The sequence below is a fragment of the Chenopodium album genome, chromosome 1 (genome assembly GCF_948465745.1).
Source record: "Chenopodium album chromosome 1, dcCheAlbu1.1, whole genome shotgun sequence".
Taxonomy (NCBI): Eukaryota; Viridiplantae; Streptophyta; class Magnoliopsida; order Caryophyllales; family Amaranthaceae; genus Chenopodium; species Chenopodium album.
In genome coordinates, this window is record NC_137834.1 from 30,952,867 (window position 1) to 31,024,955 (window position 72,089).

General features: G+C 35.4%; 1 protein-coding gene and 1 non-coding gene across 3 annotated transcripts; both read left to right on the top strand.

The window, feature by feature from the left end:
* Positions 1-922: 922 nt before the first annotated feature.
* Positions 923-42,952, top strand: LOC145643161 (uncharacterized). Of its 2 annotated transcripts, none has more exons than XM_081694321.1 (10): positions 923-1,207; positions 11,771-11,839; positions 11,922-12,046; positions 12,138-12,298; positions 12,646-12,715; positions 16,427-16,481; positions 17,992-18,075; positions 33,360-33,398; positions 42,436-42,482; positions 42,634-42,952. In XM_081694321.1, exons 1-10 carry the CDS (start codon positions 1,136-1,138, stop codon positions 42,734-42,736), a joined length of 825 nt encoding a protein of 274 aa, XP_081550447.1. In that variant the 5' UTR covers positions 923-1,135; the 3' UTR covers positions 42,737-42,952. The 2 variants fall into 2 exon arrangements, with proteins under 2 accessions (XP_081550447.1, XP_081550451.1); XM_081694325.1 differs by lacking the exon at positions 923-1,207 and adding an exon at positions 10,395-10,878.
* Positions 27,539-27,645, top strand: LOC145565492 (small nucleolar RNA R71). The gene has a single exon (XR_014095042.1). It is a non-coding gene; the product is annotated as a small nucleolar RNA R71 (small nucleolar RNA).
* Positions 42,953-72,089: the final 29,137 nt, after the last annotated feature.

Here is a 72,089-nt window from a genome sequence, read left to right on the forward strand (position 1 = left end):
TCAACCACCACCTTCTACACCGCACATCCACAACGACGGCGAAAGTCGACGAGAAATGGATAGTGATCGAGGTGGTGTGATGAAAAAAGTATCAAGGATCAACCAAAGCTCCACGGTAACCGGTTTTGACCTCCGGTTACCGTGGACGTTAACCGGTTTTGGGCTCTGGTTACCATGGTCAACTGGAGGTCAAAACCGGTTACCGTCCACGGTACCCGGAGGCCAAAACTGGTTACCATGGACGGTAATCGGAGCCTAATTCAAAAATTGCTCAATTTTCTTAAAAAAAATTTAATATGGTGTGGCCGGTAACCAGAGGTGAAAACCGGTTGCCCACCACCGGTAACCGGAGGTGAAAACTGATTACCGGCTGCGGTCAACCGGATTTGGTCGCCGGTTAGGTGTTGGAAACCGGTTTTCACCTCCGGTTACCACCCACTTATTTCATAAAAAAAAAAAAGAAAATCAGAAAAAAAACTAATCGGAAACTACTTACCTCCTTTCCAACCATTCCACCGTAGCTGTCGCCGCCGCCGATGTCTAAGTCCACGCTGCCTCCACCGCCTGAGCTCACCGCTGCCTGAGCTCGCCGCCAATTGCTTCTCGGTAAACCCCAAATATGTGGTTGTGGAGGTTGTGTGGTAAAAAAGGTGGGTGGTTGGTGTTTGAGGAAAGAGAAAAAAAAAAAGGGTGAAACATGGGTTTGGGTTTAGTAAGGAAAAAATTGTCAGTTTGCTCGAAATGATGGCGGTGGCGATAAATTTGAACGGCGATTTAGCATTTCACAACAACAGTGGTACTACTTTGATTTACGAAATACTTTAGATATTTATGGTTTGCGAAAAGTCTGAATTACCCTTCGTTATATATTTTCTCATTATCTCATACATCATAGACTTTGATTAGTACTTTACTCTTGTGGGTTGTGGGTTGTGGCTTACAATACTCATAGTCATTCCCCATCAGACAATTATCCAACTTTTCGTATTCACCATCTCACTTTAACTGCTGTTTGAATTTCACAATTCAAACACTGTTCAAAAATTCACGAAAATTGATTTAATCTTTGTATGAATCTCATAATTTTTGCGGAAAGACGAATGATTCTCACTGCAACTCCAAACTCTTTGAAACTATGAAATCAACGTTACGACCCTGTAGCATCGTTGTTGTTGCCGGCAATGTCAAGAAATCTCAATCCACTAAGGTACATTTATTTTTATTTTTAATAATTGGTGAGTAATTTGCTAATTAAATTGCATGTCAGCTTGATTATGGAGGAATATCTGTTTACTTAATATTTGAGGATTGAGTTGCATTTGTTTGGGGAATAATGATTAAAATTGTTGGTAAATAATCTGTACAATTTTAGGATGTTTGGAAATGATTGCCTATACATTTTTATTTTTTAGGATGTTTGGATTTTTGGAAATGAAACTAGAATATTACTGCCTGTTATATCCTATTTGTTCTTCACATTTGAAGGCGAGGATCTAATTAAAAAACAATGAATCGTAGTAAGGGGAAACAATTATAAAAGTGACTAGATGAAGCCCGTGCGATGCACGGTTTGTTTGAATTATTTTAAACATTTTTTTTTTATGTGCTAAAAATATATACAAATATATTAAAATAATAATTACCATTTATCTTCTATTTCAATTGAATCTCCAACTTCGTTTACAACCATGTCAACCACACTTGTAGGACAAAGTGATATACGAAACAAAAAAAAAAAAACAATTAAAAGAAATTAGTTAAGCAAATGATAACACTTTATAATTTTTTTAAAATAAAAATACGAAATATGTAAAATATATACCGGGGAGTGTTGCATTACTACGGAACTTATCTAAATGTTGCAATTGAACAAAATCAAATCTATACAACGGAATTTTATTATTAGCAACGCCTTTGACAGTTGTATTTTGAACAACACGATATTCATTCTTGTTAGGTACAACAGAAAAATATCGAATTGTGTAAACTTTGTCTTCAACCAGTTTAGAGCGAAATTGTTGGACAAATTTTCCTTTATTGAAGAATGGGCATAATCACCCTACATATGCAAAAAATATTGTAAGTTAAAATAATATGGTAAGTTACACAATAAATTTTCAAAAAAGAATTATATATTATGGATTTTCAAAAAATTATGGATTTTGCCCAATCATATGATTTAATTTTGGCTAATACTTGGTTTAAGAAGAGGGATTCACACTTGATAACTTTTCGGAATGGAGCAAATGCAACTCAAATAGACTTCCTGCTCACAAGGAGCATAGATAGACAAAGTTGCATAAACTGTAAGGTTATCCCAGGGGAGAGTGTGGTCACCCAACACCGGCTATTGGTAATGACTATTCGTCTGAAAGAGAAGGCGAAGAAAAAAGTTAGACAAGAAGAACCAAGGATAAGATGGTGGACCCTAAGGGATGCAAAAGCTAAGGTTTTTACAGAAAAGGTAATTGAAGAAGCGGATTGGGATGGAGAGGTGGATCCGGACAAGACTTGGTTACGAATGAAGAACTGTTTCCTAAGAGTGGCCAAAGAGGTCTTAGGGGAAGTAAGGGGAAGAACTTCGGTACAGAGAGATACTTCGTGGTGGAATGAAGAGGTGAAAGCAGTAATTAAGCAAAAAAGGGAATGCTATCAAGCCTTAGGAAAATGTAGGAGTGATGAAACCTTTGCAGCGTATAAGGAGGCTAAGAGTAAGGCAAAGGCAGCTGTTCGCCAAGCAAAAGAAAAGGCATATCAGGAGGTTTATGAAAAGCTTGATTCCAAGGAGGGAGAAAGGATCATTTATAAGATGGCAAAGAGAAGACAAGAGGCAAGGAAGGATATTGGCATGGTGAAGTGTGTCAAAGATAAGAACCAAATGGTCCTAGTGCAAGAGGAGGGCATCAAGGACAGGTGGAAGGGGTACTTCGATGAATTATTTAATGGAAGTAATGGAGTTGTGATAGGAGATACCTCTATGAGTGATGAAGAAATCAACATGGAGTATGTGCGAAGGATTAGGAGAGTAGAGGTGGAGATTGCACTGAGGAAGATGAAACCTAAGAAGGCGGTTGGCCCTGATGGGGTACCGATAGAGGTGTGGAGGTGTTTGGGTAAGATTGGTATTGATTGGTTAACAAACCTTTTCAACAAGATATGGACGGCTACAAGGATCCCACAAGATTGGAGGAAGAGCACCTTGGTCCCGGTTTATAAAAACAAAGGAGACGCTCAAGATTGTTCTAACTATCGAGGAATTAAGCTTATGAGCCATACTATGAAGTTGTGGGAAAGGGTGATTGAACAAAGGTTGAGGGCATGCACAAGCATTTCAGATAACCAATTTGGTTTTATGCCTGGGAGATCTACTATGGAGGCAATCCATTTGATAAGACAAATGATGGAGTTTTATAGGGTAAAGAAGAAAGATCTTCATATGGTCTTTATTGATTTAGAGAAGGCATATGACAAGGTGCCAAGAGAGATACTTTGGTGGGCAATGTTGAAGAAAGGTATCCCACGAAGGTATGTAGACCTAGTTAAGGATATGTATCGGGATGTGTCAACAAATGTGAGGACATGCGGAGGGTTGACAAAAGATTTCCCTATTACAATCGGATTGCATCAAGGGTCTGCATTAAGCCCTTTTCTTTTTGCAACGGTTCTAGATGAATTAACTAGACCAATTCAAGATGAGGTTCCATGGTGTATGCTGTTCGCAGATGATATCGTTTTGGTGGATAAGACTAAGGATGGGGTTAATGTCAAGTTGGAGCAATGGAGGCAAAGGTTGGAATCTAGAGGGTTTAAGCTAAGTCGGAGTAAGACTGAATATTTGGTATGTCGTTTTGGCACTCAGAGGGGGACAAGCAATGAAGTGGTGAGTTTGGATGGAAAGGATTTGACCATGAGTGAATGTTTTAAGTACCTAGGGTCGATCATCCAGAAGAATGGTGACATTGATCAAGACGTGACCCACAGGATTAAGTCAGGGTGGCTTAAATGGAGAGCGGCCACGGGAGTGTTATGCGACCGCAGCATTCCCTTAAAGTTGAAGGGAAAATTCTACAGGACTGCCATAAGACCAGTGTTGCTCTATGGTACAGAATGTTGGGCTTCTAAGAAAGAGCATATTAAAAAGATGGAGGTTACGGAAATGCGCATGTTAAGGTGGATGTGTGGAAACACTTTAAGAGATAGAATCAGAAATGAGGTTATTCGCAAGAAAGTAGGTGTGGCGGGCATTGTAGATAAATTAAGGGAAAATCGTCTGCGTTGGTTTGGACATGTAAGACGGAGACCCGAGGGTGCACCGGTGCGAAGAGTGGAAGAGTGGGACCATGGAGGGATTAAACGAGGAAGAGGGAGACCAAAGATGACTTGGTTGGAAGGAGTGAGGAAGGATATGAAGTGCATGGATTTACGTGAGGATGAAGTTTTGGATCGTAAGGGATGGAGGAGAAAGATTTATGTTGATGACTACACGGAATAATCAAATTTGGTTCATGTTAGCCGACCCCACTTTTGGGATTAAGGCTTTGATTGATTGATTGATTGAATTATATATTATTCAATGAATTTAGAACAATAAATATGATCAAAATAAAAAAATTAAAATTAAAGGCATACCTCTTCGTCAATTAAAACCATGTCCAAACTAATCAAACTATTATGTTTTCGAAAGTTCAAAACATCAAAAAGCCTTGATACGCGTACTTTAATTTTCCAATCATTTTTGGAATAATTAAGTTCTCGAATCGACGAAGTAGACCTAAGAAAACAATGCAATGAAAAAAATAATATTATCACATAATCAAAGCACAAATGCAAAAAAAAAAAAAAAACTGAATAGTAGTAGATAAAAGCACAGCATATATAAGTTAATAAAAACATTTCATATCTTTTTCCTAACTTAAATTTTATCATTATTAAAATTGTAATCATTATTATCTTGTTTCTAATTAAATTTTTTTTTATTTTATCCTACATAGCGCAAAATCATAATTTTATTTGGCGCTCTATATTTTTTTAAAATAACAAAATCCAACGCGGCTCTCTAAAAACGCGGGAAAAAACTCCCCTTTAATTTTTTTTTTTTTTTTTTTTGAGGCATCACCGTAGGATCAATTTGATGAATTGGATTGTTATATTTCATCTTGACTTTTATAATTTTAATATTTTAATAGTTTTTATCCTATGTGGCACACATCAAATCCTACATAGCACATTTTATCCTACATAGCGCAAAATCATAATTTTATGTGGCGCTCTATATTTTTTTTAAAATAACAAAATCCAACGTGGCTCTCTAAAAACGCGGGAAAAAACTCCCCTTTATATATATATATTAGATTCTATTTTCCCATTACTTAGTTCCACTATTTAATACCAAAAAAAAAAAAAGAAAAAAAAAAGAAAAAAAAAAGAGGGATAAGAGGTGATTGTGCAGAGATGATGATAAATAAAATTGAAATCAGCATTGGAAAATTCAATTAGTGGAAATTTGTTTAAATTGTTATATTGAAAAGAAATAATGCTCTATCTGGATACCTGAATTTCATTTGAAATTCTGGAATTGGGTTAATTATAGTGTTTGGATGAGTTGGAATTTGAAATATGAATTTAGCCCAAATTCTGAAATATTTAAGAAAACTTCATAAAACTAAAAATTTGAAATAATGAGTCAAAACATGTCATTTGAAATTCCTAACCCAACCTAACCCAGCCCCAATACTCAAACACCTACCTTATATACTTAATCCCAGTTCACCCCTTTCATCAAATCCTTGCTTCATGATGATGAAAATATTTATGTTCGCTCGTCAAGTTCGTCAAACTATTATCGCACTATCATCAACTTTCTTTCTCTCTCCTCCATTAAGCAGTCTCTATCTTTCCTCCACCACCTTCGCCTTTAATGACGGCGGCTTCGACGACGGGTTAATGAAATCTTCAGATCCTATGTATAGCAGTGGGTTTGGGGCTACAAAATCTCAAGTCTGGATATGATTAACCATTTTTTTGGATAAGAAGTGAGTAGAAGATCTTTGGAATTGATGATGATGAAGGTTATTGTTTTGGTTATTGAAAAATTGAGGATTTTTATACACTAGTTATTAGTTAAATTAATTAATTTGTTATTAAAATTCTAAAGTATTGCCAAACACAATGGATACTTTGAAATTCTGGATTTAAAATTACTGTTTTCCCAAACAAGTAATTTGGAATTGAAAGCAAGGATTTAAATTTCTAGAATTGAAATATAGAAATTGAAATGAGATTATTGTTTCCAAACACTGCCTAAGGTTATTTAATTTGGCCCGTGGCGGATCCAGGAATTCTAACTAGGGGTAGCATAGAATAATAAAGGGAAAAAAATGAAAATTAAAAAAGCTCTATATTATATACTAGTATTATCATTAGCCTTTAAATTTTAAAAATTCATTTTTGTAGATGATCAAATTATATTCTATTTATGAATATGGAATAAATTATATTCTATTTTTGGATATGACCAAATTAAAAAGTATTTCATAGGTTTAATAGTATATTTTGTATGTATTCCTCCAAATTTACTATTCAAAAGTAAATATAAAACTATAAAATTATTTTATTTAATATAAATTATTGATTTACTCAAATTAAACTAAATAGTAAATATATTAATTAATTACCAAATAAATATGTGCACTGAAAAGTGCAACAAAAATTGGAAGAAGTTTTATCAAAGAAGGAGTTTTTAAGGATAATATATTATTATTATATTTGGTATTATGTACGGTGATTAAAATAATTAAAGTATAGGTATATATATTTTGTAATTTAAAATTTTAAGATTCTACTAGTATATAACTTAAATGAGAGTTTTTACAAAAAATAAATTATGTACAAATATAACTATAGTTAATCTATTTCAAAAAAGAAAAAAAAAATCAATCTAAGAGATAAACAGGTCTCTTTTCTTTTAACAAGGAAATCATAGAGAGAAAAGGTTAGAACCTAAAAGACCTGTTTTATATAAACAGGTCTCTTTTCTTTTGACTTGGAAAGAAGCGGTATTGTTGGCATTTGTTATAGCAACTCTAAGAGACTAGTTATAACAGGTCTCTTAGAACTAATTCAATTTTTTAATTTTTTTTTTAATTTAATTTTTTTTTCCAGGGGTAGCATGTGTTACCCCTTGTGCCTTCGTGGATCCGCCACGGATTTTGGCACATTCACCAAATAAATAGAGGAAAATTGATTGGGCTTTTTTTTTACCATACATGCATGAATAGATTATACATGAGAACTTTTTGAACCTTCTTAATCGGGAAGTGAGTAGACAAAAAGGATCACCAGAAGTATATTGTAATTGATTTTATTATCATATTTGTACTTGCTCCGTTCTATGAAGATGTCATTTTACGTTCAAAGATCAAAAATGTAAGTAGGTTCCATTTGACTTTATAGGGTAGAGTGAGATATTTGTATAGAGACAACTGCAATAATTTGACTTGTATATATGCAAAAGTTTAACTATAATTATAAAATTAATTATTAATAGAAGTATACAAAAATGATAAATGAAAGTATACATTGAGGAGGTTGTCTAAAGCAAAAATTACTCTCTTTTTTTTTTAATGACAATAACAAGTGTCCATTGGTACTTTTAGTACGAACAAGATTATTGGTACTTGAAGACCTCATGTTGGATTTTGTACCACCATGAGGTCTAAAAGTACAAGCGGATATTTGTTATTCTCATTAGTGAGGAGAGTAATTATTGGTGGAGACTTTCTCCCCTAAGACCGTCCTGTCACACAATAATAATTGATTTTTATCTTTTAGTAAAATGTGGTCAAAGTTGTGTTAAAGTCAAATTATTGTGAGAATTTAGGAGCAAAGGGATTATTAGATAGATAAAGTGGACCTATGAGGTCGGGTAAGGTTAGAGACTTTTCATTGTCATTATAGGATTAAGGTGGAAACAGGAACATTTTTGTGGAAAGACTTCATATGAAATATTAAAACATCTTTATGAAACAGATGGAAAAATGAGATTGAGTATTTTATCTCTCTGGTGGTGGGTTTGGGAATGGTCAAGTTAGAATATACTGGGTAAATTTTTTGAGTAATATTGTGTCATTTACTTGATTATGAGGGGTTAGGATAACATATTTATTGTTTCTGAATGGAGGGGATAATTATTTGCATATGAATCCAAACTTGTGTTTTTTAATTTTCAAGGTTTCTATATTCATTAGCTCTGTTGATCTGTGTATGATTCTTTGTACTGATTACACCAATGTTTGTAAGATGGACACTTGCTTTTATTATCTGTGCTTTCAAATGGTTTGCTTTACAAATAGTTTAATTAAAATTTGCATAAGAATCCATCAACCCAGGGGATTCAAGTTAATAATTTCAATGAGAAAAAGGAAAGTTTTGCGTGCCATAGAGCATTGTCAATTTACCTATTTGCTTCATTATCATGTCACTATTCAGGCTAGTAGGTTCATCAGATGGAGAAAGGTCTGAGAGGACCGAAAAAAGGGATTTTGTAGGCCATTATAGTAGTATGCCTACCTGAATAGCATCAGAGATCTTGAGCTCTTGTCATCTAAGCATTATGTATGCGATTCTTTAGCTAAAGTGGCCTTTTAGGATTTCCAATAGTGAGGGATAACGAGTTTATATAGAATAAAACATCAGATGGAAGCACGAGGTTGAGGTTTTAAGCCATTAGATAGTGGAAGAAGAAGGTTTCAAAATTTGTCATCTACTCGTCTCATGGGGTGGGCATTGGGAATATTATACCTGAGTGTTGCTTTCGAAATATTTTGAGGGGTTTAGAATTATAAGTGAGGAGTGGGATATGGGGCTCTTTCTGAGAATACTAGGAATAGTCCTGTAGTGACTGGTTTTTGATATTCTTAGTTCTGAATCTCTTTAGGATGTTTTTTTTAAAGAAAGCTAAGCTGCAGCAGTGGCTTACTGGCTTGTGGAACAGCAAATACAAAGTTGCGACATTAGTTTCTCTTGGTCCCCTAATAAATGGGCCAGAGAAACTAATGTAGAAAATATATCTGATGGTTAGGTGTAATGGATATTTACAGAGTCTTATTTAGGGCTTGTAGTTGCTTAAATATGGAAATTTCATTGTTTAGAATTATCTTCCATGACTATATTGAGATAGGGAGGGCAATGGGGCGGGTTGGATACGGATGATGGTACCTCCATACCCATACCCGCCTAAAAATCTTATACCTATTCCCGCCCCACCACTCGTGGCGGGTACAATATCCACATCCATACCCGCCTCACCGGGTACAAGATAGGATCTATCCCCGCCCCATCACCCACTTGGATATTCATACCCCCCCAAAATCGTCCCAAACTCATTACCATGATGCTCTATTGTATCACATTAATGACATTTATATCAAATTAGGTTAAAAAAATTGGGACTTTCACTATTCAAGCTTATTGGGTCTTAGGGGCCGGTATCAAGTTTCATAAATTCTAAACTCTTCTAAAAGAAATATTGTGCGGGTATAAGGTGGGTACGAGGCGGGGTGGATATGGGGTGGGTCTACTCTAAATTTCATACCCGCCCCATCACCCATGGCGGGTACACATTTTATACCCATCCCCGCCCCATCACCCGCCAAACCTCCCTCCATCCCCGCCCCACTTGGGCGGGGATGGGGCTACATTGAGATTGAAGCTTCTCCAATATCCTGCATTCCTGCCTCTTTGCATAGCAGTGACAAATAAAGAAGGATACAAATGGGGAATGTGCTTGAAGAAGAAATTTAAAATCCTGCATAGCCAATGCTTTTCCAAGGTTCGCAGGTTTAACTATTATGGCTAGTAACTAAGAAGAGCCAAATTGCCTCCTTTCTCTAACTTTGATCTTTCACTTTTTGTTAAATTATTTTATCTTTTTCTGGTAACAGTAAATTAGATTAACACTATGTTTGGATAATAATAGTGAAGGGAAAGGGAGGGGATGGAAAAAGAGGGGAGGGAAAGAGAGGTGAGGGGAGGGAGAAGGAGACCTTTCATTTTCCTTCCAAATCTCTCCAATAATGGTGGGATTTGATTTATTAATAGTGGAAGGAAAATGGATCCCTCCAATTCCCTCCCCTTCCCTCCTTACGCTAGGTATCCAAACAAGGGAAGATGCATCCCTCTATTTCTCTTCTCTTCCTTTCCCTCCATTTCTCTCTATCCAAACATAGCGTAAGACTATATAAACTATGAAGCTGGTTTTTTGGCACTTTTATGACACATAGATTTAAATTTTCTAGAAGTGGTGCATTTTTAGCTGTATGTGTCATATCTTGATTTTGGTGCACAATAGTACATGAAAGCCGCTTGCCACGTGAAGGCTTTTACTCCCTACCTCTCCTCTCACTTTAGTCACTGTAACATACTTTCTTCATTTTCAGCTTTTCTTAGATTACTAATCAGAAAATGTGTTCTTTACAATGGATGTTTTCCTCCTTGAATTGTACATAGCTGATATTGAGAATTAAATAAAGTTCTACATAGCTTATATTCAAGAAAAGAGTGAAAGTTACAAGTGGATGCAATTCTGAGTAGTATCTACTTCTTTTAGGTCCTTTGAAAGTTTGAATTTTATGCCTCATTAGATCATCCTTCGACTTGACAAACGTAACTGCATAGAGAAATGATTACTTTTTATTGGCTTCTGGTCTAAGTTTATATATAGGAGGTGAATGTCCTGAAGTGGTTATTAAAGGGAAACGCCGAAACAGTTTCTAATTTTGAGGTTGATCTATTTGGGTTGATGCAACCTACTCTTGAAGTCTATTGCTACTCTTCTTGGAGATGATGGAATATGGGCTAAATTATAGTCTCAAAGCATCAGTACCTTCTTTCATCTTCCTTTCCTCTTGTTTTGTTTCTCATTCTTGTAAGCCTCTTTAGAAGTACTGGTTATGACTGTAATAAAAAGGAAAATCGAGACCAAAATCAAAGGAACAAGTTGAGATTTTTGATTGATGAAATGGGAATTACATTAATTAAAGATAACAGATCAAGCTTTCTGGATGATTGATTCAATCTCAACTAATAAACTAAAGTAAGTTAACATTCTCAACAGTATTCTTCATGATATATCCGTCCCTTATCTCCTCTATATACAGGAAGCCTGTTTTCATTCTCCCTCTCGATACACATTTACTTCGTTTTTATTTATTCCTCAAGCCGCCCGTATGTTATAATGTTACAATATATGAAGTAAGCAGTTTTAGGTACCAAATTCACTTTAATTTGTTAGTTGGGTTTTTCATGCCAAAAGTAGTTTAAGAAGTTAGCAGAAAGGAAATTAGTTATGGTAATTAGAATTTAGAAGAAGCTTTTTCCTGTACAACAATTGATTGTCTTGCTATCATGCATACATAGATGAATACAGAGCTGTAAACATCATTCAAGAAAAAATATGTTCCTCTCGTTTTCTTTCTAAATTCTGATCTCTCTCTCACTATTAGTTTCTCTCTTCCTCAATATTCTGTCATTTCTCTCGACATTGCAGTTAGTCCAAGACTCCTGCATCATCATAACTGTACTAAAAATTCATATCCTGAAGTGTCTCACTACAGTTCCACTTGCTATTTTTGGGAATTATATCTAAGACAGTATTCAAGTTTTCATTTGTCAAGTTGCTTAAAACTTTGCATCGATTGATCACTAATGTGAATGCATCTTTCTTGAGGACTGCTAACAAAGATTTGATGTTGATTAATTTGGCCCTCTGTAGGATTCTGAACCTCCTCCAAGGATCACAACAAATGTTAAACAAAATTTGCAATTTTTGAAGTTATGGAAGGTATAAAAAATTTCTAGTGTATGAAGAGCTCTGGTTAGTTTTGATGATTTGACCTTTAATCTCCAGATAGTTGTTTTTGTAGGAGTTCAAGAGTAAACAATCCAGCACACCTAAGCCAGCTACTAGCTATCGTCGAAAGAAGGTGGAGAAGGAAGACCTTCCCCCAGATACAGAACTCTATAAGGATCCAACCTTGGCACTCTATTAGTAAGTTTCCTCCCGGGTCAAACCTATAGTTGATTTAAGTTTTGCTTCTCAACTTTTGATGAAGATATTTCTGTTCAACAATTGACTGCAGTACAAATCAGATTGTTGACTGTGCTGCCCCTGTCTTGCTTGTTGATGGTTATAATGTTTGTGGCTATTGGGTGAAGTTGAAGAAGCATTTCAGTAGTGGACGACTCGATATAGCCCGGCAAAAGTTAATTGATGAACTTGTCCAGTTCAGCTTGGTAAGAGGTTTGTGCTTTGCTTCTCAGATTTTGCAATTTACTGACGAAAGATTTCTGCATAACAATTACAATATATAGTCACAAAATTAAGGATTGTAAATCAACAACTTAAATAAAAAATAGCTCTAAAATGTTCCTAAATGTTATAGATTGAATATTGGGTATCTAAAGAAGAAAGCCTATCCACTAGCTGTCCATTGAACATGTGAAAATCTTTAGCATTTGCATGTGTGTGTGTGTGTGTGTGTGTGTGTGTGTGTACTTGATTGAAATGGCATGGCTTGCTTTGGTTGTAACTTTGCTGTTAACACTTTAGCGCCACTACTTCTATCGTAATTTTTAAAATTTTGACAGAAGTAAAGGTGGTGACTGTATTTGATGCTATGATGTCTGGACTACCTACTCACAAGGAAACTTTTGCCGGGTATGCTCTTCTAAAGCTCAAGTGACTTTCTCTAAGCTTCTTTAGCTTGTTGTGGTCATCTAATCATTGGTAATTCGGAGATACTGGCAGCTGGCTATTTTCAAGCATCAATAATGACAAAAAAATAAAGAAGTTGTTATAACCCTGGAATCATAACCTTAAGCTGAAAGTGCTGACAAATATGATATCAGATTAATTGAAATGTATCCCATTCATCAAAACAAAAAAAACAAAAAAAAAAAAAAAAAAAAAAAAATAAAATTGAAATGTATGAATGACAGCTTTGTGCTACTCCAAGGAAAAAAGTACTGCAAGAAAGTCACCAGTTGTGTTGTCTGTAGTATTCTTGATGCTGCTGCTGCTGAGTTCTTTAGCAGTGGCTATTCATGATCAACAATTAGTGCTTACTTGAGTGCACTAATATATAATTATCTCGTCTATATTTTTATCTGTTCCATTTTGACTTGTCACGCATGTTAATACACAGCGTTGACCATTCATATTTTAAATTATTTATTTGTAACAATCATAAAAGTTGATATTTTGGAAGCACACATCTTTTAATTTAATAGTAAAAAAATATGGTCAAAATTGTTTGTATTTTTTCATTAAACGCATTTTCTAATTTTTGGGCATCTTAGAAAACTTTCTGGCTTAATGAGTTTCAAGGAGACTATTTTTATGGTCATACTGGACTAGTTCTATATTCATGTTTGACTCATCTTTTTCTTCGGATCCATATCCTTTTTATGCTTTCCTTTAGTTTCAACTTTACTCTATCTTATTCCCTTAAGAATTTGACCAAAGTTTTATTTTTTAATGTGATCATTCTTATGTGATTGTGATACTTCTCCAGCTCCATTGCTAACCAGCAGATTAATTAATCTTTTCATTTGAACCCACATGAAATATAATATTAACATAAGAGGGCTAATGGTGGTGCAAAAAATACTACCAATACCCTTTGTAGAAGTCTTATTGTAACCCTTCACGATGCTTCTGAACCTCTTGGGAATATTTGTGAAAAACTACTTAATATCTTTTAAAATAGCTACCTTAACAACTTATTTTACTAAAATATAACTACCTAATATCAAATAGGAAAAATTGTCAAAAATAATACAAACTTTGAGCGGTCCGCTTAAAACAAGTCAATCTTTTAATTATTTCGAAATAATACAAAGTTTAGGGAGTATCTGCTTTAAACAAGTCATAACTTGTTGGTAACTTGATTAGCAGGTATATGAGACACGTGTCGTTATTTTATAGGTTAGACTGACTTTGTGAATTTGAATTTATTTAATGTTAATAATTTTTAAAATATATAAAACAATATTTATTATTATATTAATTATTAATATATATATATATTTTTTTTAAAAAAAACAACAGCTATCTCCCCTAACAGCCACCTACCCCGACTTTTATATCTTGCTGGCGCTGCCCCCTTCCCCTCCCCGACATCCATACCCCCTCCCTTTCCCCTTCATGACTGCCACGGTGCCAACTACCCACAAATCCCCAACTAAAACCCCAAACCATGCTTAGAAACTTCGTCAAAACTCGAACTTTTTGATATCACCTCCGATTTGGTATAATTTCTCAATTCAATATATTTCGATATTGAAATCAGTTTTTTTTGTTTCGATTGAGGTTCCTGATTTTGATTTTGAAATTTCTGGATTAAATTAGGTCATTGTAATTTAACAAACAATTAACAAATCAAGGAAAACAACAATTGCAGTTCTCCATCTCCACTACCATCACCACAACAACAACAATCATCGAACTCAGAGATCTCAATTGTGAGAATTTCAGCACCAGGAACTTTGATCTATCCATTATTCGAGGGTCGGGGATGGAGCGTTGAGGGCTTCGAGGATGGGGGGAGCGGCTATGTGGGTTTTTCGTGGGGAGGGGAGTGAGAGCTGCGCTGCCTTTTGGGGTTGTTATGTTAGTTTGCGGTGAGAAAGATGGTGGCAGAGGTGCGGTTGTTGCAGCAGGTGGCTGCTTGCGGTGTTGGATGGTGAGAGGAGAAGGGAGGCTGCTGCTATTGCTCGGTTTGGTGGTTGTGTGTGCAGCAGCTTGAGGTAGACTGGTGTGGTGATAGTGGATGCAGCCCATATAGGGGAGTTAGGTGTTGTGGGGGAGGAGGGGTGGCTGATGGTGAGGGAGGGATGTGTTTTTTTTTTTAATTTATTTTATTAACTGTTAATTTATTTAATTATGATTAAAACTATATATTTATAAGTTAATTAAATTCTTAAATGAATTTGTAAAAAAAAGAAAAAATGTTAAACGGTTATATAGGTTGTAGGTAAAATATCCCGTTTAAAGCGGATAGTCCCCTAAGTTTGTATTATTTAGAAATAATTAAAAGATTGACTTATTTTCGGCGGATCACTCAAAGTTTGTATTATTTTTGACAATTTTTCCTATCAAATATGATGGAATTCATGCAATTATTCTAGTGGGGGCTATACCAATGTTTTACTCACCCTTTGAACCCTAATTACCATTAATTACACGCCAATAATTAATTTATCCCCAAATTGAAGTCTGAGAACCATAACTGTGTGATAGACTAGGAGTAATGACTGATTATACAAAATAAACATGGGAAGCTGTAAACTCGAAAACCATAACTAATAACTTGAAAACCATTGTTAAACATACTAATTACCAAAAATATTAACTATAAACATATGCCATAAATAATAAGTTGAACACCATGAGTATTAACTTGAAAACCATAACTAGTCACCTAAAACACAACTAACCTGAATAGGCGAATAGCCGAATACCATAACTAATAACTCGAAAACGATAATTGATGACTTTAAAACAATTACTAAATTTAAAAATTATAACTAAACCGAAATAGCATAACTAATAACTCAAAATCGTATATAATAACTAATAACTCAAAATCGTATATTATAACTTCAAAAGCCGTAGCTATTACTAAAAATCATAACTAATTACCAAAAATCATAACTAGACCCAATCCTATAAGTTATAACTAATAAATGAAAAACCATAACTAACTTATCACCAAAAATCATAATTGTAATACATGTAGATTTTAGGTACACTAAGCGAATATTATGTATCACATACATAATACTGAAACAAGGATCACATGCATATACATAGTATGGAACTACAAATTACATAATAGTTAAAGATTACAATTATTGATGCGTGACTTCCTCGCTTTGTTCTTCCTTCTACACGGAGATTTAGAGCCCTAACAAATAGTCCACAAGCCTGTGTTAAATCTCCATTAATGCTAGTTGGAACAGAATAACTTGATGTTCATTTAAATGGAGAATGTAACCGACTATTTAAGAAAGATGGTGGTGGTGGGTGGGGGAAGGAGAAGGTTATTGGCCAAATGCATTTTTCTGGAATGGGATGCTCTTATCTTTTCAGGACTTGCCAATCCTCATGATTTATTATGGAATAAAATACCTGTTAGTGTCCTTATGGCTAGGCTCTCAAAAGTTATTTAAATCACTGTATCCTCCTGTTGTATCTCTCTCTTTGTCATAATCACTTTTCAGTTTGAAGGCATCTTCTCCTTCTAGGTTGTATCCTTCTTTCATTTGACTCTTTTTTGTTCTTGATTAGACAAAAGAGTAATCCGTTAGTTCATGTGTTCTATGTTCATGTTGCAATTTTTACAACTGTTTAATTTTTATTTTGCAGGGTGGACATAGTTTTCTCTGGGGATTCTTGTGCTGATTCATGGATAGAAAAGGAGGTACATGAATTATTTTGCATACTCTATTTGCCATGGCATTTAAGAAAATTTTGAAGATTATAATTCACCTGAACGTTCCTAATCCTCCTGGTTGAATTCTCGTTCTTCCTCTTTCTCTGCTGGTTTTTTTCCTCTACTTTTCTGTATACAACAAACTAACCTGTGCTCAAAAGAGAAGTCTAGTTAGAATCGGATCTTGTGAGCTAAACATTAGATAATCACTTCCTGATCAGAAAAGACAGAACCCAGTTTATCTGAACAGATTTGAAATTTTCTAAAATTACTCATATACACAGTCCTATCTATGTAGCACTCTATCAATTATCATTTCAACGAACCACTAATCCCAAGTTATATCATCTATCATTTTTGATACATCATAATATCAGCTTCTTCTAGTATACTTCCTCTGTTCCAAATTAGTTCAAAGGTTTCTTTTGGCACATATATTAAGGTGATGTGAGAGTGAAAGGAAAAAGACAAAAAATGTTTATACTATCGTGCCTTTACCTTTACGCACCTACCTTCATAACGGCCAATCTATTTGACAAGTTAACAGAACAACCAGTTGCAACCCCACCCATTGTCCTTTATTACTTAGCCATCCCAACCTTCTTCTTCACCTTAAAACCTTCTCTCCACTCCCTTTCCAAACTAACAACCCAACCATTCTCTTCCTCATCTTCGTTACCTCCCAACACTGCCCTCCTTACCATCGTCTTAGGTTGCGATTTCCAGACTCCCTTTTTGAAAAATCTCCAGAGAAGCCAAAGGAGGGAGGTATGGTAGGAAAAGGGCGGCAAGTCCAGTTAGGGTTCAAAATTTGGTTATTGATCATGGCCTAGATTCACTTGTCAGAAACATTGCTGGTGAAAAAGATATGAACTCTTACATGCAATTTTGCACTTTTATAAAAGGATGCTTGTTTTTTGTGGAGAGAGGAGAGAGAGAGAGAGAGAGAGAGAGAGAGAGAGAGAGAGAGAGAGAGAGAGAGAGAGAGAGAGAGAGAGAGAGAGACGAGGTGAGATTTATATTCTAGGTAATTGTTAGATTGAATAAAAGGATTCATCAATTCATTATTTAAGGGTTTACGCGATTGAACATGTAAAACTATTGTGAAGAAGATGAAGCTGATGTTAAGGATGATGATGGAGTGAGAAATTTAGGATTGATATGATATAGTGAAAGGAGATAGAAGAGGGGTAAGAAAAATTAGTGAGGGTAGAATTTACATATTTTCATGTATACCTTACCAAAATTAAAACGTGTCAGTTAAGAAGAAACTTCCCACAAAGGAATATTTGCCGACTTATCTAGATCGGGGAAGTACTTTTTATTATCTTTTTTAATATACCGAGTAAGAATTAGCGCTTGTTATAAAACTAGCACTTGTTTATCTTTTTGCTCTAACTTCAATGTCTATTTGATTTAGTTCAGTTATGCTGCTTGGAATTTTTACTTGTGCTTAGCATAATTTTCCATTTTGTGTCTTTCCTATTTGTGAAACCAGGTTGTGGCGTTAAAGGAGGATGGTTGTCCAAAGGTTTGGGTAGTGACATCTGATCATGCCCAACAACATGCAGCTCATGGAGCGGTATGTAATCTTCTAAGTCTAATTTATAAGCAATGAGTGTGGGAAAATGTGAAAAATGATGAGGGAAGTTCATTGGAAAAGGTTTCTCTTATTCTCAAAGATCTCCAATCATCCCTATCCCTTGTAGAACTTGAAGGCTTGAACTATATGTCGAAAGAAAGTAGATGATACCTGAATGAAAAATTTCTAGACACTTGGGATATTTTAATTGAAGCACCTTGAAGTTCCTTGCACTTTGTTTTAATCAATATCTACCAAATGGACAGGTAAAACACTAATTATTTCCTATTAGGAAGATTTTTGTGTCTTGCCACTTCATATTGATTTTAACATGCCATATTTAGGGCATCATGATACATAGTTCAAGGCCTTATATGCTAACCAATGACTAGGTAGAGGCTACATATTCTACAAAAAGAGCACCAAAGTCTTTGTCGGGTTGATCTCTCCAAATGCCAAATATAGTATTTCCCCTGCTCCATAAACGTTGCAATATGTTGAGTTTTACGCTTCCCATCACACAAATTTAACCATTATCACCTATAATTTTCAGTAAGTAAAAATTATAAAAAGCTGATGTATTAAAGTTTAAAATGAGATGAATCTAACAGGTCACACAAACTATATTTTCTTTACATATGATTCACAATTGATGGTCTAGACTGGGTGAATAGTGTAAAAGTCCAGCTACAATACAAGGGGATCGGAGGAAGTAGCAAGTAAGAAAGGAAAACAAATGAAAAATAAAGCAAAATTATAGGAGTGTAATAAGTGGAAGCAAGACAGTTTTAGAATGCTATTCATTTTAGCCTATCTATTTTAGTAGTAAAGCTTTCTTATTTATATTGAAAGTTTTTATAAAAATGATGGGAGGGGAAGATGAAAAACAGAAGAAACGTAAAAAACTATATTTTATTATGGAGTAATTGGTGTAGAATAAACAAATTATTAGGTGGTGAGGGGTTGATAAGATTACTAGTATCATTATTAAGGGTACCAATTGTAGTCGCCCTAAACACATTGTACCTGACAATAGTTTTGGTGTTTTATGTTTGTACATCAATATTATTAAGGTTTTTGTCCTTGGAGTTTCGAATGGTGGTTTGTATCTTATCATTGCAAAGGGGTTTTCCTGTAAATAATTTGTGTTACTTTTCGTATATTGTTTAATTTCTTTCCATACATTAGAGTGGGTGTTAAGAGGATGAGATTCCGACGAAGGTAAAGAGTAACTAGTAATGGAACTCGTAAAGGTAATATGAAACAGATAAACCAAAATTTCATAGTGTGGAAGATTATTGTTTAAGACAATTAGCATAAAATAATTTGGATGTATGTGTGGAGAAGGAAAGCACACAAGTTGGAGTGGGCTACGTAAGAGATGTAGTATGATATCTTAGGTTAGATGGATTTGAAGGTCTTGTTAGAGAGGTGGCCAGCAGTAAAGAATTTGCAGTGATTATTGGGAATTGTGCGAGTTGAAAATGGAACATTGTTTAAGTTTACAAAATCACAATACCCAGTTAGTGTGTTATTGCAAGATGCCAATGAGAAAATTCTAGATGGGAGTTGTGCGAGTATGCCCTATTGTTATTGGCTTTATCACCAAAATTCTAGACGCCCATTATGCTATGGGAAAGGAGAAAAGGAGAAAATTACATTCAATGAAGCAACACTAGTTGTGAGGAAAAAATGTGCTACATGATAACACAAATAGATGTTGTGGAGGGTTTTAAAAGAGGGAGAGAAAATGGAGAAACGATGACCCAAAATTTAGATTAAAATCTTTGCCAAGAGATTATGAGTGTCAATTATTGTTGTAAAAAGGGCCACATGCAATGTAATTGCCCAAAAATAAGAAAACTTGAAAAATTTAAAAGATAAGGAAATTTGGGCAAGGTGAAAGGGAACAAGGAAAGGTGATTTCTCCGATGTGGTTAATGGTGATGATTTATATATGACTCAAATTGATAACGAGGATATGATTCTATGTAAGTGGATGTTAGATTTGGTTGCCTCAATTCATGTGTGTCGTGACAAAACAATTTTTGATACCTTTTAAATATAAGGTGATTTGACAGGGTAGAGTCGTATCCCCAAATCAAAAGTAATTCCTAAATCCTCTAACTAATGTAAATAGGGAAGTAAGGTTGAATCCACAGAGAAACGGGTCTTTCTATTCCTAATTAACTAATATAATCTAGATTATGAAGTAACCAATATATAAGTTTGAATATGAAACTAAACTACGAAGATTAAGAATAGGAAGAAAACAATGAATAAAAAGGATATAGGGCATAGGTTCACCAATAAATAATATTCCAGGGTAGAATATAATAATCATTCATCAATGCATACATTAATCAGATTATAAAGGGCTTTCGCTACGTATTATAATCACACAATTAATTTATCGGTATTAAATCTCATCTTTCGAATCTCGACTTAACCATTTATAAATTAACTTTCCTATTGAAACTAGACCTAAACATCAATTCTCATCTGTCGAATCTCGAATCAATATTGTCAAACTCATGCATAAAAGATCAGGCCTAATCTAGTCACAGAGCATTAAATCAATCAATAGGAAATTAATCTAGCATTGACAATCAACAACAATAAATTACCCCTTCATATTATTTATGGATCCCCATAAACCCTAGAAAAAGAACTACTCACTCATGATAAAAACTAAAGTAATCAAAGCAATAAAGCATGACATAATCAAAGGAATGAAATAAACAACTAAGATTAAGAGAAGAGAAATAGTTACCAAAATAAATAAGGAATTAAGAGTAGATTAAGAACAAAGGTATAAGAGAGAGAAAATCTAAGAAAACAATTAAGAGAGTAAAGAAAAAGTAAAAAAGAGATCCTAAAATCGTATTACGAAGGAGTATTTATACTCCGTACAAATCCTAAACTAAAACAAACTTAAACGACGAAATTAACCCATAATAATTACACGCGCCCGATCGGGCGATGCTTGCTCTTCGGGTTAACCGGGTGCCGACCTTTGCTTCTCCCGTCCGGCCGGGCGCGCCTCCGGGCGCCAGCCTCTTTGGCCGGGCGGCTCTCTTGGGCCACTAATTGGACTACGATTGGGCTCCAATTCTTCGGGCCAATCTGGGTTTCCTCTTCGAGTCTTGAATACTCGGTCCAAATGCCCCGGTATCACCTATACCGAGCCCTTAATCACCGGTTCGATGGCTCTAACCGGCCCTGGGCTATAAACTCTGGTCGTGCTTCTCCGGTGCTCGTGATTGCTCCAAAATATCTCAGGAAAATACTCCAAAAGTGTAAATCCCTGCAAAAGTCAACCAAATCTACAAAAACACTCGAAAATACCAATTAGTAATAAAAGTGGCTCTAAAGAGCTAAAAACACTACTAATTATGACCAAGGGACGGGGGTAAAATACTATATAAAATGGACACATCAAACTCTCCCAAGCCAAACCTTTGCTTGTCCCTAAGCAAAGATCTCATCAATGAATCAATAAATATGCTTCACCCCAAAAAGTAAAAATCAAACACAAACGATTCAGGGTAAATCAAATAAACATGCTTCAAAATCAACCAATCAAATCCATCCAATTACCTTTCCTCCCTAACAATTGTCAAATAGAGCAAACCACAAGAGCATATAGAATTCAAGACTAGTGCTCACACACTCAACTCTCATTTATGTGGCGAGTAAAAGATGTACTCGATCGCTCTCCAACCAACCCTTTTATGTGAACAATGCCCTCCCAACTCACACTCTCGTGTGTATAAAACAATGAACGCTCAACCTACTAGTCGACTCGAAATATGTCAAATCATAACTTGCATTGATAAACAACACTTTCACATTCATACAACTCTATGCACAAAGGTCGGAAGGTCTTTAAAGTTTGTAATGTAAGGCTAGGGTAAAGGGTAGGAATCATTTGGGAATAAGTGAGAGAAAAGCTATGCTTAAGGGAGCAAATCCTAATAAAGCCCATGATTAAAATAAATAATGATCAACATCTCCTACATAAGCAACTCTAACATCAACCAAATATACTCCAATCATAATAAACAATCCCAACTCTTACAATTTCACTCATAAAAATATAATAATGAAGAAGTGGAGTGAATGAACAAACTTTATTTCCAAACTTGAATTTTTCATTGAAGCTCTATTTTTTTTCTTTTGATCAACCTCCAACTAGAACATTTGAACATTGAACATTTTTTCTTTTTTTCTTTTTTTTCTATTGAAGTTCACTTATTTTTTTTTTAAACTTCTCTCTTTTTTTTTTTTTCATAACATCATGCTTTATTTTTTTTCAAGAAAAATATAACTTCCAAACTCATCAAAATAAACATGATAAAAAACAAAATAACTTCTCAAAAACCCACCCAAATTGTGCAAATAATAAGCACACTACAAACTCCCTCACCTCACTCACTAATAGCTCCCCCCAGGCCAAGCTTGGGACTAGTAACTAATGGGGTAAAATAGGCTTGTAATGTGGCTAACAAACAACAAAAAGTCAAGGCAACAACATGGGTAGCAAGAAGGGAACAAATGTATCTACAATCATCTGGAGGCTACCTAAAAGAACAAATGCCTTCGTCCTCCTCAATGTGCATAATAATGAATCATATAAACATTACTTATAGTTGCAAACCAATACTCAAATTCAATGACATACCAGGAACTAACACACATTCCTAACCAAATCAACTAGTCAAGCACTATATTCACAAGTAGTTGGGCAAAATTGACGCATGTTAAAGTTTCAAGGCAATCAAACATCAAATCATGATCAACTAATCCACAATGCTTATCATCATATACCAAGGATCAGAACAATATTCTCAAGTAAGAGGCACAGGGAAGCATAATTTACAATTCATTGGAACGTATTTTTGGATTTTTTTATTTTTCAATTTTTTTGTATTTTTCATATATAAGATAACAATAAAACTAACCTAGAAAGCAATAAATCTAACCTATGAAAACACACCAAAAATAAAAGAAAAGAGAAAAAGAAAGATACCAAATCCAAAATCTCCCCCAAGCCAGAATCAGACAATGTCCTCATTGGCTCGGGAACTAGCCCAACATAGCTAGTCCTGATCATCCTCATCAATGGAGCCGAACCCTTCACTTCCACTGCCACCTGCACCAGAAGAGCTACCACCAAAATAATCAGCATGAAAACTCCCCCCCGGTCCCCCGAAAGGAATGTCCTGGCCGTACCCATGGAAGGCAGAATAGTCGGTGTAAATACCATGGGCAGTGGGATCCCTATCGTACCCCTGGGGTGGAGGCTGAAACCAGTCTGGGTGAATAGCATTGTCGGGAATGTTGCCCCGACGAGCATAATCATCGTACATAGGGTAGAGAGCTCTACCCTGGTTCCAACCCTAACCTCTGGTCTATAGAGCCTACCATCCTCCTAAGGTCAGTGTGGGAATGCTCGATACGTCCTTAGGCCTGACCTATACTCTAAAGGTCCCAAATTGGGTCAGAGTCAACATGGGGGACGGAGTGAGACATGCGAGGTGGAGAAAACGCCACCTCGGGCTGAGGCTAGGGTGGTGGAACTGGTGGTGGTGGTGCTTGCCCCCTAGTTGGCAACCAAAAGATCATATGTGTAGGATGGTTGCCCTGGGGAAAGGCGGTCAAGTCAGGACTATGTAGGGAAAAGATGGGCAAAGGCTGCTCGCTCCCAGATACACCAAAAGGGTGTCTGCTCGCTATCAGGTCGTACCCACCCCAACTCCTCAAAATACCTAGCAGTTATATAGGTATCTGGTCCCCAGTTGGTCAGTTGGTGGGGTCCATCCTCTATAAAATCGGCCTTTTTCAATGCTATTCGAGTGATAAGGCTTCCTATACGGATGGGGGTGCGAGATGTGGTACTGGCCGTGGCAGATGGTGAATAATATACCTACCTATGTTCAATTTCCCGAACCCATACACATAGTGTCCTATGACAGCTAGTTCGTTAGTTTGAGCATTATGGGGCTCGTTCCTACCCAAAAAACACAAACCCGCAAATCTTTGCCAGATTTTTGGAACAGGGTGATGAATAGGTTTGGTACTAGCATGTTGGGGGTCGGGAGTAGGCAAACCAGTCAAAGCAAAATAAATGTCACCCATTTTATAGTCCGCATGCCATTGGTGAGGTAACTCAGAATTTAATTCAATTAATTTACAAAATTCTACATAAGTTAAACTAATATTCCTATTGTTCAATCTTAAAATTAAATTCGGCCCATTTCTACTATTAACAACATTTAAAGAAGACAAGAATTCACAGGTTAGTTCTCGGTATGTAGGATAGTGCATATCAACAAATTTTCTCATGCCAATGTCATTTAAAAATCGTTTTACAAAATCATACAAACCAAATGATTCTAAAGTAGGGCGGTGTAACCACCGAAAAGAAATTACCTCGCGTCGATTAGGTGTTCTAGCCGCTCCTTTTGCTCCTGGCTAACGATACGGATCGTCGGCCAGTACGGGAGTTGCAAATCAGGATTTTATTCCTCCCTCGAACTAGAACATCTACCGAAAATGGACCGAGCCCTCTTTGAAGCCATGGTAGAAATGGGTATGAAATTAATCCGAAAGAAATTCAAAAATTTTTATATAGAAATGTAGAGGATGAAGAGAGGATTACAAATATGTAAAAAGTTTTGGAATTGGGTGAGAATTGGAGAAGAAATCTTAGAGAGAAGGTAGAGAGAATTTGAGTTTTAGAGAGAGAAAGTTATGGAGGAAAGAAGAAAAATGAGGAAGAATAAAGGACAACGAAGAAAAAGACGCGGAATATAGGCGCGCCCGGTCGGGCGATCTGGGCTATTCGAAATATCTTGTTCTCGCGCCCGGTCGGGCGCCATACCGCCCGGTCGGGCGATCTGATTAGTAAATTTTGCTATGCTCTCGCGCCCGATCGGGCGATCTAAATGCCCGATTTGCGTCAATTCTCGCGCCCGGTCGGGCGAGAGTCGCCCGATCGGGCAGACTAATATGTCCGTATACGACGAGTTTCGCGCCCCGTCGGGCGAAAACACTCGATTTTTGGACCTAGCTCTCGCGCCCAGTCGGGCGAGCTTTGCCCGGTCGGGCCCGAGGCTAATTGACGAATTTGGTATTTTCTTCTTCTCTTCAAATTTTGGTTAACTCTTTTCCTTCAAACCTGTATAAGCACTCATAAAACTCATTAAATTCCCTCATCTCTCCTCTCATAAGAAAAAGAAAGAAAAACTAGTCTAAAAAACATTAAAAATACGGGTTGACTCCCGCAAAGCGCTGGTTTATCTAGGTCCCGCACGACCTTTTTACCAAGTACCGGGATTAGGACCCTTGGCCTAACGCTTGGTCGGGTACCCGGTCGAGCGTTGTTTAAGCTACGACGCGGCTTCCTGACATACCCTGTGGGACGCCACCTTATCTGGTGAATCCTCCTTGACTTGGATTGGGGGCTCTTCAATGCTACGCACTAAAGATCCTTCTTTGATCGAGGGTTGCTTCATATTGTCATTGCATTTAACACTTGCAACTCAATCCGGCGGAACACTTACCGTAGGCTCAAATTGCACAACTTGCTTGATTGATTCCACCTTTTCATCCTCAAAACCAAGACCAACAGTGGAGAGGGCTCTTTCTATTGCATCAACTTCCTTCTGCCATTTGTCTATCTCATCTGAAAGGGATGCAACACAAGATACCGCCTCCAAGGGATCTTTTTCAAGAGCTTGGGGAGAATTAGAATAATTCTCAACCACATTCACACTAAAACACTTCTCCTTTGTCATGGGGCTTTTAGGGATATTATTAAGATTAAAAATAATTTTATCATCCCCTACTGATAGTGTTAATTTACCACTTCTCACATCTATGATTGCTCCTACAATGTTAAGGAATGGTTTACCCTATATAATCGGGGTTTGCATATCCTCAGCCATATAAAGAACAACAAAATCAACAGGTATATAAAATTTACCTACTCTAACGGGAACATCCTCTAAAACACCTAAGGAGTATTTGAAAGAACGGTCAGCCATTTGTAGAGTAATATTAGTAGCTTTTAATTTACCCATATTCAGTTTGGAACACACAGATAATGGCATAACACTAACGCTAGCACCCAAATCACACAATGCATTATCAATTATTAGATTTCTTATATGACAAGGGATAGAAAAGCTACCCGAATCTTTTAATTTAGGTGGAGATTTATTCTGAAGTACGGCACTATACTCTACAGTGAAAGCTACTGTCTCTACCTCACTAATAGACCTTTTTCTTGTCAATATTTCTTTCATAAATTTTGCATATGAAGGAATTTGTGTGATTAATTCAGTGAAGGGAACTGTTACCTTCAAATCTTTCACTATCTCTAGGAACTTACCAAACTGCTTATCCAAATTTGTTTTCAAGTGACGATTGGGGAATTGAAGTTTGCTAACTGGCTTTGGAGCATCATTGCTCTTATCTTGAGTGGCCACCTTCTCTAGAGTCGTACCCTGCAATGTAGAATTAGATATGTTAGTACTATGCTTTAGCCCTGCAGGGCTATTAGCTACATTGTCTGGTTTAACGGAATCAAGATTAGCATTATTTAATAAAACAGGTTCATCAACTCTGGGCATAGGGGGCCCTTCATAGTTTGAACCACTCTTTAGAGTAATTGCATAGGCTTAATCTGTAGGCCTGGTCGGCTGTGCCAGCAGAGTTCCCCGTTGGCGGGCTTGTAGAGTAGCGGAAAGTTGCGCAATTTGATTATCTACAATTTTATTGTGCGCTAGGATTGAATCAATTTGCGCATCTCTACTCTCCATATGCTTTTTGCATATTAACCAACATCGCTCTAATTTCCACCAAAGAAGGGTCGGAAGATGAGGGGGATTGTTGTGGTTGGTTCTTCTAGCCAGCATTGGGATGGTAATATTTCTGCTGCTGTTGCTGTGGCGCCTGTGGTTCTTGTGGTGGTGGATTTTGAACATTAGTACTCTGGTAGGAAAGGTACGGATGATTCCGATACCCAGGATTGTTGGTGTTGGAGTATGGGTTATTCTGCGTATAAGCTTGAAAGGCATTAACTTGCTCCACAGAACTCTTGTAATCTTGTTCCCAATGACCTAAAATTCCACAATTTTCACAGAAAGCCTCATTAGAATTATTATTAATTGCAGAAACATTAGCTACATTAGCAGTGCTAAGATTATCTAATTTTTGGCAGATAGAGGTCAATTGAGCTTGTAAAAAGGATACAGAGTCAACACTATGCTTCCCCTTGTTAGCAAATCCTCTAGGATTCCCATATTGGGAATTATGTATCGCCATATCTTCAATAACTTGACTTGCATCATCAACATTAAGATTCATAAATCTCCCACCAGCTGCAGAATCTAAAATTATTCTAGAAAAATTTCCAATGCCATTGTAAAAGGCTTGGATTAACTGCCATTGTGCTAAATTATGATGGGGGCATTCTCTTTGTAGGTCCTTAAACCTCTCCCAAGCCTCATATAAAGATTCATCGGCTTCTTGGGCAAAGTTCTGAATTGCACTCCGTAGTACGGCTGTTCTCTCTGCAGGATAATACTTGTTATAAAAATTCAAAACAAGAGTTTCCCAGTGAGTTTGAGTTATACCAAGTGCAGTTCTATTTAAGCCATTAAACCACAATTTAGCTTATCCAGTTAAAGAGAAGGGAAAGAGAATCTCCCTTATTTGGTCTTGTGTGACCCCGGCTTGCCTGATGGTGTTACAGTATTGACAATAGTCGGCAATGTGAAGATTTGGGTCTTCACCCTTGGCTCCACTAAATTGCTTCCTCTCTATTATCGTTATAAATTGGGGTTTAATTTCAAATTGTACCCCATCAAGAGCCGGAGTGGGAGTGAGATGTGGAAAATCTGTAAGCTTTGGTTGTGAGTAATCACTAAGCTTCTTTGGAGCCGTCATCTCTGATATGATGATACCTCTTAATCGCTGGAACCAGTTGGAGGATCTCGGTGATTATTATTATCACCGGAGTCCGCCAGGATTTGCTTGTAAAGGTTTTTCTGTCTATGGAAGGAACATTCGATCTCAGGATCGAATGGGATGTACCCTGATGGGCATAAACAAAAAAACTAAAAGCAAATATGAGATTTGCCTCAAAGAACTTACGTTCTCTGAGACAAAAAGAAATAACCTAGACTACAAAATAATCAGAAATAAAAATAAAACCGTTTCCCCGGCAACGGCGCCAAATTTTGACAGGGTAGAGTCGTATCCCCAAATCAAAAGTAATTCCTAAATCCTCTAACTAATGTAGATAGGGAAGTAGGGTCGAATCCACAGAGAAACGTGTCTTTCTATTCCTAATATAATCTAGATTATGAAGTAACCAATATATAAGTTTGAATATGAAACTAAACTACAAAGATTAAGAATAGGGAGAAAACAATGAATAAAAAGGATCTAGGGCATAGGTTCACCAATAAATAATATTCCAGGGTAGAATATAATAATCATTCATCAATGCATACATGCATACATTAATCAGATTATAAAGGGCTTTCGCTACGTATTATAATCACACAATTAATTTACTGGTATTAAATCTCATCTTTCGAATCTTGACTTAACCATTTATAAATTAACCTGCCTAGTGAAACTAGACCTAAACATCAATTCTCATCTGTCGAATCTCGAATCAATATTGTCAAACTCATGCATAAAAGATCAGGCCTAATCTAGTCACAGAGCATTAAATCAATCAATAGGAAATTAATCTAGCATTGACAATCAACAACAATAAATTACCCCTTCATATTATTTATGGATCCCCATAAACCCTAGAAATAGAACTACTCACTCATGATAAAAACTAAACTAATCAAAGCAATAAAGCAAGACATAATCAAAGGTGGAATGAAATAAACAACTAAGATTAAGAGAAGAGAAATAGTTACCAAAATAAATCTGGAATTAAGAGTAGATTAAGAATAAAGGTATAAGAGAGAGAAAATCTAAGAAAACAATTAAGAGAGTAAAGAAAAAGTAAAAAAGAGATCCTAAAATCGTATTACGGAGGAGTATTTATACTCCGTACAAATCCTAAACTAAAACAAACTTAAACGACGAAATTAACCCATAATAATTACACGCGCCCGATCGGGCGCGCCTTTTTGCTCTTCAGGTTAAATCTCGCGTCCGGCCGGGCGCGTCACCGGGCGCCAACCTTTGCTTCTCCCGCCCGGCCGGGCGCGCCTCCAGGCGCCAGCCTCTTTGGCCGGGCGGCTCTCTTGGGCCACTAATTGGACTACGATTGGGCTCCAATTCTTCGGGCCAATCTGGGTTTCCTCTTCGGGTCTTGAATACTCGGTCCAAATTCCCCGGTATCACCTATACCGAGCCCTTAATCACCGGTTCAATGGCTCTAACCGGCCCTGGGCTATAAACTCTTGTCGTGCTTCTCCAGTGCTCGTGATTGCTCCAAAATATCTCGGGAAAATACTCCAAAAGTGTAAATCCCTGCAAAAGTCAACCAAATCTACGAAAACACTAGAAAACACCAATTAGTAATAAAAGTGGCTCTAAAGAGCCAAAAACACTACTAATTATGACCAAGGGACGGGGGTAAAATACTATATAAAATAGACACATCATGATTTCGGGTACATAAACACGGGTAGTGACTTGTCGAAGACATGGGAAATATGCCAATGAGGTTCTATAATGGTGTTATTCAAACCATCCACAATGTTGAGATATGTACCCAATGCATGTGCTAATTTGTTAACATCGGGAGAGTTGACAAAGTACGAACATAAGTACATTAGTAGTGGAAGATGGTGTAAAGTGTATCATGTTAATATATTAGTTTACAAAGGAGGAAAGTAGGCAATAATATATGTTATGTGGATGGGTATGTCGTTGAAGAGCATAAAGTGTTGATCGTACGAAAGTAAAAAACAAAGGTCTAATTATGTCATGAAGCGAAATTATGTAGTGATTTGGGTCGAGAGAGTTATTTTGTGGGTTTATCACCTCAAATACCAAATGCAATACTTATTATTGAATAATAAAGGAAAATGAATGAAAGAGTAAGAAATTATAGGAATATAATATGTGGAAGCAAGAAATTTTTGAAATATATTCAGTTTAGCCTTCTATTTTAGTTGTGTAACTTTCTTATCTATATTAAAAAGTCGATATTATAAGATTGGAGAAAAAGAAAAGTAAAAGAAACCTAAAGAAGTGTATGTTATTGTGAGGATGCAATTTGTGTGAGATAACATTGGTTGTTTAGGGTTTTGTTATTAAGGGTATGAATTGAGTCTTCTTAAAACACATCATACCTAATGTTAGTTGTGGTGTTCTCCATTTGTATTTGAAAATAGTATTAGTGAAGTTTTCACCTTTAGTGATTTGGAGGGAGCATGGTTTTTCTCATTTTGTCGAGGAAGGATTTTCCAAGAAAAATATGGTGGATTATTTTTCGAACTTTTGCTTTATTTTCTTTCCAATATTGTCTTTATTTGTTGCTCCATTTTAGTAATCTTTATCTTCCTTACTTCAAAGAGAAACTTTGAGTGGAATCCGAAAGAAGTTATAGAGAAACTTTGAAATACACGGATAACTGTTAAAACAACTCGCATTAGAGCTCTAAATTGATCCTTGCTATTGTGGACTATATAACTCCAGAGAGCTTTTAGATAAATATGCATATGTTTAAAGATTAAACTTATCCAAATTCTTAAAAAAGAAACAAAGTAGAAGCACAAGGAAGAGGAACCTACTACCCTTTTAGCCATATACCCATAACAGCTCACATGAGTTCACATGTCCACTATCAATGTGAAGATAATAGGGTACAAGGGCGTTTCATAATCTTTACCCATTTTACCTTAATTAATTTCATAACATTTCAAACTAGAATAAGGGGCATATAATCTCATAATCTTTACCATTTCACCTTTTATTTTCCTATCATTGTGGTTAATTTCCATAATTTGTTTATCGATTATTTTTTACCTCTAACTTGGTGTTGTTCAATTTTGTGTTTTGTGGCATGACTAGTAATAACTATGCTGAATTGGATTGTTGGTGGAATTTGATTTAGGAAAAATTAGTTTTAATAATCCCGAGCTCTATTCTTTTAATAATCCCAATTGTCGATTATTTTAGAATAATCCCAACTTTAAGATGCATTTTCTTTCAATAAGCCCTGATGAAAGGGTTAATTTTAATTTTCACAAAAACCTTTACCACAAGTCGAATGCTAATTGGTAAAAAAAAAAAGCAAAAAAAAAAAAAAAAAAAAAAAGCAAAAAAAAAAAAAAAAACAAGCACTAACCACTGCAACCCCACCCCCTTCCTTCCAGCCCCATCGGAACCCACCTCCCTCTCTCCCCATCCCCATCGAAAACCATCCCCTTCCCCTGAAACCACCACAACCCAACCCCCTGCTCCCAAAATAACCAACTTACCACAAACCACCAGCAGCCCCACCCCTTTCCCCCGAAACCACCATTTCAACCCTCCCTTCCCCTGAAACCACCAAAACCCCACCCCTTGCCCCCAAAACCACCAACTTACCCCTTCCCCACTGAAATCATCGCGACACCATCCCTCTTTCCCTAAGGTCACTACACCAAAACCTAGGCTAGTTTCCAAAACCACCACACCCAAACCAAGCTTTTCAAGGGGGTTTCTGGTGGTGCTAAGGTAGAGGATTCGGTCTCCTGGTGAGGGTGGAGGAGAGTGTGGTTTCAGGTGTGGGGCTGTCGAGGGAGGGGTGGGTGCCTGTGGTGGGGCTGAGGAGGGGGTTGGTGTCGGCGGTGGGGTTGGTTTCAATTATTAATTTTTACATTTTTTTATTTTTTAAAAGATTTTAATTTTTAAAATTATTTTTGGACTGATCATGTGTTGATACATGTCTAGGTAACCTGGTATAACAGGTTGATGACTACTTATTGACTGGTTGGGCCTAATAGAAAAAAAATACCCTAAAGTTCCAGGAAAGTTAGGATTACTAAAAGAAATTAGCCCAAAGTTGGGGTTATTAAAACCAAATTTTCCTTTGATTTATCTATTATCATTATCCTTCCTTTGGGTAAAGGTTACATTTAATGCTGGATGGTTTGCACATATCTTAAGCTGTTGATTTATCACTGTTTTATGGGAGTTTTGAGTTGGGAAGACATGGAGAAGAAATTTCATTATAGTGAGAGATCAATATCCATTGTCATTGTCCTTTTGTCAAATTCTTAACAATGTTCTAATCCTCTCAATTGGTGAGAATCATGAGATGCGTTAGGTGATTCATGCAGGGCCAGGGAAAACTCTAGCAAGGTTCTTTGATTTAGGAATAAACCTTTTTGTTAGATTATGATGAAAAGTAATACACTTGTTAATTATTTAATGATGAACCTAATAAGAACATTAATATACCTTTGTACCATGCCTTCCCATGACAATTTGATCTTAAAAACTTATATAGATAAAAGAAAGGATATAGAAAACCAGAATACACTTGTCGTAGGAATAGAACCCACTACTTATTGTACCAAAGTAGACACTAAAGGGCTAGAGACCAACTCAGCTATAAATACTTTGTGTAATAGTTGACAACAATTAACTATATAAACTGAAATTTCTGGGCATGGGGCGGGCCGTGGCCAGGGCAGGCCCGCCCCTGGATCCGTCTTTGCACACAATCGAACAGTGAAGAGCTAATGCAGCCCGTGACCTGTAGGCCGGCTTATGGTGATGTGATAATGCGGCCTTGCTACGAGCTTCGTTCATTTTGCTTATTGTTGGTTTGTTCTTTGCTTCTGTGCATAAGATCAGTTTATGCTAAGCTGCAAGTCCAATTACATTATGCATGCTAATTGATAGCCATTTCTGGCTAAATACCAATAGCTTGATTAAAATTTTCAATTGTTATCTATTTCCAATCCTATAAAATATCTTTTAAAGTAATACACATTGTTTGAAGGACATACTTTCAACCATTTTTCCTCATGAGATTTCTCAATACAACAATTTCATTCAAGGACTACGGCTGGTTCAGTTAATCTTAAGAAATTTGAAGTTTAGGCAGAAGATTGAGCGGAGTAGCAAGTCCAGGGAAGATCAGATGTGAACTATTGTACCCTTAGCAGGAAAACCTTGTGCTCTTTTTCAAAAGTTGGTCAATTTAAGGAACAACACACATTTGTTTATGCATGCATGTATTTGAGAAAGCATTATATTATCTTTCATCTATAATAATTAATGTTGATTTCACATATTTTCAGGGAGCTTTTGTTTGGAGCAGCAAGGCACTGGTTACTGAGGTTTGCTGACAAACTGATATTTATAACATTATTTTCTCTTGTTTTCTCCATGTTATTTATCTACATCTTGTGAAATGTAAAAAGCCACACGACATCTATGTTGCTACCTTCTCGCACCCCATCCATGTAACCTTAATCCATTAATCCCCACATACAACTCATCATCGCCATCTTCACCCCCCACTGCACGACTTCTGTGCCCTCCCCTAACTTCCTTTGCATTTGGCACATTAAATTACATTCTTCCTCCTCCACAACTTGATGGCAACAAAATTTCAAAATAATGCAGCCTTTGACCTCCTTGGTTGGATCAAGGCTACCGTGTTGTTTTGGATTGTGTTCATTGGTTGCTTGAGAAGGTGTTGGAACATTTCTCTCGAATTTTGTAGATGGTTTTGTAAAATGTTTTGTGAGGTCGTGGGATGGGGTTGGTGTTAGAGTTAAAGTTGATAAATTTTGTATCTTGATGTAAAAACTAACGGGATGTAACCTTAAACAGTGAAAGCTTTTCTTAACTGGTGCACACATGAGCACAATTTCCTTTTTTTAATATTCTGAAGCTAAAATATAATGGGCTGTAAGCATGCTTTCACAATTTTGTTTTATTTTCAAAGGTGATGCTTCCTCTGTTTTTTAAGCCATTTCTCTTTGGACATTTATGTGATGGATCCGTATTTGGGCCAGCCCATTAAGGTCTATCAACGAAGGGCCAAGAAGAGTAATGTGGGTCAGGCTCATGGGCAAGTCAACACCAACGGTAACCAAAGAAAAAAGACAGAAGCTGAGATACAATTGGAGGAACAAGAGGAGCGTTAGCTTTTGTCAAGGAAGCTAATTTAGGAAAGAAGACAAGTTCGAAAAGGAGGATTCACTACTTTAGTAACAATGGCAAAAAGATTGTGTTCCCTAAGGTGTGGAGGTCAACTATTATTAGTTTTAGGTTATGTTAGTGCTTGAGTATAAATGGTAATGTTGAATGTAGTAGCCACTTATCCAGAAAATTGTTGAGAGTAACCTCATGAGAGTTGTAGCCTAAAGCTGCTTGAGATTAATAGCCTAAAGCTATTTCTATCTTGTAACCCCTTAGTTCATTTATTAATCAAAGTACTCAAGCTTACCTCCAAGATTACCGTTAATTAATTACAATTATAGTGCGTAAAAATCAGTCTTTGACAACTTGATATCAGAGCGGGACGATCATGGCCGGAGGACCGTCCTTGAGTCAGTGAGCTGACGCGGCGGATGAGAGGTTGGAAGTAGTCGAGTCACGGCCGAAGCCAATTGAAGAGAAGTTCACTCACCAGGAAGCCTCTATCGGGCGTGCGATGGCCAAGGCGGTGAGTAAAGCTATGATGGACACTCAAAAGGTCATCACAGATAATTTCGCGGCGTTGTTTGAGACGGAGAAGAAGCGGCAGGAAGAAGATAGAATTCGGTTGGAAGGTCGGATTGACCGTCTCCGAAGGGATCAGGAACTCCAAGCATCCATGGTGGCCAGGGAGAACGAGAAATTCCGAGAGGAGGTGAAGGCATCCATAGCCGCAGTGGCTACGGTGCCCAGAAATCGACCACCAGTAATCCAACGGCGAGAATGAGGTGCGCACTCCACTCAATGGGGCGTTCGGAATGCCAGGGTGGAGGAATAGGGACCCACGAGAGTGGAACGACGAGGGCGGGGGTGGCGATGTCTGATGGAAACCTCGGAAACTAGACATGCCGGTGTTCGAGGGTAAGGACCCGGACAATTGGGTGTTGAGGGCGAAGATGTATTTCGACGTTCACCAACTTTCCGACGAGGAACGCGTGACCGCCGCGGTGGTTGCGATGGATGGCCCCGCCTTGCAATGGTATCATTGGGAAAATCGCAGGCGGCCCTTTGCCCATTGGACAGATCTGCGGTGAAGACTATTGAAGGAGTTCCGGCCACCCAACTCCGGCACGTTGCAGGAGCAGTGGCGGGCTGTGACTCAGACGGGGACGGTGGAAGATTACAAGAGGAAATTTATTGAGATGGCATTTCCCCTTGAAGACATACCAGAAGAAATTATGAAGGGCCAATTCATCAATGGGCTGAAAGAGAATATTAAGGTCGAGATCCGAATGTTGGGCCCAACAACTTTGGATCGGGCCATGGATTTGGCTGGGAAGATAGAAGAGCGGGATCGGGTCAGTAAGGGAAAGACAAGTGCCGGGCCCTGGCGGGGCGGATCTAACCCAAATGGATCCGAATTCGGGGGATCCAACAGCAAGGTGGGTGGAGGCCTTATTTCTACCTATGGGCTTCCTACCAGTCCGAGCCCAAGCAAGAGTTGGCCCAAGGGGAGGGAATCTCATGGGTCTGTAAGCTTAAACAAGCCCAATGTGAGTCATTCCACCAAATCAGTAAATGAGCCACGAAGACTCACAGAAGCAGAACTACAAGATCAACGGGCTAAGGGGCTGTGCTTTCGATGCGATGAACGGTGGGGAGTTGGGCATCGGTGTAATAGAAAAGGGCTGAGTGTTTTGATGGTGGCCGAGGGCCGGAAGAGGTGGAAGACGAGGAGTATGAAGGGGAGGAAGATGCGGTGGAAGCATCCTTGTGCTCCGTAGTGGGGTTGACTAACCCAAAAACTATGAAGCTTAAGGGGAGTATCTTAGGGAGAGAGGTGCTAGTCATGATCGACCCGGGGGCAACCCACAATTTCTTGTCACTTGGATTGGTGGAGGAAGCTAAGGTGCCCCTGGAGAAGAGAGGGGAATTCGAAGTGCGCTTGGGAAATGGAGAGACCGTGAGAGGAAGAGGCGTGTGTAGAGGTGTTAAGTTGAGCTTGAGGGGTGGAGGGACAATGGTGGAGGATTTTTTGCCATTGGGGTTGGCAATGTTGATGTAATTCTCGGAGTACAATGGTTAGAGAAGCTAGGGGCGGTGACTACAAATTGGAAGACTCATGTTATGAGCTTCAAGGTGGCGGGTGTGCCAACCACGATAGTTGGGGATCCTAATCTAGAGAGGACCCGCGTGTCTCTCAAAGCTATGATACGCACCCTTTGCAAGAATAGGGGGGTGTTCTCGTGGAGGTTAATTGGGTGGAGGATCAAGGTGAGGTACAAGGGGGAAGTGAGGTACCACGGTTTTTAGGGGGGTCATTGAGAAATTTGAGGGGGTGTTCAACATGCCTACCGAGTTACCACCCCACCGCAACCATGAACATGCCATAACCCTCAAAGGAGGTAACAACCCGGTGAGTGTTAGACCCTACCGGTACCCGCAAGCACAAAAAGATGAAATTGAAAAGTTGATCAAAGAGATGATGGATGCCGGCATAATTCGACCATCAACTAGTCCCTTTAGTAGCCCGGTCTTGCTAGTAAAGAAGAAGGATGGGTCTTGGCGCTTTTGCGACGACTACCGTGCTTTGAACAAGGAAACGGTGCCGGATAAGTACCCGATACCAGGATTGATGAGCTCCTTGATGAGCTACATGGAGCGGTGGGTTTCTCAAAGTTGGACTTGAAGTCCGGATACCATCGAATTCGGGTGAGACCCGAAGATACCCACAAGACCGCGTTTAGAACTCATGAGGGTCACTACGAGTTTTTGGTGATGCCTTTTGGGTTGACTAACGCGCCGGCCACTTTTCAATCGTTAATGAACGATGTGTTTCGACCGTTTGTGAGGAAATTTGTCTTGGTGTTCTTTGATGATATATTGATTTATAGCCCGGTCTACTAGTCCCTTTAGTAGCCCGGTCTTGCTAGTAAAGAAGAAGGATGGGCTTGGCGCTTTTGCGTCGACTACCGTGCTTTGAACAAGGAAACGGTGCCGGTGATTGATGAGCTACATGGAGCGGTGGTTTTCTCAAAGTTAGTCCGGATACCATCAAATTCGGGTGAGACCCGAAGATACCCACAAGACCGCATTTAGAACTCATGAAGGTCACTACGAGTTTTTGGTGATGCCTTTTGGGTTGACTAACGCGCCGGCCACTTTTCAATCGTTAATGAACAATGTGTTTCGACCGTTTTTGAGGAAATTTGTCTTGGTGTTCTTTGATGATATATTGATTTATAGCAAGAGTGAGGAAGATCATAAGGAGCACGTGAGGTTGGCCGAAAATAGCCTCTATGCTAACCTCAAGAAGTGTGATTTTGGGCAAAAGAAGGTGGCCTACCTTGGCCACATAATTTCGGCCCATGGAGTGCAATGGACAGAGAGAAGGTTGAAGCCATTATGAAGTGGGAAACTCCTAAAAATTTGAGGGAATTAAGGGGGTTTTTAGGATTAACCGGGTATTACCGCAAGTTTGTGGCAAATTATGCCCAAATTGCGGCACCACTCACCTCACAATTGAAGAAAGATTGTTTTGGGTGGTCCTTGGAAGCCACTCGAGCATTTGAGAGCCTTAAAGAAGCCATGGTTAAGGCCCCCGTCCTTGCCATGCCCGATTTCACCAAGGATTTTGTGATGGAAACCGATGCTTCGGGTTTCGGAGTGGGAGCGGTTATGATGCAAGATGGAAGACTCATAGCGTATTTTAGCAAGTTATTGGGGGTGAGGGCTAGGGAGAAATCAATTTACGAGAAAGAACTCATGGCAATATGCTTGGCTATTGTAAGGTGGAAACACTACCTCCTTGGTAGACACTTCGTAGTTCGGACCGATCAACAAAGTCTTCGGTACATCACGCAACAAAGAGAGGTGGGAGGTGAGTATCAAAAGTGGATGAGAAAGCTAGTGGGGTTCGATTTTGAGGTGCAATATCGGCCGAGATCATCTAATCGTGTTGCCGATGCTCTTTCACGAAGAGATCAGGGAAGAGTGCAATTGAGTGTAATGGTTCATTCTCAAGTGGTGGATTGGAAGGAATTGGAAGGGGAAATTGAGAAAGACATATGGCTGGCCCAAATCAAAACGGGCCTGCTAAGGGGTGAGGAGAGCCCAATAGGCTTTCATTTAGATGGGCAGAAGGTTATGTTCAAGGGGAGGTTGGTGTAGCCTAAGTCCTCCAGATTTATCCCAGTTCTACTTCACGAGTATCATGACACGACTTCTGGCGGCCACGACGGGGAGGTCAAGACTTACCTCCGTCTCGCCGCCAATTGGTTTTGGGTGGGGATGCGACGGGCAGTGGATGACTATGTGCGGAAGTGCGAGACTTGTCAACGGAGTAAGGCGGTTCAGCGGAGTCCGTTGGGGTTGTTGCAACCCTTATCAATTCCGGAGGCTATTTGGGAGGATATCTATGGATTTCGTGGAGGGGCTACCGCTCTCCAAGGGGATCAATTCAGTGCTCGTAGTGGTTGACCGGTTATCAAAGTATAGCCATTTCATAGGGTTGAAGCACCCTTACCTGACCACTTTGTTCGGGAAGTAGTGCGGCTGCACGGATTTCCTTCCACGATCGTCTCCGATCGAGATCGGGTGTTCATGAGTATTTTCTGGCGAGAGTTGTTCCGGTTACAGGGCACCCATCTCAAGCGAAGTACGTCTTACCATCCCCAATCGGATGGCCAAACGGAAATTGTAAACAAGGGACTGGAGTCGTATTTGCGGTGTTTCAACTCCAATCAACCCAAGAAATGGGCGTATTGGCTGCATTAGGCCGAATACGCCTACAATACTTCCCCTCATACCTCCACAAAGCTCACCCCGTTTAAGGTGGTGTATGGGCGGGATCCGCCCAAGTTGTGGCGTTTGGGGCGAGGGCAGACTCCGGTGGACCAGGTGGAGGAGACGTTGAAGGAAAGGGATGAGATGCTCGATGAGTTGAGGGTTAATTTGTTCAAAGCCCAGCAATTAATGAAGGAGTACGCTGACAAAAAGAGGCGAGATGAGCAATTCAAGGTCGGCGACAGGGTATTCCTCAAACTCCAGCCGTATCGGCAGCGTTCCTTAGCCATCCGCCCTAATGAGAAGTTGGGGGCGTGCTACTATGGCCCAATTCAGGTGGAGGAGCGAATTGGGAAGGTGGCGTACCGCTTAGCTCTGCCTCCCACTTGCAAGATTCACCTAGTGTTCCATATTTCGCAACTCAAGCGCGCAATTGGAGACACTCCGGTGAATCCGACCATACCTCCCCAACTCACAGCCCGAGGCCGTGTTGGAAGCTAGAGCGGTAGGGCAGGATGCGAAGCCAGAGGTTTTAATCAAATGGGGGGGCTCCTTCAATTGGGAAGATGCAGCCACCTTAGCGGAGTGTTTTCCGTCCTTCCACCTTGAGGACAAGGTGAATCTCGAGGCGGCGGGTAATGTGATGGATCCGTATTTGGCCAGCCCATTAAGGTCTATCAAGGAAGGGCCAAGAAGAGTAATGTGGGTCAGGCTCATGGGCAAGTCAACACCATCGGTAACCAAAGAAAAAAGACAGAAGCTGAGATACAATTGGAGGAACAAGAGGAGCGTTAGCTTTTGTCAAGGAAGCTAATTCAGGAAAGAAATCAAGTTCGAAAAGGAGGATTCACTTCTTTAGTGACAATGGCAAAAAGATTGTGTTCCCTAAGCTGTGGAGGTCAACTATTATTAGTTTTAGGTTATGTTAGTGCTTGAGTATAAATGGTAATGTTGAATGTAGTAGCCACTTATCCAGAAAATTGTTGAGAGTAACCTCATGAGAGTTGTAGCCTAAAGTTGCTTAAGATTAATAGCCTAAGGCTATTTCTATCTTGTACCCCTTAGTTCATTTATTAATCAAAGTACTCAAGCTCACCTCCAAGATTACTATTAATTAATTACAATTATAGTGCGTAAAAATCAGTCTTTGACAATTTAATGGGTTAAAGTGAAATAACAATTCACCCTTTTATCGGAGTGCTAATAAGTAGAAGAGAAACAATGATAATTATTGTTGTCAAACAAACCTTTAATTACTAGGCAATGATTTTATTTGTAGCTTACAAAATATAAAATTGTTGTTACCTTTTTAACACACCCTTATAAACTTAAATTTTGTATTTATAAAAGAGGATTGTGAAAATATGGTAAGAGTTTTTTTTTGTTGCATAATTAGCATTAGCAAATTGAAAGAACTGAGGATTATTAAAGCAATTAAAAATCTCTTTCCTGGACAACTTATGTTCTAGTAACAGTCCGTGGAAAGAGCTTGAAGATATATTGCACCACATGAATTGGTGAGAAGCTGAAGGTTAAACATCTACTCCTTCCGTTTTTAAATACTTGCTCCATTTCTCCATGCGCGGAGTTTTAGGAGAAATTGGAGAAAGTACTAAAATATGGAGATAGTGGGGTTGGTGGAAGGTAAATTTGAGGAGAGAGAATCTAAAAGTAATAAAATTGGGTCCACTAGTTAGGAGAAATGAATTAAATATTATAAAAACTTTCCAAATAAGGAAATGGAGCAAGTATTTAAAAACGGCCGCAAAAGGAAAGTGGAAAAGTATTTAAAAAGGAGGGAGTATGACTTGAGGAAGAAATAAAAAGTCATTGAGGCTAATAGTGCGTATTAACTGGATGAAAGGCATGTACAATTGTACACAATGTGAAGCATGCAATTTGAAGCTTGCTTTCTTTACAATATTATTCTCTAAAAAAAACAAGTTTGAGTAGAGATGTAATCTTTAATAAAGGTGGATTTTGGAAATGGGAATGGGATTGGGATTATTAAACTAAGGAAAGAGAAGTGGTTGGACTTCTTAATTTTATTCGTTGGGTTAAGGTAAATCCAAGATAAATATCAATTGTCACGTTTACTCAGTCCAAATTTCGTGAGCTATAACTTTGGAAGTGGAGGGAAGGGTAAACTGGTAAAGGGATCCCCACAAAGTTTCGTCTATGAGATTCGTCCTCCCTCGTGGCCAAAGGTTATGAGATAAGTTCCTAATTAATTGCATCTTGGTAAATAAATGGCTGGGCTTAAATATTACAATGATATTTAAGCTATTGAAAGGAGATCCATACAAATTGTACCAAATGTATCCACTTTGGCTTCAAAAGTAGAACCAACTCATGTTTGAAGGATTAGCCTCATCTTTGAACACATCCATCTTGCTTGTTAAGAGTTGGTTGGACTTAAATATCAAAATTATACTTAACTTTTAGATACAAGTTCCACAAAAACCCAACCAACACTCACTCACTAGGTCATAAATGTGTCCACTTTGGTCTTAGAATTAGTAGTAATAAATATAATGAAATATCAGCCTCATCTTCAAACACACTCACACATCTACGGTGACAGAAATGAAGTTGACGAAGTCGATTTATTTTGCCTATGTGCTAATCATGAACTCGTCAACTTAGGAACCCATTGGAAAAGAAGACTGGAGATGCTAGGAAAGAGTAAAATTATTTTGATGAAGAAAAACGATTTGGTGAAAATATCTGTACTAATATGTTAAAAAGTATTGATCGATACAAGCAAGATTTGTAGCAAACCATCTGTACTAGTATATTAAAAAGTATTCCTAAATAAATTTAGAAGCCACTAGATATCTTACTTTGTGATTCACATACAATTGAAATTATTGAACATACATGTTTTGTGCAAGACTTGACCTAAAGCCTCAAGTTTGTAAATTAAATTTATAACCACTGAACCATGCAATATCTGATTAATTTTGTAAGGGTATTGCCCAGTCTTAAAACCTAGTTACATGTAAATTCAAGGTGCTAGTTATGAACAAGTCTTTGTAGTTCGATATTGTGAGAATGTTGAATTCTGATGGAGCATGCCATCATTGGATGATATCAACTTGACATTATATTTGTCTTCCTGAATAGCTTTTTGAAGTATATTTACATTTCATCAAATAGATTGGGCCCCAGAAACAGCAAAAACCCAGTCACCAATCTTTCTAGCTCTTTTCTCTTTCTAATGGGTATTTTTTTTATCTTCCAACACTGTTTAACCAAAAAAAATCTGGGTTTCTGATAGTTGAGAATCTATTTTGATTTCCACCAATTTAAATGGGCTAGATATCATCTATTTTCCATTTTATTATTTATTTATTTATTATTATCACTACTTTTATTTATGTATGTATTATAGATGACATGGTTTCATTATTGTCTCACTTTAGAATTTGCTATGGTTTGCAGATAAAGGCTTCAAAGAAGGAGATGGAGAGAATGCTTCAAGAGCAGAGGTGTGTCATTTATGTAAAATGTGATGTTGCTGCAGTGCAACTTTACCTTTTAAGCAGCTTCAAATTCTAGTAGACTTGATCGTTTGTCATGCTTGCATACTTGTTTTTCCATATTATAGATGTACAATCTCATTCCAAAGTTAATTTTCAGATCGACTTCCATGCAAGGGAAATTGCTGAAACACAATTTGGATACAGAAGTTGTAGATGCTTTGAAGGATCTTAAGCTGAAGTTGTCCCAAAATGGGTCATAACAGCGTGAGATTATAGTTGGTGTTGCTGTAAGTGTTTTCTTTGGTGCATGCTTTAATTTTTGTAAATTGTTTGCAAGGATGATATAAAAATCTTAACAGTTCTTCCATTACATGTACAAAGTAATAAACAAAACAATATGATAGGTATATGAGGAGTTGAGTACCGATGAATTTGATTTAAACACAACCCTTGAGGCACCACTTTGCTCTCTCCCACATCATTTGATGTATCTTATAAACTAAGTTCAAGTAATATCATTAACCAATAAGTGATTTATTATCATTAATCAAGGTCTAATCAGTCCTTAGCTGGGTTGATCTGGTCCGATAGTTTGTAAATATAAGGTGAAATTCTGGGGTAATAAGGTGTATTAAGTTGATTTCAGATTACTTTCGTTGAACAGAATGCTTGATAATGATTTCATCTCAAATCAAATTTAGTCACTAGATTGTCTTGGAGGACACTTTTCTACCCTTTCATGTAAATGATTATAAAGGTAATGGAGATTAAAAAAAAAAAAAACAATTAGAGTTGTACTGCAGGCAGTCGTTACTCATATCAGAATAGTATTTTGCTTTTTTTTTTTTTTTTTTTTTTTTTTTTTTTTTTTTTTTATGCCGAAAAATTTCTTGAAATTAGATACTGCCACTATCTTTCAGGCGCTTCCATACCCCCCCCCCCCGGCGATTATCTCCTTCTGTCTACCATCTCCAGCTCCCAACCAAAACCACCAGAAATACCCTCGTTTATCCTACCTGTGTTGGCTGCAGCAGGCGATTGATTGAATGAGAGAAAGGAAGGTTTAAATGGGGTGGTGATGCCTTAGGTTTTTGCGGTATTTCTTTGGTAGACTAGCTTCCAATCTAAATTATGCTCCCTCCATCCCCAATTAAACATTTCATTTGTCTTTACACACATTTTAGGAAGGTATAAAATGATAACATAGATGGATTTAATTGATTAAAGGTAAATTTTTTTTTTTTTTTTTTTAATTAAAAAAAAAAAAGAAAAAAAACGTAATGGGGTTTGGTAGATTAAAGTTGTGTATAACAAGTAAGATAGTGGGATTAGTTGATTAAAAGTGAACAAAGAATGTAAGGCCAAAACAGGAGATAGATATATCTGAAAATTTATTGTGTTCTTCCTGTTTGTAACAATGATCTTGGAGGCAAAACAGAAAGATCAATTATCTAATGGCTATCTAATAGACGACCAAATTAGGAATAAATGTACTTCAGTGCAATCTGTGATAAAAGCATATACACAGTTTCCAAATAAAAATCGCAGACTACAGCATGTGCCACGAGTCTGGCCTGACCAGCAATCCAGCATGCATAATGTGTATAGTCATTACCATTTAGAAGCTAGTATAATACTCCCACTCTTGAGTTTTAACTTTGAAACCTCCAATAGGCCAGTGCAGTAGTAGTGGCTCTAGTGACTATTTAAACTTGGGTGGTTTTGTAGATGGCTTGATAGTGTTAGAGAAGACGCTAGAAAAAAAAAAAAATGGATTCAGGCTTCGAGAGCCGTGATGGAAGAGAGTTGGCCGCAGTTAATTCTGACATAATTATTGTACACATTCAGGGGCAGTTTGGTTCGCATGGGGTACTCGAAATGGAATGAATAAAGGGAAAGGAAAGGAATTTGTTAAGTTGTTTGTTTTGTATAACGAAGGGAAACAAGCTACCACCACACCACCACCACACAAGACCTATTATCTACCTTCTCCAGCCACCATACCACTCACCGCCCCTATCCCACCACTTGCCGCCCCTCCCTCGCCACTGCCAGAGCTCCTCCATCGTAGGCCAAAAATCCCCTCCCCCGAAAAACTCCCCACTCCAGCAAAAACCCTAAAAACTCACCACCCCCCTTCCCCATACAGCCGGGCGAGGGTGGGAGGAGGGCCGACTGGCTGTTCTACGGGGAAGGGGGTGAATTTTTAGGGTTTTTGCAGGAGTGGGGAGTTTTTCGGGGGAGGGGATTTTTGGCGAGGGACGGGGGGAGCTTTTGGTACAAAAAATAGGCCTAAATTCAAGTTGGTTCCAATATATTTGTTTTTGGTACAAAAAATGTGCTTATTTGGTACTGTGATAGTGTGATATCCCTTATGATTTTTGTAAATGTGCTTATTTCCATGTAAGTTTTGTAAATGATATTGTATTGGCGGAGGAGACTGTAATTGGGTTAAACAAAAGCCTAAGAAAGCAAAATTAGAGTTAAACAAAAGCTTAAGCAAGCATTTGAAATAATAAAAGGAAAACTTGTTTAAAAGGGACATATATGTTCACTCATTTGTTTGGAAAGACCTTATAAAATTAACGGTTTTTTACCAAATGCCCCCAAGTTATTTTTTATTCACCATATACCCATGAAAAATTTTAAATTCACCATATACTTATAAACTTAATAAAAATGTCACCAAATGCTCAATTGACTAATGGACGTTAAATATATTAGTCATTAGTGTTAAGTATGCCAAGTGGCATAATTTATTGGTTGGATTTTAAATAAATTAAAGTTTAAAATAATTATTTAATTAATAATAAAAAAAAACCCAACCCGCCACAGCCACAGCCACCCCCAGCCACCAACCACCTGACGACCCAACCCCAACCACACCGCACTAGCAACCCAACCTAGGCGTCGTTTCCTTCCCTCAACCTCAACCTCAAAACCCCATTTTCTCCCTTGAAAAATCCTCCCCTCCCCACCGTCGACTTCCACACCCACCTCCTTGTGCCGCTGAACCCAAATCGCCCCTCCCCATGCCATCTCAACCCTCTCAAACACCATGCCAAACCCGAAAGAAAAAAACCCAAAATTCAAACCTAGGGTTTTGATTTTGGGATTTAGGATTTTGAGGTGGTGTTTTCAACCAAATTGGGCGGCAACAATGTGGAAGGAGGGAATTTGTGTTGTCGGTGAAGGGTTTCGAGGTGGTGGCTAGTTTTAAACGAAGGTATAAAACTGGGGAAAGGTTTTACGGTTTAAGGGGTTGTGGTTTAATTTTATACGGTTTAAGGGGAAAGGCTTGGGGGAATGGGTGGTGCCGACGTCGGCGCGATGGGGAAGGGGATCTACCGCCAGCGGCGAGGAGGGTGGCGGTGGTGGGGAGGTGGCCTAGCGCAACAAAAGGTGGTTGGAGGTGGTTTACTTTTTTTCTTTTTTTTTAAAAAAAAATAATTAATAAAACATTTTTTAATAATCAACAATATGCCTCAACGTGGCGGACTTAACGTTAGTGACTAACAGAATTAACTGCCATTAATTTTGTGACAATTTTGTGAAACTTCAGTGTATATGTTGAATTTGAAAATTTTCATGGGTGAATAAAAAAATAACTCGGGGCCATATGGTGAAAAGTCCTTAAATTTAAAGTGGTGAGAAAGGACCTGATAAGTCTACTTTGTTGTTTGGAGGGACCTTGAGGTCGGAATCTGACAATTGACTTTTTTCCTCCTTGACCTTTCACGTGATGTCACGTGAACTTAAAAAATGACTACTCCTTACTTTTTTCCACGTTTTTCCCGCATTTCTCCTTTGTTGCCCTAATTTCCCCCCAATTTCTCTCTCTCCTCAAAATCGTGGGTTCCAAACCTTAGTACTTTCAATTATCTGTTCAAAGGTCGACCAAATTCATTCCATTACTTCAATTAAGTACGTTTTGCACCAGGTAAGGTTAATGTGTGGTTTTTTTTCTTTAATTTATTTGTAATTGAAATATTTTGCAAAATTAAGGTTTTTAATGTAATTGCTTCTCAAATTTTGTGGTTGAACAACGTAATTTGGGGACTTTGTGGACTCCTCAAATTTTGTGGTTTTGTTTTTAAGCATAATGAGCCGCTGTAAGAATCTTTAATTTTGTGGACATGGAAAGGGATAAGTAGATCTAGGGTTTGGAACAACATACTGAGGAGAGAGAGAGAATTTGGGGGAAATGAAGGGAAAATGTGGAAAAAATTTAGGGGGAGGGTCATTTTTTAAGGTAAAATAAGAGTCACGTGTGAGGTCAACGCCGGAGAAGAAAAGTCAATGGTCGGATTCTGACCTCAAGGTCAGCCCAAACAACAAAATAAACTTATAATATCCTTTCTCACCACTTTAAATTTATAAGGTCCTTCCAAACAAATAGGTGAACATATATGTCCATTCTAGACAAATTTTTCATAATAATAAAGTAATAATAATAATAATAATAATAATAATAATAATAATAATAATAATAATAATAATAATAATAATAATAATAATAATAATAATAATAATAATAATAATAATAATAATAATAATAATAATAATAATAATAATAATAATAATAATAATAATAATAATAATAATAATAATAATAATAATAATAATAATAATAATAATAATAATAATAATAATAATAATAATAATAATAATAATAATAATAATAATAATAATAATAATAATAATAATAATAATAATAATAATAATAATAATAATAATAATAATAATAATAATAATAATAATAATAATAATAATAATAATAATAATAATAATAATAATAATAATAATAATAATAATAATAATAAAAATTATAAAACTAAGGCATAAAAAATAACCAATGTCTTTTTTTTTTTTTTTTTTTTTTCTCACTTCGTTTACCCTTTGGGGCTTGGGCTAATTCAGATTCAGAAATGAAAACTGGATGGTTACATTACAGTTTCCTCTCATGGGATCAGACAAATAACTAATACCTTTTTTTTTGGTTAACCTATATCTAATTCTTGTTATTAAATTTGTTATTCATAATATCATTCACTATAAATTAATATTTTGTTTTCAGAATAGAACATAAATATGACTTATTTTGGTAGTTAGGCATCTTGTGTATGAATTGAAGGTTACATGCTTAAATCTTATACAGGAGTGCTTTCCCATAATAATGCTCTAACTATTATCAATTCCATAGATACAACTACACTTTTATAATTTCCCAATCTACTGTTCACGTCACCATAAATGTATAAAACTGATTTTTTTTAATGGTTTAATACTAAACCGCTACTTGAGGGTTCGTTTGGCATTGCTGTGGTTTTCTGTTTTTCGGTTTTTTGTTTTCTAAAAGTATATGATATGTGTCCCATAATGAATCAAAAATTATATAAACTTATCAAAATTATGATAATTTTGAAAACTGACAACAGAAAAGTGGAAAACACCTTTTTCTTGTTTCCTGTTTTTGGTTTTTGGTTTTCAAAAAAACAGAAAACTGAAAACCAAAACTGATACCAAACAAGCCCTGAGTTAGTGGTTTTCATATCAGGGAAAACCGCCAACTCAAGTGGCGGTTTCCATTTTAGGTATAAAAAAAAATTAAGCGAAGGAGTAATAGTAGAAATGTAGAATAATTGTTGAAAAATTAAATTGAGTACAATTATTTAGGGATGAATCAGATGCAAAATTAATTATACTCCTCCAAGGCTCCAACCCAAACAACAAAAAATACAAAACAAAATAAAATCTTGGTTAGGAAACAATCGGAGTAATATGATTTTAAAGAGAAAAGGGGAAGAACAATGAGGGATATATACAATAAACTCCTCCAAACTCTTTGACATTGGTGGCAAAGGCGGCAAAGGCCACGGAAGACGAAGGTGGTGAAGGTGGAAGATCGGCAGGCGAAGGCGAAAGATGCGGTGGTGCTGAGTTTTAATTCCACGAAGCTTCAAATATCCAAGCCCCAAAATCTCATGCCCAAATGGATTTAATTTGAAGATGTTGAAATGGAGAACGAAATTTGTGGATTGAATATGAGAGTAGTTTGAGTGGGAAGCCTCTTGGTTTTAACGACATAAAGAGAGAGAGTCAGAATGCAAGGTTTTATTTAATTTTGATATCATTAAAACCGCTACTTTAAATTAAATCCATTTGGGCATGAGATTTTGGGGCTTGGATAATTGAAGCTTCATGGGATTTTCTTGAAAATCCTATCTCAATTTTTTCATTCAATTTTAAAACTCAGCACCGCATCTTTCGCCTTCGCCTGCCAATCTTCCACCTTCACCACCGTCGTCTTCCGTGGCCTTTGCCGCCTTTGCCACCAATGTCCAAGAGTTTGGAGGAGTTTATTGTAGCGGTTTTCTCGGGAAAAAAATTATTTGTTTAAATTGTTGACGTGGACAGTAGATTGAGAACAGTTAAAAGAGTAGCTTTATTTATGGAATTATAAATCTTTCCAACAATATTTAGGGAAAGCACTCCTTATACAGATAACTTTAATTTTTTTAATTTGATGATGATATCAAATAAAAAAACAAATAGGGAGATTACCATGTGGCACATATAATTCATTTGGACTGCCTTTAATATATGTTACCTATCATCAAAAAGATTGGGCCCTAAAAATAACAAAAACCCATAGTCTACCATTAATCTTTTCTAGCCCTATTTTTAAAATAGGCTTTTCTTTGATATTCTTTCCAACACTAATTTTCAATTTTTATTAAAAATATCTTGGTTTGATATTTGAGAATTCATTTCTTTCAATCTTTCCCATCAATCAAAATGGAACTTCGAATTAAAATCTGAAAAGACTTGCATTCTACACCGCAATTATTGTATGTTAGACTGAACATAGATTAAGTATCCCTTTTGACTCCTACATTTAGGTAATGGAAACTTCATAAGGTACCTTATTTATTGCACTTATGATTAGCATAGTGTTTATTAATGATATATTTTATATGATTCAAATATGGGTAATAGTATTCAAAATGTTTAAATATGATAACCTTTTGCAATAAATCAACAAAAAAATGGGACCCAAAGATTGATTTAAAATGCTTGGTGGAGTAGGGGGAAAGTCGGGGAACTCACCTTGTGACTTTGAGGTCACGAGTTCAAGCTCCACCAATACCAATTACAGAATGCTTGGGAGTAGGGTGATTCTCTTCCCTTACCTCCCCTCTATACTCTCAAGCGATGACCTGCGGAATTGAGCTGGCTAAACCTGTGAGAGGTGCCGGCTCAATAGGGTCCTTCTTCTTACCTTTAAAAAAAAAAAAAAAAAGATTTATCTAAAAGAAAGAAGCAACGTTTCATCAAATAAACCAAGTGGACCAAACTCGACCAATATCAAATTAGCCCTATATGCATACGTTGTGTACTTGTGTGCGTAAACTACGAAATAGATAGCTATGCCGACTATTTGTTGCTGAAAAAAAAAAAAACTTGCACCTTGAGCAACTCCAATGATTATATATAGGGATTTGCTTGCAATTTCCAAAAGTCTCTACCTATTAGCTTGACTATTGAATTTAAAAAATATAGTTATCTTGCCCACATTAGTTTGCTTAAGAAAAGGTTCCAAAGAATAGGAGATTGACCTTTTAGTAAAATGAAATTTAAAAAGTTAATTGAGAAAGCCAAACTCATTCAATAGCAAGCTAATAGCTAACAATTGAGGCATAAACTAGCTACAAAGAAGGTTATTTTAAAATTCCAAGTGACATTGCAAACTAATTGGACAATTAGCTTACAATCGGATATACTAATTAAATTCATAAATCAAATAAGTTTATTGTTAAAAGAAAAAAAAAAAAAAAAAGTTGAAAAGGTGTTTTCTTTCCCTTTCTCAATAGTTAATTATGGTAATCAATTTTGTTTGACTTAGAACATTTTCTTTTTCTTTTTTTTTTAAGAAAAAATTGCTTTAAATGTGATTTTTATTTTTGAAATTAACTTTAAACATGATTTTTGAATTGGAAATTATAACATTTAATATTTAATTTGTATAACTTGGCATCAATTATGCCCTTAATTTACTCCACAATCAACTATAATTGAAAATTCAAAAAAAAAAAAAAATTCCTTGATTAAATTGTTTATCAGATGTCAATTTTTTGTACTTTGTATTTATTACTCTTTCTAACTGAATATGATAGTAAGAGCGATATACACATTATAAGTGGACGCCACTCCCTCACCCCTTGACTTATATGCTCTATGTGTGTGTCCAAAAAAATCACCATTTTCAACAGCTTTAGAGGACATAAATAAGATTTATCAAATTTGATTTCATCCTTTGTGTTCTTTCAACCACAACATTGCCCATTCTTTCTCTTTAGGGTTCACTAAAATTAGCAGTGTACACATCAAAAATAGTAAATTTTCTTTCTATAAATTCTCAATATTTTATTTAAATTTATGTGTTTATTTTAATAAAACCACATTATTGTTTTATTGTAGTAAGTGCTCTTATAATCGGATTTGTTCAGTTTGAGTAATTTGATTAGTCCAGTATAGATGGTTTATTTAATAATAATAATAATAAAAAATATAATGTTAGACAATTGCATATAGAATTATAGATAAATCATACATAAATCATCTTCATCAGTAAAATAAAGCAAAACTCTTTTGTTGTAGAGTTTGGTAACATACAACAATCTATCTATAACTATAACTAAAATAAAAACCACTTACATCACCACTACATGTCAATTTCTCATAAAAAATTTTCCCTCCAAAATTGGTTATGACATCATTTTTATCAAATTTTTTTCCTTCCAAATTCAATAATAGGAAAATAATATTTAATAAATAAATTAAACTGTGAACATCAATTAACCAAAATCATATTAGTGGTATTTCTCTTTCCACATTTTGTGAATTAATTATTTTATATTGTATTGAATTTTTTATTCTAATTCATGCATCGCACGAGTGCTAATCTAGTATATAATAAGATAAGCGAAGGAGGTTTGATATGCAATGATCATAGCTTTATTGCCTTGAAGAAAATTAATTTGATTAATTTTTGTGCAATAATTAGCTGAATTTATATATATATATAATTTTTGTAGCTATTGTATAACTTTATCAACAAATTAATCTTATTATATAATCATATAATTTAATATATAAAGCTAAACTTTTAGCCAGGTCACGTTGCAGCGACACTTGGCGTTCTAACTTTTCGTCAAGTGTCGTGCCACGTTGGATAGATTTAAATAAATTTCTTAAAATTATAATTTTATTCAAAAAAAATTTATTAAATTATTATTTTAAAAAATTATCATATAAATTTATTTTTTATATCATAATATTTTTGAAGCAAAGAAAGCAATTCAAAGTGTAAAACATACATTTATAATATATACTAATTGGTTAACATAATACACTTTATAATCTAATTGAATTTTATTACTATGTAGACATGTCAATTAGGGTCGGGTCATGAGTCATCTCGGATTGGGTCACTTCAAGTTATAATTCAAGAAATGTTTAATCCTTGCCCAAATTTTTGGGTTGAGAGTCAACCCAACGGATTTTGAACATTTATTTAATTTAATTTATTTGTTGCTAATTTTTAATTTTTTTTTAATGTATTAAATCGAACATTTCCACCAACATTACCATTATATGCCTACTAGATAACAAATCGTGCCAAAAGCACATCAATTCATAACTAATTTTATATCAATTATATACTTTAAAATTTGACATAAAGATTAAAAATTTATCTTAAAATTCAATAAACAACCCGCGCATCGCACAAGACACAAAACTAGTGTTGATATATGCATATTATATGAGTAGATTAGTATTAAACAATTATTTTTTTTTACAATTTTATTCAACATATTATTATAACATTGAAAAAGTTAGATAATCTGAATTATTAATCAATTTCAATTTCTTATCATTCTGATTTTATTCCTTATTTTAAATTCATTCCATCCTATATATTAATTAATTAAACGCTCCGTGAAAAATGTTTTAAAGAAAGTATGTGTGATGTAAAATCTTTATTATGCATTGGAAACGTACCACACCATCCACTCAACAATTAAACACAATAACAACAAGATCAATTGACTTACAATAAGACTCAAACTCGAGACCAACACCATACTAACCCAAAAAAAAAAATATAGCCTTTTGAGATAATGATTAAAAAAAAGGTAAAACCTCTTAACTAATATTTGAAAAGAATTAGAATCTAATATATACATATAAAGGGGAGTTTTTCCCAGAGATTTTAGAGAGCCACGTAGAATTTTGTTATTTAAAAAAAAAAATAGAGCGTCTTAATCCTTTAAAAATTTATTAATTTTACCCTACCATTATCTTTCTACGGTTCAATGAACTGTACAAAACAAAAAATGAAAAATTAAAATTATCATACTAATCTAATGATTTATCTAATTATTTCAAATAAAATATGTTAATCCTATTAACAAGTTTCACGAGTTTTCAAAAAAGTTATATATATAAAAAAAAAAAAAACATAATTTGTTATGAAAATATCTAAATATGGATGACTATTATCCCATGTACAATCTAGAATATTCTAGAGTTGGGTATTTGGTCTTATCCATTGATGGAACCCTAGGTAATGTACATTATATATATCCCGTACTAGATGGAATATGAAATACAACGTAACAATCTTCCCTCATCTCTCTGTATTTTTTCTTCCATATTTAACACGTTATCAACACCATTGCTAGTCAACTGAGTAGGATTACCAAACATTTATCTAGAATCCCATATTATTATTATCATGTAAGTATGATCGTAGCCCATAACAATTATAATTTAACATTTATCTACTTTTGATGCTTATTTATTGGAATATCAACATATATAACGAATACAGAGCATGATATATAATTTAAGGTTCCATTCTTATTTTTCTCCATGCTAACGTTCTCATCTTCTATTTCGTTCTTATTTATGCATGACTTGTACCAGGTTTATTTATGCATGATTATAACGTTTAGTACATATTTTGGATACTATTCATATATACTTATCTTTTAATATTATTTTGTATAGTGAAAAATGTCGAACCTTGCCAAGCTCGAATTTGTGGCCCTTGATATTATCGGAAAGAATTATTTATCATGGGTGTTAGATGCTGAAATACACCTAGATGTTAAAGGGCTTGGTGAAACAATAAAAGAGGCTAATAAGGCAACACCTCAAGATAAGGCTAAAGCCATGATTTTTCTTCGCCATCACCTCCATGAAGGGCTCAAAAATGAATATTTAACTGTGAAAGACCCACAAATCCTTTGGAGTAATCTAAAGGAAAGGTATGACCACCAAAAAATAGTGATACTCCCTAGAGCTCGTTATGAATGGTTGAATTTGAGATTGCAAGATTTTAAATCTGTTAGTGAATATAAGTCAGCTATGTTTAAAATAACTTCTCAATTGAAATTATGTGGAGAAAATATTACTGATGTAGAAATTCTTGAAAAGACATACTCCACTTTCCATGCTAATAATATTGTCTTGTAGACACAATATAGAGAAAAAGGTTTTACAAAATATTCTGAATTAATATCTTGTCTTCTTGTGGCTGAGCAAAATAACGAGCTGTTAATGAAAAATCATGAATCATGTCCTACTAGCTCTACTCCATTCCCTGAAGCGAATGTGACAACCCATAATGGGAAAGAAACTAAAAACAGAGACCATTCCAGCAGTAGTGGTCGAGGTAGAGGTCGTGGCCAATGGCGCGGCCGGGGTCGTGGACGTGGATATGGTAGAGATCGTGGAGGTCATTTCACAAACTCATATTCCCTCCAGAAGTGGGAACGTAGGGATGAAAAAGAGAAAAGTGAAAACAATATATGTTACCGTTGTGGAGGAAAAGGTGTCTCGGGTTTGTAGAACTCCAAAACATCTTATTGAACTTTACCAAGAATCCTTGAAGAAAGGAAAGAAATTTGAGGCAAACCTTGTTCTTGAAGATGGTGAAGGTGATTTTGATTTTGGCAATGCAAATCATTTCGATGTTGCTAATTTTCTTACTTCCCCGGAAGGGAATAATTTTGATTTTGGCAATACAACTCATTTAGAAGTGTTGCTGATTTCTTCACTGCCAGAAGGGAATAATTAATATTATATTGCTTTGTGTCAGTTTTAAGTATTAGACTTATGTTTGCTCATTCTAGTGATTTAATTAAGCTTTTTTTTTCGTTGTAATAAGGGCTTTTGCTTTATAAATTTAAGAACTATTTGAGTGTTTTTATTGATTTATGTATTTTATCATCTTTATTTTTATGCTTAATATTTTGACATGTATTTTATTTCATGAAGAACATGGATATAACTCAAGCTCGATTTGCTATGAATGGTGAAGAATTATGTCTTGCTGACAGTGCAACTACTCATACAATACTTAAAAATAAAAAATATTTCTCTCATTTGATGATGAAAAGAACTAATGTGAGTACCATATCGGGTAGTACAAATATCATTGAGGGCTCCGGAAGAGCCACTATAAAGTTGTCTTGGGGAACTGAAATTAAAATAATTGATGCTTTATACTTCCCATTGTCTCAAAGAAATTTATTAAGTTTTAAGGATATTCGCAACAATGGTTATCATATTGAAACAATCAATGAAGAAAATAACGAATTCCTTCAAATCACAAATATAACTCAAGGCTCAAAACATGTTTTGGAGAAACTACCTACATTCTCTAGTGGTTTGTACTACACAAAAATCAATGCTATTGAAGCTCATGCTATAGTAAACCAGAAGTTTACTGATGATTTTGTTGTTTGGAATGACCGGTTAGGCCATCCCGGTTCAATAATGATGCGAAAAATAATTACGAATTCATGTGGACATTCTTTGAAGAGCCAGTAGATTCTTCATATTAATTTTTCATGTGCTGCTTGCTCGGAAGGCAAGTTGATTATTCGCCCATCAGCAGCTAAAATTAATTTTGAATCAATTAGTTTTCTGGAACGTATACAAGGAGATATTTGTGGGCCCATACATCCCCCATGTAGACCATTTAGATATTTTATGGTTTTAATTGATGCATCAACTAGATGGTCACATGTGTCTTTGTTATCAACTCGTAACCTGGCGTTTGCGAGATTACTTGCCCAATTGATTAAGTTACGGGCACATTTTCCAGATACTCCCATTAAGACTATTCGGCTTGACAATGCTGGTGAATTTACATCTCAAGCTTTTAATGATTATTGCATGTCCATTGGGATAAATGTTGAACATCCTGTAGCACATGTTCATACACAAAACGGTCTAGCAGAGTCATTAATAAAACGAATTCAGTTAATTGCTAGACCATTGCTTATGAAATCCAATCTCCCAATTTCTGCTTGGGGACATGCTACATTACATGCAACAGCACTAATTCGCATTAGGACAACAAGTTATCACAAGTTCTCCCCATTACAATTGGTTTATGGTCAGGAACCAAATATTTCCCATCTAAGAATTTTTGGATGTGCGGATTATGTTCCAATAGCTCCACCACAACGCACTAAGATGGGTCCTCAAAGGAGGTTGGGGATATATGTTGGGGTTTGAATCCCCGTCAATAATTAAATATCTTGAGCCTACAACACGGGATTTATTTACGGCTCGTTTTGCAGATTGTCATTTTAACGAGTCACTTTTCCCAACATTAGGGGGAGAAAAGAGAGAGCTGGAAAAGGAAATTAAATGGAATGAATTATCATTATCCTATCTTGATCCTCGAACTAAACAATGTGAACTGGAAGTTCAAAAGATAATTCATTTACAAAGTTTAGTGAATCAATTGCCAGACTCATTTGCTGACCCAAAAAGAGTGACCAAGTCACATATTCCAGCTGTTAATGCTTCATTTAAAATAGATGTCCCGGAAGGACAAAATAAAATTGCTAATGAGTCTAAACCACGCCAGAAACGTGGAAGACTAATAGGTTCCAAAGATAAGAATCCTCGGAAAAGAAAAGGAGCATTGATTGATGATGGTTAAATTGAAGAAACAATTTCCGAAGGATCTCCAGAAGAGACTTTAGACATGATACAAGAATAAATTCAGGTACCTGATAATGAAGAAATTTCAATAAATTATATCATGTCTGGAATTACATGGAACCGAAATCAAATCGACGTCGATGATGTTATGAAGCATTAGATGTTATGGATAATAATGAGGATCATGAACCAAAATCCATTGAAGAATGTAGACAAAGAAATGATTGGCCAAAATGGAAAGAAGCAATTGAAGCAGAATTAAAATCTCTTGGAAAAAGAGAAGTATTCGGACCTGTAGTCCGTACACCTGAAGGTGTAAAGCCAGTGGGATATAAATGGGTTTTTGTGCGAAATAGAAATGAAAAGGGTGAAGTTGTAAGATATAAGGCTCGCTTAGTTGCACAAGGATTCTCACAAAGACCTGGTATTGATTTTGAGGAGACATATTCTCCTGTGGTTGATGCAACAACTTTTAGATTTTTGATTAGTCTGGCAATAAGAGAATGACTTGACTTACGTTTGATGGATGTAGTCACAACTTATTTATATGGCCCACTGGATAATGACATTTACATGAAGCTCCCAAAAGGATTCAAACTGCCACAAGCAGCAAAATCTAGTTCTCGAGAACAGTTCTGTATTAAATTGAACAAATCTCTTTATGGATTGAAACAATCTGAGCGTATGTGGTATAACCGTCTAAGTGAGTATTTGTTGAAAGAAGGTTATAAGAATGATCCTATCAGCCCATGTATTTTTATAAAGAAATTTGGATTAGGATTTGTTATAATTGCAGTGTATGTTGATGATTTGAATATCATTAGAACTCCTGAAGAGATTTCAGTGACTGTGAATTATTTAAAGAAAGAGTTCGAAATGAAAGATCTAGGAAAGACAAAATTCTGCTTGGGGTTACAAATAGAGCACCTAGAGAATGGAATCCTTGTGCATCAAGCAACATACATAGAAAAGGTTCTTAAAAGATTTTCTTTGGATACAGCACATCCATTGAGCAGCCCTATGGTTGTAAGATCACTTGAAGTAGAGAAAGATCCATTCCGACCTCGGGAAAATGATGAAGAAATTCTTGGTCCTGAAGTACCGTATCTTAGTGCAATTGGAGCACTAATGTACCTTGCAAGTCATACACAACCTGACATATCATTTTCAGTTAATTTATTAGCAAGGTTTAGTTCATGTCCAACCCGAAGGAATTGGAATGGGATTAAACATTTACTTCGTTACCTTCAAGGTACGAAGGATATGGGTTTATTTTTCCCAAAGTTGTCCAAAGAAAATTTGATTGGTTTTGCAGATGCAGGTTATTTATCTGACCCTCATAATGGTCGGTCACAAACTGGATATGTGTTCACATATGGTGGTACTGCCATTTTTTGACGTTTCATGAAACAAACAATTGCAGCTACTTCTTCCAATCATTCTGAGATTTTAGCAATTCACGAGGCTAGTCGTGAATGTGTATGGTTAAGGTCGGTAGTTCAACATATAAAAGAAGTTTGTGGCTTATCATCTGGGAAAGAGGCACCAACAACTTTATATGAGGATAACGCTGCTTGTATTGCTCAACTTAAGGAAGGATACATCAAAGGTGACAGAACAAAGCACATCTTACCCAAATTTTTCTTCTCTATCTCATGATCTTCAGAAGAATGGAGATATAAATGTATTGCAGATTCGTTCAAGTGAGAATTTAGCAGACTTATTTACCAAGGCTCTTTCGACAGCAACATTCAAAAAGTTAGCTTACGGCATTGGATTGCGTCGTCTTAAAGATCTCAAGTGATGTAGTAATGAGGGGGAGTTAATGCGCGCTGCACTCTTTTTTCCTTAACCATGGTTTTTTCCCACTGCGTTTTCCTGGTAAGGTTTTTAACGAGGCAGCATCTTATGCGCATTATAGTGTATTATTTTGTACGGATTTTGTAGTAAATGTTAGTTATTGTTTTATTCAATATATAGTCATCCAAGGGGGAGTGTTATGATAATATCTAAATATGGATGACTATTATCCCATGTACAATCTAGAATATTCTAGAGTTGGGTATTTGTTCTTATCCATTGATGGAACCCTAGGTAATGTACATTATATATATCCCGTACTAGATGGAATATGAAATACAACGTAACAATCTTCCCTCATCTCTCTGTATTTTCTCTTCCATATTTAATATAATTACAAAAATTCTTAATATATGATTATTGTTATCCCAACTATCCAAAATCACGTAAATGTAGTAAGTATAAAAACAAAAAATAAATAAAAAAATTATTCATATAGATAACAACTAAAAAAATGAAATTTTTTTATATTAACAAGATAAATTACCATGTGCATATTCATGTGATTGGTGTCGTTAATAATAAAAAAAAAACATTGATATGGATAACAATTAAATAGGATTTTATAAAGAATGATAAAATTTATGTAGAGAATATATGATGTATTGCAGCTCGTGTTGTGTGCGGCCAGCCACACCGTGTGACCACTTAAAGTAACCCCTATAACATTGATTAAGTAACCCCTGTAATACCAATTAAGTAACCCCTATATCACTGACCGAGTAACTCTATAACAATGATAAAGTAACCCCTTTAGCACTGATCAAGTAACCCCCATTACACTAGCAAAGTAACCCCTATAGTGGCTGGCCAGCCACATATAAGACTTTGTGGATGTATTGTATTTCCTTATAAATAGGGCTTAATTTAATTCACAATACATAGAAAAATATTAATTGTTTCTTTTCATAGTCGGAGATCCCAAGATTCATGACCTTCGAGGATGCAATGGTAAACAATGATACCACAAGAAATATGTACCAGAATTACAAAGAAACGATACACTCTACACACTACATATTTAGACACAAGATACATAAATCAGAACTACAAAAAAAAGCACACATTTTTTTTAAAAAATATTTGTTAATATCATAATAATAATAATAAAAAATATTACAAATCTAAAATAATATTAAAAATTAAGGCGTGCAATGCACGGGCTTCACACCTAGTATCTAATTAATACGGAGTACAAAGTACTTAAAAAATAATACTCCGAATAGTATAAAAGATGATTCGGACTAAAAACTAATTCTAACTCAAAAGGCACATCCCATAAGCCAACCATCAATGTAAAATAGAGGGATATGTAATTACAAATTGACTATTTTTGTTTACCTAGACCGTTATAAAAATCTCAAACTTACATATTTGTATCTTAGTTTGACTTTTTTTCTTAATAATTGTAATAGACAAAAATTATCTGGCTTGTCCGGCCAAATGTCCATAATTTTGTGGTTTGTAATTTACATGATTGACTTAGCACCTCCCATTATTATTCCTGGACATTAGCTTAGTTTGGCTCCTAGCTTAATTATACAACAAAAATAAATACATTTAAATAATATTATTATTTTTTTTTTATAAAAAAATTGTCCGTGAGAAAGGATTTAAGCAAAGTCAACTTCTAGGACGTTAAAACAAAGAGCTTCACGAGATACTTGCCAGCTTCTTTAACGTTTGCTAAAATGGCTCAAAAACAACAAATTCAGACACCAAACTAATAAAAATAATGGAAGTAAAATGAGCTGTCAGAGTTGCAAATCTAAAACATCTGATCCTACATTTTTCAATTTGGGGTAGCAAGTGATGTTAATTTGTAAAGAAGTTTTTTACCTTTATAGAATGTTACCTAACGCCTTGTTCTTTTAGACTTCTTTGTATAATTTTTCAGTTCATTTAATTTCAGAAAATTAATAATAATAATAATAATAATAATAATAATAATAATAATAATTTACACAAAGCACTCTGTATATCTATATGTAAGTGAAGTGTGCTGAATAGTTTTTAAATAGTAAAAACAAACAATATAAATAGAATCATTTAGTTAAATATAAAGCCTTACAAGTTTGATAAAAATTAAAAAATTCTCTTTTTTCTTAAATTTGCTCTTGTATAGTACAAGTGTACAACCATGAATTATTTTCATTGTCAATAATAAGTCATATTTTGTATCCAAATACTTATATTTCCTTTGTTTCAAAAGTATTGGGTCACTAAATTTTAATATTTGCCAATACTTTAACCATTATATTTATATAAGTGATTAATTGAAACGACACATTGGGACGAACACAATTACATTTTACTTACTAATATTTAATTTTATATGAACAGTGACACTAGAAAAAAAATTTTCTAATTGAATTGAAACCTTGTTGTCTTAAGTTGCGTACATACACTTGTCTAAACTATTTTAGCTGTAAATTGTACTTATTAACTCATACGGAGTACATTATTAACTCATATATTATCAAAGTTTGTTAGCCATACTTAATTCTCCCGCCTTAAGTAAGTGAAAATAAGGTGAAAAATATAAGGCGAAAAAAATACTTACTACTTAATTTCGCAGTTTTTTACGAGTTGCAACTTTATCCATTTTACATTTGGCAATGCTTGTTTCAATCACTTATTCTCTAATTCTCATAAAGACTTTATAATCATGATTAAAGTTGTCAAAAAATAATCCGAACCGAGAACCCGATCTAAACCGGCAATGATCAGAACCTGATCTGTACCCGAACAATGTGGTGAAACTAGTGATCTGTAACCCGACCTGAACCCGACTTGATGTTAACCGACAACCGATTTAATCCAACACTTTATGACCTGAACCCAACCTGCACCCGGTCTAATAGTAACCGTCAACCGATTTTATCCGACCCGACAACAATTTGAACCCGAACTAGTACCCGACCCAATTAGAACCTGAAAACAGTTATAGCCCAACACAACCTATTTTTGACCCAAGTCATGAAAGATTTAATAAAATTTTACACACCTTTCGTATAGCTGGTGAGTTCTGTAAACCCTCAAATCCTCAATCCTTAACAAAATATTGGTACAATTTGTTCATTGTATATACATTTTGTTTTCTATTACTTCGCAATTCGCATATAGCTAGGTTTGATAATGTTTAATCAAATTATGAATTTGACTCGAACCGAACCCGACTTAATTAGAAAAGGTAAACGACTCGAAATAATTTAAATCGAAATTAACCCGACCCGAACCTAAACTTGAACTTGATATGAGGCTAGATTGACCCGATATAATTTGATCCTAATTCAACCCGAAACCTGATTTGACCCGACCCGAATCCGACTTGAATATCCAAATTAGCAGCTCTAATCATGATATTATAAAAGTATAAATTGAGATAAATTTAATCAACAAAACTCCACATAACTATGTGTTATAGTACACCCGAATACACCCAATAATAATATACACCCGGGAGCCGCCAGCCCACTAGTGAAGTAAGTTTATACAATTAAGAAACATAACATCGAACATGTTAGACAATTTGCATATAAACACTTTTGTAGTTTTGTATAAATCCAATTTAAATTTATAGCAATATTAATATATATCGGATAATTTTATAACTTTTAACCTACTTAGGGATAACTTTGAACCTAAGGTGATATAATTACTTTCACTTAACGAGATTAATTTTTACTCATTTAAAATAGTAACTTTATCATTAAAATATGAATAACTTTTATTTATATATCGGAATAACTTTCATTTGTTTTGAGTTAACTTTTAATTATTTTAGAGAAGTTTACCAAAATGTTTGTACACCAGATTATTATTATTATTATATACTAGATGTAAGCTCGTGCGATACACGGTTTTAGTGAATTATTTTATTTAATTTAAAATTTTGTACATTTATGAAGATCATTCATTAGATATATGGATAAAATTTCTAATATCATAAGATAATTTTTTAATTTTAACACTAAATTATCTTTTGTTGTTTTATTTATTTTACAGGACGCTTGAATTTAAAACCCCAAACTAACCTTATTCATTAATTTTGCTTATGTGACAATTTAATTTTTAATTCAAAAAAATAAAAATAAAAATGACTATTCTCGCTTTTTTAATTGATTAAACTAAGTCTTTTTCCTATGCGTTTTTTTTAATATACTCGTTCCGTTTAAAATGTTAGTGTTATTTATAATTTTTTAACTACTATTTAAAATTATGGGGAATTAGTCATATAAGATTTAGTTTAATTTTCTTTAGGATAACATGTTTCAATAACATTTTATAAAAGTATGATTTAATATGTTTATAAGATTAATTAATGATTTAAATTTTCAATCGCTATAATATAACTTCATATATTTCATTCTTCTATCAATTTTGGGCGAAAGTGTTGAACAAAGTTGGCTTTAATTGAGGCATAAACGTAATCAACCTGTGATTAAAAATAAGAAATTAATTTAATTTCATATATTCATAAAATAAATTAATTAAAAACTAAAGATTAGGCTTATAAAAAATTTAATAAATGTAAACAATTTATAATTAAAAATTATTAATATCAAAATTTTATAATATTTGCTAGGGAGAGATTAAATATATTTGCAATAAAAAATTTGCGTCCAGTAAAAAAAAAAATTTTTTTTGAGAGAAGATAATATTAGTTTTGTATAAATAATTTAAATTTAAATTATTCACTATTCGTTGTTTTTAGCTATGTATTAAAATTCTTAAATCTTATTCGTCACTTTTGCTTAGGTGGCGAGTAAATTTTTAATTCTAAAATAAATTATTAATTTAATTTTTCATTGGACAAAATAATTCTTTTTCTTATGTGGCGCGTCGAATGCTTTCCAAAGATGCTTACTTTATTTATATAATGTTGCAATATATATATATATATATATATATATATATATATATATATATATATATATATATATATATATATATATATATATATATATTTTGAGACATGTTATAATAAACCTTTCTTTATGTAAAAGTAACATGTTCTTCTCAGCCAATTTGATCTTTTTATCAGTCTAGTTAACTTTTTTTCTTAACAATTGTTTTTATCCTGAATTAAGTTAGTGATTCATTCTAATACTAATTCGTTATAAAGAATTGACCAATTAGCTAGTTTAATTTACATGCGCATAGTCTTAAATTCAAGACCACATTAATATTTGAGAAATTTTTCTTTATTTTAGCATTCTGTAAAAATCTTCTTAAACTAGCTTTCAAAAGAATTTGTGACATAGAACAATCATACGTACACCATTTAATTAAAATGACCATTGTACAAGTAGTACTACTAAATTTTGCGACGCATTAAATAAAAAAGATATGGTCAAGGGCAAATATGGTCAATTGGTCAAGTCAGACAGTCAAGGTTTTTGACCTTTTATTTATTATTATGAATTTAATATTGTGGGGAGGTGGAAAAGAAAAGAAATTTGCAACGGTTAAAGTGGACCCTAATTTGATAGATTAGTAAAGTCAAAGTCACATTCTTCCAATTTTGTTCCTCTCTTTGAGTATTTTGTCATGTACTAGTATTATTATTGTTGTTCTCGTGTTTGTGTTTTGTTATGATTTATGAATGATGTGTTGTGTTGTGGTATGTTTTGTTTTTGTTAATGGTACCACTACAATTATAACTACTCCTACTACAATTCAATGCGTCGGTGAATATAGCTTCATCTTACCCTACATTCTGTCATGTCCAAATTATATCATCATCAACCAATCATCTTTCTAACGGTTTAAATTTTGGGATGAAATCTATATGTATCTTAACTAGTGTATGGCCTTAGCGATGCTCTGGGTTATTTTTCTTAACACCTGTAATTGAATAGATAGGTTCATTAGTTATTGTTTATTTATTCATTATTTGTTTAAAATTTATAATAGTTTCTCATTAAACCTTTGAATAAATTATTTATGGAACAACTATTGACTAATTATATAAACATGTTCTTGTAGAAAAATTATATAGACATATCCTTTGTATATAATTTATAATATAATGAAAATAAAGACATAATTATTATCAAAATAATTAAATAACTAAAATTTATAACAATAGTTAATTTTTGTTGCTTTTATGTATTATCTCGTTGATCATAATTAGCAAATAATAGGATCAATTATTTTTTTTTTTTTAAAGAATTGCAGTTATTAAATATTCAGATCTCCATCCAATCCATATACTTATATATTTATGAGTCGAGTATTGAAACATTATTAATATATGGATGAGATGGTAAGACATTTATTGCATATTTTTTGTGGTTGTGAGTTCGAATCTCATGATACACATTTTTATTAGAATATGCTCATAGTTGAAAGATGACATGACGAGGGTGCCACGTGGCACATAAACGTTTTTAGGAACACTTTTTAATATATTATAATAAAGTATAGATGTTATACCATGCATTATAACAATTATTTCATGATGGTGGTGTTTTGAGTACATCATATACATAAAATAATTAACGTGTTTAATTTTTTAACTATTCACATACTCCCTCGTGTTTTAATATTTACAACACAAATTTGTTCACGATATTTAAGAAAAGTGGATTTAACACAATTTAACACACTTAGGTCATATTCTTTTGAGTTGTATTTTTATGCTCTATAGTACTAAAATTTGCTCTACTCTACTATATTCTACTCTCCTAACACCTACTCTGCTTTGTTTTGGTCAGTATTAAACCGTAATTAATAATTACATGTTAGCAATAAATAGTTAATTATTTTTCTTGGAAGGATAAATAGTTAGTTATTAATAATTAGTAATTAATAATTAGTACTCCCTCCGTCCTCGAAAGAACGACCCTTTTGGGTTGATTTCGCGGGTATTAATAAAGTTAAATAAAAAGAAATAAAAGTATATTGGAAAGATAAAATTACATGGGGTTTACAAAAAAGTAGAGAGAGATGGTAATAAAAGTATATGGAAAAACAAAATTTTATATGGGGAAGCTAATTTTGCACAAAATATTGTTGCAAATTGGTGGGTATTTTAATGCTAATGGGTCATTCTTTTTGGGACTAAAATTAGGCTAAATGGGTCGTTCTTTCGGGAACGGAGGCAGTAATAAATCATTAATAACGTAATAATTAGTAGGAAAATTGACTTAAAATAATACTAACTATTAACGGTGTGTGCAAAATAATACAACCTTTACTATTTGCTATCAACAATACAACCTTTTGTACTACGTTGCAAAATGGTACGCTAGTCACCAAAGAAGACATTTTAAGGAGTGTTCCGTTCATATTAATTATTATATTATTTTTATTATTAATTTTTAATATTAAAGTATTTGTTTTCAAAAAACATTTTATGTAAATACTTTCATCCTACTCAAATTAATAATGCTCCGCCCCTTTGTTAGGCAGTTAATTTATTTCTCTAAAGAAAAAGTTTTCTACGCTATCAAACAAAAGTAAATAGGGTACTTAAATGCATATTATATTGATATCTTTAGTTTCAAAAAGTATATTAAAAACAAAAATTAACATAATATTTCCTTTGTTTTTTATACTTTTTTTTACGGGTTGTTTTTTTATACTTACAACACACCTTTTGACATGCTAAGCAATTTCAAAAAATTATTATACTATGTAAGCGGACAAATTATGCTACAAGTTTTAATCGTAGCAATTAACACTTTCTTCTTAATTTTTTAAACATAATACTTTCTTCTTATTGGTTGTAAAATTTTGTTGAGTAATTTGTCCGTTTTTCTAGTCTAATATCTCCCTTAAAGTGTGTCATGTCAAAATAGTGTGTTATTATAAATAAAAAAAGGAATTATGTATTTTGGAAAAAAAAATAATAATTAATAGTATTAAAAGAATATAATAATAACTATGGACGAAATATTCCTTGAGATACCTTCTACGATAGTTGGCGTACCATAATTGCACATATGTTAGGTTGTACCATTGAAAGAAAATAATTGAGGTCATATTATTTTGCACCCACTGCTAGTTAGTAAATAGTAATTAATAATGAATAATTATAACATTTCATAGTATTCCGTAGTGACCTTAGTAATTAATTAGATTAACGGTAATTCATGGTTAAAGTTTTCAAAGTTGACCACAATATTAGAAATTGGAAAAACATTTGGGGACGAAGGGAGTATACCGATAACATAAAAACAATAACAATTATAACAATAATGAAAATAATGATGACTATAATAATAAAAAGGAAAAATTGTCAGCAATAATCGGAACTTTTGCTCGTCCGCCAATAATAATCCCAACTTTGGATAATTCACCATCAGTCCCAACTTTGTATGGGATTCATTTCTATTGCACCCTATTTACCTGAAACTGGATTAGGATGTTATCTTAAAGGAGTTGAGTTGTTTCCCTCCCTTATTACTACCACGTTAGCTTTCCCTCCCAACTACTCTCTGCTACTCCCTCCCTTTCAATTACTTCTTCATTTAATACAACAGAGCATCCAAAAAAAAAAAAAAAAAAACTGAAATTGGCGCCATTATTGAAGCTTGAACCATAATTGTACTTTGCCCTAACGTCACGACCTTCCATTTCTGACAAGTAGAAGCACCACGCGATATTTGGATAGTGAATTAGGTAAGTTTTTTAACCCTAAATTTCGCTGAAATCGCGCTTAAAGTTTGCTACTTTATCTCAAACCCTACTGAATTAAATTGGGAATTGATGAATTTGTGTATGGATATGCATTATTTGTTAATTATGGTTGCAAATTGTTGTGGGTTTGTATCATATAGTGTTTTGTTGTTGTTGGTTTGTTTGTTGTTATTGGTTTTTGCTGTTTAACTTCGAATCCTACATGCTTGGATTTAGTGTAGTCTTGATTTTAATTTAGTTGCTGTTGAATTAGGTATGGCTCCCAGTAAATTTACCTTGAAAATGTAGCATGGAGGAGTGTTTCAACATCTTGATAATGGTGAATTGTGTTATGTCAATGGTAAAGGCAGAACCTTTAATGTAGACCCTGATGAACTGTGTGCTTTCTATCTGTTGGAGTTGGTTATGAAGTGTAAAAAATATAAGGACAAAATTAAGGGGTTTATGTACTTTGTTCCAGGACTGATTTTGAAAGGTGGGTTGAGGAAAGTTGATGATGATGACAGTATGAGGGAGATGATAGATGTGTCACTTAGTCATATAAGACAGTAGAGGTGTATGTTGTACATGGTGAATATGACCCAATGCCCTTCCCAAAAGAACTTCAGCCTACTTCATCAGAAAAACCCAAAACTGTGAGACCTAAAAAACTACCTATAAAGAGGTGACCACCACTGAGATCTAGTCCAAGGAACAAAAGTTAACCACCCTTGACTATTTTTGAACCTTCCTAAAATGCCCTTAACAACTCATTAAAGGCTAAAAAAATGCTCCCACTCCATTTGTTCTATTCCACCCACTAGTACTTTACCCAACTAAAGTACTTCTAGAGTTAAATATGTTATAAATCCTGATCCCAAATTGGCTCAAACACATACCACATCATCTTTTCTTGCATCTTCACAAACTTACTCTGACCTTGTGAATAATTATGAGTGGGAAGATTCAAGACCTGACATCCTTATTCCTATAAATGACCTGATCCCATCTGATAGTTCTAAGAGTGACAAAGATGATCCACTTTACAAACCAGCAGAATTAGATAAAGGGTTAGTGTTAGATTTAGACAAAGGGAAAGGGGCAAATTAAGGAAAGGGGCAGATTCAGTCAAAGGGAAAGGGTCAGTTTCAGACAAAGGGAAAGTTGTTACTAGTTTTTTTTGGTGATGTTTATTTAGATGTTGAAACTAATGATGAAGAGGATAAAGTTGTAGAAGAAGCAGGTATTGGTGAGGGTCTTGATCTAGAAGCTGAAACAGGGGAAGAGGTAGAAGGGTTGGATGATTTAGAGGTAGAAGAGAAGGAGGAGATCTTGGATGAAGAGTTATAGTATGAATTAGATACTGAGGATGAGGAGCACAATTTAGCTAGGCAAAGGGTTAAATATGCCACAACTAAGTTAATTGACAATGCAAGGAAAATAAAAAAAGAAGCACTTCACTATTTGAACACACAGGAGGAGGAAGAAGAAAGGCTAGCCGGTGATAGGGAAGAAGTTGGTGATAGGCCAGTTAGTGATAGGGAAGAAACTGGTGATAGGCCAACTGGTGATAGGACAGAATTTGGTGAGGGTTCTGGTCCACAGGGTGATTATGAACAAAGTGATGAGGAGGTGCATACTCCACCTGAAAGTGGTGAAGAGGATTTGGAACCAAGAAAGAAAAGGAAGTCAAGCAAATCAGTGTCTAATGCACACACTGATTTTGGGAGTTTTAATGGGAAAGTGGGCCAGAGATTTGCAAACAAGGTTGAATTTAGGAATGCAGTAGCAAGATATGAGATTTTATAGGGTATGGGTGTGTATTTCGAAGTGAGTGACAGTAAAAGGCAACAAAGATTAGGTGTGAGTTGCCTTGATACTTGCCCATTCTATGTGTATGCTTCATGGGACAGTAGGAGAGCATGTATTATTGTTAAGAATATGAACGGTGAGCATACTTGCAGAGGAATATGAAAAGGAATAGGCAGCTTAAGACCGACAAGATGGGTAGCTTCCCATTTCCTGGAGGTATTCAAGACAAGGCCTCATTGGCCTACAAAGGATATTCAAAATGTGTTAGAAAAGCTTTTAAAATGTTGGTAAGTAGAGACTTTGCTTATAAAGTGAAGTACAAGGCTAATAGGATGTTGCATGGTTCTTGATGCGTGCCATTTATGACATTCTTAGGCTAGGTTTTGTTCATATTTTTATGCTCGTGTTTAGTCTGTCGTGTTTTTAGGGAATAATGCTTGATTTGCGTGTTTGTGTGTTAGTTTAGAGGAATGCATGCTTTTAATGGTTTTCATATTATTTTATTCATTTCTCGGCTATTTCTCTCGCTTCTCCATTTCTTTGACTTGTTTTGTAGGTATGTCAAGTTCCCCGAGATTTGATAATCAAGGAGGGAGCTCAAGTGCATTCAAGGAATTTAACGGAGCCAAGATTAAGAAGCCAAGCATGCAAGTCAAGCCAACCAAGGAAGCTTCGCAAGCATTAGTGCCTTGAAGCCGCCCCGAGCAAGCGCACCAAAGCTGCAACCACCAAGTAACCAGCGCACATCAGCCCAGCCAACAGCCGCGGGCTGGGCGCAGGCGCAGGGTTGCTGCAGCTAAAATCGATCAATTCCAACCAAAAACTCACCTCGGTCAGGCCTCGGGTGTGGCTTTCTGGGTTTTATTCGCATTTTAGTTTCTTTTCTCCGTTTGTTTATATATTGTACGGTCTTCTTTATTCTTCATACATGAAATTCTTTAGATTAGAATAGTTTCTCTCTCCTCTAAGGAGGATAAGGGTAGATTAGGAGTTCCTCTCTCTAGACCAGGAGTAGTTTTAGAGAGAGAAAGTGAGGGATTTCAATGGTGATTGAGAGATTGAAGATACAAGCGTGGCATTTGTGTTGAAGATCTTCTCTATTATCAATGAGCATTCTTAACTCTATCTCACCTTATTTCTTTGTTTTATTTCATGTTTGTTTGGTTTAATTTTGATGTTTGATTCTTGATAGTGTAATTGTTCTTGATATATTGTTGATTCTTGATTTCTTTAGTTGATTGTTGATAGATGATGATATTTGAGTAGTTGTTTGGCTAGGAATTGGGTGAAACTTGTATGATTGATTAATTGTGATTAATTTGGGAATTGTGTTGATTAATTGTTGAGATTAAAGTGATTAATGAAGGTTTGCATGTGTGTAATTCGATTAGGCCTTGAGAATTATTCTAGATTGCATTGTAATTGCTAATGACACGAACAATTGATTTAGGAATTGCAATTATCGATTGGTTTAGATTGTGATTCTCTTAGTTTGTTATTCATTGTGAACCCTAGCTTAACAATTAGGATATAGCTCTTTGATTCCATTTGATTGCTCTTATCATTAGTCTTCACAACCTTTGATTGGCATGATCTTCCCAAGTTGTTGCAATTGACATGATTACTTGTTGATCCCTGTTCCTAGTGTTTAATTTCCTTGGTTACTTGTTTCGTTAGTTGTTAGTATTCTCTCTTTATCTTTGGCTTCAACCTAGTTTAGGCACCCAAATTGAAAGCATTTGAACATTACCGTTTCTTTGGGTTCAACCCTCGACTTGCCTCTATACTCGTATTTAGTTTTGTTAAGTGTTTATAAATTTAGTTTCACCGAGGGAAGATTAGATAATGACCTAGTTTTCCTCTAGTCAAAATGGCGTCGTTGCCGGGGAACAGTGTCTATGTTTGAGTGTTTTTGATTGCTTGAGTCTAGGTCTTTGTTTATACTTTTCTTTTATTTGATTTTTTTTATTTTGTATAAAAATGGCATATCTCTCATTTCCTCAATTTGACAATGAGCCTTTTTGTGAATATATCAATAAACTTGAGGGATTTTTGGACTATAATTGTTGTAGTCTTTGGGAGGCTTGTGAGATTTGTTATTTTGGTTTGAATGAGCAAACTAGGGATGAAGTTGAATGTATGCATAATGGTGAATTTAGAGCATTGTCAATTGATGATGCTTGGGATTTTTATGTTTGGTTTGCTAGGGATGTTTATGACAGGGGTAATCATGATTCTAATATGTAATGTCTTGATTCTTGTACTATTAGCATGAATTCCCATGATTTGTCACATGATCCTTTAAGTTAACCTAGAACACATGATTTCAACTATATTTCTCCTTTGGCTCATGATGATGAAGTGCATGCTCAAGCTGATGCTAATGGTGTGTTTCAATATTCTTCATTATTTACCATGCCTTCTTGTGATGTACTTCAATACCTTGATGATGAATCTCATGTGTTTGATTGTGCCCCCACTCCCCAATGTGATGTATATGCTCATGATCTTAATGTTGATTCTTTCAATCTTGGTTGTACTTCTTCTTCTTCTCTTGTCGAGCCTCAACCTTCTACATCTTTTGAATCTCTTATTGATATATTTGAGTCTCAAATTAGGTGCATTGAGCTTGATAATGAGCTTGGGCCTAGTAAGGAGATGATTCTTAATTCTATGAGAGGTCAATTAGAGATAATAAAAAAGAATGAGGAGCGTCTTGAGTAGGGAAGGAGAAGAAAACAAGAGTTAGAAAGCCAATTGTCATCCTTGATGCTTGTTTGTGAAAAATCCCAATTTAATGAGTGTGTTGAGGATGATGATGATGATTTTGAGCAACCAAGAGAGTGTAAGGATCCCATTGGTGAGCATTTGAGCGATGGTGAAGGAGTTGAGAATGAAGAGAGTATTGATTTTGAAAATCCTAACCCTCTTTCCCATCTTGATGATTCTCTTATGCATGATTGTGATCCTTTTATCCATGAGTATTTAGATTCATTTGAGGTTATGACCAATGTGTTTATTGAGTGTCAAATGAAAACTCATAGCCTTTTGAGTGAGTTCATTAAGAATGCTTCATGGGAGAGGGATGAGTTTGAAATGAATTTGCATCCATTCATGCATGGCTTTGAGACTTTAGGCTTTAAGGAAGTTGAGGGAGTTGTTGTTTATGATTGTAGTAAAGGGCATTATGTAGTTTCTCTTAGAAGTTGGATGTTTGAGAGAGATGATGATCACGAGTATTCTTCTTTTGAGGATTCTATGATTGATTTTCATGCTCTTATT

What these genes read in the sequence shown, in the direction of transcription:
- LOC145643161 (XM_081694321.1), top strand. Translation starts at nt 1,136, where the DNA reads ATGAAATCAACGTTACGACCCTGTAGCATCGTTGTTGTTGCCGGCAAT. An exon ending in AGAAATCTCAATCCACTAAG is followed by an intron (nt 1,208 to 11,770) that starts GTACATTTATTT and finishes GGCCCTCTGTAG; the next exon opens with GATTCTGAACCTCCTCCAAG. An exon ending in CCAACCTTGGCACTCTATTA is followed by an intron (nt 12,047 to 12,137) that starts GTAAGTTTCCTC and finishes AATTGACTGCAG; the next exon opens with TACAAATCAGATTGTTGACT.